We start from the raw sequence: 72,089 nt of genomic DNA on the forward strand, positions 1-72,089 counted from the left end.
TATACTTGCTTTAATCTAGCTAGTGTGAGTAACGCTAGTAGAGAAGGAGTGGCAGCATGGCCTTCAGCACAGGATAACAACCAAAGTATGTATCCAGGGATCCCTGTGGGCTTGTACTTAGATTGCTTCCCTGAAGCCCATGCCACCTACTGTTGTTACTTGTGCTAACTAGATTGAAGCTAGCATGGTGTGCCTAGATCAGACCATCACTTGCAGTGTAAAAATAGTGGAAGAGTTCTACTTTAAAGTGCTGTGGATTTCACAATTGGCTGTCAACTCCATGCTCACCTGAGCTCTCACTTTTGGAATGAGAGCAGCCACTACTACATTTTTCATTCTGAACTTCCCCTCTGTCCTGTGACTAAAGCTCGCCCATTTGGGAGGCTAAAAGGCTAGCCAGAAGATTCATAACCATTCCTGAAAAATTATTGGTATCCCCAAGAGTCATTTGATAATTAGCCATGGATCTCTCATGCATTGTTTATCAGTTGCCATTCTCCATTTCCGGCTGAAGCAGATTTGGTCAGTTACAACCAGCAACTCCTTATCTTCCAGAAGCAGCCCATTAAACCATTGTGCTACTACTGTGACATCACCTATTATGTGTTGTTGAACCAAGCACTAAAGAGTATGGGTGTCATCTGAAGAAGACCTGTTTCAAGTGACTCAATGGAAAGGCTACAAGTTGTGGGAGGGGAGAGAAATGGAGAACCCTTGCTTTATTTCATTCTACTGCACTTACATTGGGGGGTTGTACTCTTTGAAGAGAAATTTGTATTGATAAACCTTCATTCAAAATGTATAATAATTTACAGTTTGATTCTGCTGGGCTTTTAAAGTATGCAAGGACCAGATGGCTAACAGTATAGCTACCTACTGAATATTAAATAAATAAATGACTCTAATAGAATAATTAGTAATAATAATACAAAAACTTTCTGAAAAATCAGCTTCAGGACTTTGTGTAGGAATGAGAATTGTGCCACAAAGCACCATTGGCGTAGCACATGAATGTTTTAATCACAACTCTTATATTTTCCAGGTGCCAAATTAAATCAGGGCATTGTCTGCCAAAGGTCAGTCCTGACCAGATTACTATTAATTTCAATATCAATACATAACTGTGGGAGTGATTTTGTATTATTTTTTGATATGTAAATAATGAGTAGAATGGTAGAAAAACACAGCTATTATCCTATTATCATAGTTAATTATATCAGCACTGTGCTTTACCCTATCCTGAGCATGGCTTTTTAAGGAAGAAAAAAGGATTACAGAATCTTAACTGTGATGTCAGTAGAAAACCTGAGCATTCACATGGCTCACCGCTATCTACCTGTGAAAATTTTACTGCTTATTTGGTTCATTTGTGGTTAAGTGGATAGGGCATTGATGTGGCACTTTGAAAGCCTGGGCTTAATCCCAGCTCTGCCACTGATCTGCTGAAAAACCTCGGGCAAGCCTCTGTGCCTCAGTTTCCCCACTTTGTAAAATAGGAATAATGATACGGACCTGTTTTGTAAAATCTAGTGATGAAGAGGTAGGTATTATTCCCAACATTCACATTGTCCTCTCCCTTTTTGTCCATTGTTTGTGTAACCCTTCTGCCAGCAACCAGGGCCGGGGTCAATCTCTAAGGGTTCCTTTTCAACAATACAACATAGAACCAGCTCAACCCCCCACCCAGTAATCTGGGAAAATTACACACCACCCCTGGGTGCCTCTGGGATGCAATATTTCCCCACTCGCAAGCACAGAGTGAGTGTAGAAAAGAAACTTTTAATGAAAGGAGAGAAGTCACCCAACATTAATTAGGGAAAATGCCGCTCGCAGGATTCATAATCATAAAACTGTGAGCAGGACAAGCACCCCAGAGTGCGTGGGGCAGTGCCTTCTGCCTCATGTTCTTGAGTTCTATAACCAAAAGTTCCTTTTCTGTGCCCTTCTCTCACCATACCCCACTCACAGTGCGTATCCTTGGTCAGTGATGACCCAGAGTTCAGAGGTGCATCTATGTGAGTTCATCTCCTAACCCAGGGAAGAAGGCACCTTGCTTGCCCCGCCAGCCGCTGCTCCTCGCCACCTGGGGGACTGATGTGCCCCTCAATCAGGACAGGGTCAGTACAGTTCTGCTCCCCTTTACTCATGCAATAAAGATAACATGGATAACAACATTTCACTACCCCTGCATTTAGTACAGTGTTTTGTAACCCAGCACCAGCCAAAGTTGATCACTTTTGAGCAACAGAGCTCTTGTCTGCTGGATACCTATGCAGAGTAGGTATGTTCATGTTAATACAGTTTGCTCCTGAAGTCTCTCCCCCTCCCAGCTAACTGTCAGGAGAGAGTTCATTCAGACCCTGCTTACATCTGAAAGAACCTTCCATACTCCCAAACCACTCATTTAAACCTTCCTAATGTGTTTACTTCCTATATTACATTTTAGAGAAGCTTTGTCTCTCACTGTCCAAGCAATGTGATTATGTTTCTAAAATTGTGTTTAAAAAAATTACCTCTGTGTTTAAAGCAGCACAAAACAGTATGTAATGAGCTCAGTGTGCTGTTGACAGATGTTTAAAGTGATTTTATGCTATGTGGCTTCCTTGTGTCTGGTTCCGGGATACATTAGTTACAATTTAGGTGTTCCTAACATGAGTTGCATTGTTTGTCATCAGATAATCCACCTCTGTACCCTAATTTTTTTTTTAACATTTGTGTAGGTGAGGTTAGTGCTTTTGAAAGATGGCACACTGACAGCAGTGGAGAATGGAGTCCTCTGTTTATGTACAGAGAGAAGAATACTTTCTCATACTGCTTTGCCCCTGATATGGGTCCTGAGCCATGTGCTTAGTTTTAAGCACGAGAGTAGTTTGATTGCAGTCAGTCACATTGCTTGAAGACAATGGAACTAATCCCATGCTTAAAGTATATGTTGAAGTGCTCTGATGAACTGAGCTCTAGTGATCACCTCTGCTCAGAGGATAGTTCTCTAAATCAATTTTGTACGTGGCTAAAAATTAAAGTCATCTGTGCCATGGACAGCTGTCCACTAGCACATGGAGTATGCACACCAACCACCTCTATGTGATGGTAATGACTTTCATTCACTACCATTGTAGGCTGGATTTGAGCTAGTTGCCTGAAAGGCTCAGTATCTGTTGAATCACCCATTCCCCCTCCTTCACCTCATCTTTCCAATTCATGCCCTTTGCTGCAATAAAAATAAAATGAAAGGAATTAAATGAATGTGCATTAGTGCACTGAGTCTAGGAATTACTGTAGCAACCTTGCTCATATGCCATTTAATGTTGTGAAGAAAAACAATCATAATCAGAAAGATCCCCTAAAGAAGGAAGGAGTAAGAAATGCAGCTTGGGTGATTATACCAACAAACTTATTAAAATACAAATAATAACATGAAAAGGAACTGGAAATATGGTTAGCATCCTTAATTCAGCATTTTGATAACTCAAAGCCCCAAAGGAGTGTTTTCATTATTTGAAAGCGGATACTACAATGCACAAACTACAATCTACTATCCTTGTTTTCTTGGAGACATGTCTTACCAAAATGGATGGCATTTGTTTCCTGTGCCTAAAGCAGAGCTTAATGTTATGAACTCCCAACCCTGAAGACATATGTTGATAATGTCAAAAATAAGTTGCCAATAATTATTTTAGGAATATTCATCATGGGAAGATAAATTTACAAAATATTTATTTAACACCCCTCAGACCTCACAGTGACTATCTGAAAAGGAAGCTATACTTTAAAAAAAAAAAAAAAAATGGAGCTCAGTCAGGGAGCCTCCTCTAGGACCAGGTCTACTCTACAGACATTTCCTGGCCTAGTTTTGTCTGGCAGGTGTGTGATACAGTGTCATCCTTGACTGACAGAGCTGGGCCAGCAAAGCACCTAGTATAGTTACAGTTATACTGGAAAAACTGTGCTTTTGGTGACATAGCTTTTTGGTGGTTTGGGTTCCTTTTGTTTTATTTATTTTTATTTTATTGAATTTTTTTTTTTTGCTTTAACCAAAAAATGGGAGACTAGAAAGAACAAGAAAGGGAAGGAATGGAAAAGGAAAGAAAGGAAGGGGGATGGAGGGAGAACGGAGAGTGACATCTCATTTTCCATCCACTAGGAATTAATCAAATATTTCTAAAAAGTGAGACCAAATCTTTGTTTGAGGCTCCTCTTCTCCATTATTTACTCTTTAGTTGAGTGTGCTGGAATAAGCTACATTGGCAAAACTGGGCTGGTTTAAGTGTGACTACACTAGGAGTGCTTTGCTGGCATAGTATACTGGTATAGATATACCAGCAAAATGCTCCTGATTTAGACCTGGCCTATGACTGAGTATTGATGGTATCACTTGAAGGAAGAAGAAACATTTTGTCATGGATCCAGGGAGGGTGCAAGTGGATTAGAGGCCTTAATTCCAGCTTTCTTTATTCCATGCCCTTCCAATAATGCTGATCCCAAGAACTCCATTGAACTCCTCTTTTGGGGATGGTGTGGGCCCCTTATTTCTGATGTACTTCAGTCTTCTGGGTGGTACCCATTGGTTGTCCTAAGAGTTCCTCAGAGTTCTACTCTTCTAGTGCCTCTGGATTTAGCAGAATCAACTAAAGTGGTTGGGGACTGCGTGGGCCTCTAAATATAACCACTTCAAACATTCAGGCTGTGAGGAAGTACTCATGTGACCACTGGTTTTCTAGATGATTCTTGAAGCTCAATAGCACTACGATGGTGCAGCCCATGAGTGTGAATATGCACAGGCAATATTATTGAAGAGCTTCAGTTACTGGTAAGTAATCTTTCTCCTCACAATTATGCAGAAAATATTTAACTCAGCCTATTTAAATAATGTATTAAACCCAGACCACAGCGAAGTATATTTAAATTAAATCTGACATTAAAAAAAAAAGAGCTGCTCACAGCAGTGGAAATGAGGAATTTTGAAAACTAAATCTTCTGAAAGAAAAAATAATTAAAAGAGCTACTTCAATAAGATAATTTATGTAATCACCTTATCAGCAAATATGAAAATGTAGTTAAATTAAATGAGGCCTCCATAAGATACAGAGGACATTAATTGAAAACAAGATCTAAAACATATTACTTTGCAGGAATTCAGAGACAGCAAAACAGGCAGATTGTTCTCAGTGGAGTGGTCTCATTTCTTGCAGCTGAGACCCTCTGTCCTATTTTCTCAGGAACATGAGCATAAACTTAAGCACATCTGAGAAGAGAACTATATAGCAAGGATGCAAAGTTCATATTTTTGGAATGGTGATTGTGACAAATATGGGGGTGCTTAGTGGTGTAGGTTGATCTGTGCCCAAAACATGGTTTATGCATTGGATTTCTGAGATGTGTTGGGCTATCACGGGGAGCAGACAATTACAGAATACTCCCATGAGTACCAAGGCCAGCGATTGGAATGAGTCTAACTGCCACACAATGGAGCAATCATCACAGGGGCACGCTCCTAGATGCCCTGAACCCAGTCAGGCCTGTGTGGTAATAAGTGCTTGGTACCAACAGGGTGTTGTACCCAGATCTGAGTTTAAGAGTGAGAAAGATTTCACCCCAAGACTGGTAAGGGCAAAATGCCTAAGACCTGAAGGGGTACACTCAGAGATCAGAAAGGGGACACAGGCATGGCTAAACCATAATAACTGTAATAGTTATCAAAAGTTATACTAATGTTTATGGAAAAAGGAGTCTTGCTCTGTCTCTATACATCCAACCTCTCCACCTGTCCCTTGAGCCCATTCCACCCCAAATACTAAATTACTTTTCTCCTGCTCTCACTGACTCTCCATGTCCCCTTCTCCTCTCTCTCCTTTCCTGCAGTGTACTGTCCTGTAGACTGAATCCCCTGGAAAACAAGCCTTAACCCCACCACTATCTCCAACTAGTGTCCAAATCTCCCTCCTTCCTCCCTTCACCTCTAAGTTCCTTGAGCAGGCTATTTATGGAAGCTGCCCACACTTCTTCTCTGATAACTCCCTCCTGGATTCCCTCCATTTGAGATTTCAGATCTCCATTCCACTGAAACATCTCTCACCAAGGCATCCAATTACCTCTTCCTGGCTTCTACCCCAATCTCATCCCTTGTTCTTACATCAGCATTCAGCATTGCTGAACACTGCATCCTCTTTAAAACTCTGTCCTCTGTCTTTCTCCTATCTCTCAGACCTTTCTTTTAGCATGTCATTTGATGACTTCTTCTCACCCTCTGCCTACTGGATTTTCACTGGGATCTGTGCAAGTCCCTCCTCTTCGCCCTCAACACCTTGTCAATATGCATAGATTCAACTATTGTTTCTCCACAACCATTGAGTCCTGTGTATCTGACTGTCTTGGACTGATCATTCTGGCTAGCTTACTACCAATTCAGGTTCTATACACACAAGTCTAAACTTCTCATTGTCCTTCTCAATCCTCTCTACTTCTTTCTTTCTCTGTTGGTGTGGACTACACAATCAATCCTTCTCCCTGCTTACAATGTTGAGGAGGCGCCAAAGAGGATCCTATCTTCCTCTTCATGTCCAGGAAGTTATCAAATCTTGCCACTTCCTTCTCCACACCAGAACAAAAATTCAATATTTGTTTTATATCCTGATATCTAAAGCACTTGTCAGTGCCCTGATAATCTCCCCCCTTGATTATTGCAACAGCTTCCTCTCAAAATCTGGCTGTCAAAATTATCTTCCTTGATTATCAAACAGATCACATCAGTCCCCTCTTCAGATCCTTCCTGGTTTCCCCCTTGTTTGTCATGTCAAGTTTAAAGGTTCAAGGTTCTGCACAACTCAGCCTCAGGCTACATATCAGTTATTGTTTCTTAGGTCCTTCCTTTGGCCCCTTCACTTTGCCAATGACACCGGTCCTGTTTGAAATGGGACTATGTTAACATGAACCAGGGCCGGTTCCAGGGTTTTGGCCGCCCCAAGCAGCCAAACCAAAAAAAAAAAAAAAGAAAAAGAAAAAAAAGCCGCGATCGCGATCTGCGGCGGCAATTCGGCAGGAGGTCCTTTGCTCCGAGCGGGAGTGAGGGACCGTCCGCCGAATTGCCGCCGAATACCTGGACGTGCCGCCCCTCTCCGGAGCAGCCGCCCCAAGCACCTGCTTGGTAAGCTGGTGCCTGGAGCCGGCCCTGACATGAACTAAGTAACTTTTAGTTCACGCCAGCAGGGTTCATGCAGAGCAGATACAGTGCAACATTTTAACATGCACTGCAACTCTCACCCCCATAGCAGCACTGTGGGGCCATGTAGACAAGCTTTAAGAATAAGCAGCATTACAGGAATGATGTAATTATGAGAAAGCCAAGCATAATAAACCTGGAAATTCAGAGCTATGGATACACTGAAAAGAAATCCAGACATCCATTAAGGTATGGAAATGGATACTTAAGGCACCCAGACAACCTTAACTCTGCACAGTAGTGACCCCATGAGGGGAAAATATGAAAAACAAACATATCTTTAGAAGTCAGTTTAATCTGGAACCAAAACCAATAACAATTCCTTAATCATGGTCACAAGGTCATTGCATGGGGTCACTGCAGAGCAGAGTGAAGATTGTTCATGCCCATATGTGGATAGTTTAGAAATTAAATCCTATCATTTCACCAAGGGCACTAGATATCACTCTCTCATGCCCATCACCAATATTTGGGCTCTGCAATCATGTAAGTTCATCCCATCATCAGCTGGGGGAGACCTTTTTTCTACCAAGTTATGTACAAAGGGGGCAACCAAAATGCCTTTCTGATTTTGTAAAAAATCCAGCTAGCACAAAATGCTAGATTATAAGCATTATAAACCTGATTCTTCCATCACACAAATTTTATACTAGTGTAATCTCATGTATATCCATAGAGTTGTAAATTATACCAGTGTAAGTGGGGGGAAAAAAAGAATCACGTCCAACCTGTCTACCCATAGCAAGATCATCTGAAGCCAGTAGCATGAATTAACTCTTTGGTGAGAGAATTGGAACAGTAACATAATGTACCTGGCAAACTGTACAGCTGATGAAAAGTTTGAGTTTGTTTTTATAAAGAATTGTTATCAGTAAGATACTACCAGTACTAGTGGAATTCCCACACCAAATATAGGGAATACCTGCTCAAACCAGTCAGGATAGGGAGACTCAGAACACTAATTGGCTCCCTATACATGCTACTACATAAAGCTTTGAGAAAAGGAAAGAGAACATCTCAGTTCTGTACAACGTCATCTTATTAGCACAAAGGCCAGACCTCAGTGATGAGGTCAGCACTATATCGGAGTGGAAGAGGCCTAGCACCTTTCCAGAAGGGCCTGTTGAGTATTCACATCAGGAACAAAGCAGCTCGGTGTAGTCTCATGGCCACAGAGACATGTGGGGGAAAGTGAGGGAGAGAGAAAATGGAAACAAACAGAAAGAGGTTCTAGAGGTAGTAGGCTGAGAAAGAAAGAGGAACCTTGATAAGTCCCTCAGAACAGGCACAGTAAGTGCCCTTTCCTGTGCTGTGCAATGTACATGGGATTCTCAGTGAAGGACAAAAGTGTATGTAAGTACATGATCTGGGGAACTAGATTGGGGAAATTCCTAAATCAGCAAGACAATGAAGATTCGTATCACTGTTGAGTGCTGGGAATGTGGTGATGGGACTGATAGTGACAGGGGATGGACACGGAGTTGGCAGCTAGAATAGGATTGATTCTGAAGAACTCCCAGATCTTAACACTGTTGACCTCCACCATAACAGAGCAAACAAGCTCATTCAGAACTGAATAGTCAAAAAGTTAAACCCAGACCAAAATAAACTATCCGCTGGGGAAGAGATTAGAAATCAAAACAAGACAGATCACTTCTTAGCCAAAACTTCTTACTAGCTGATCCCTCACGACAGTGAGATATGAAAAACAAAGCAGAGCTCTACAAAATATAGAACTCATGATTACTGGAGTGTGAGCAGGAGGCAGTGTCTCCTGCCTAGATGTTAGGGCCCAAGGTGGCAGTTACACGCAGTGATTCACCTGTGGCAGTAACCTTGCCTAGTGAGTGCTGCTCTAGGGCAGCTCCATGTAATGGGTACAGTTCTTGATGGCAACCCTGCCTGGTTGGTTCAGTTCCCAGGCAGCAATTCTGCCTAATGGATACAGTTCTCTCTACCGGGTTCCGACCCAGGGCCCTAGGAGGCTAGTTCAGCTTTGCTCACCCCACGGTGCCTGGCATCAGCCTCAAGTCAGCTTCCCTGGTTCACTTCCTCCCTCCCTCTGCGTCCTAGCAGGCTGCCATCTGTCCCTGGGGAAATGCTGCCTTATGGGCTTCCTGCCCTGGTACCAGTCTCTAGTGTCATGGCTTCCCCATTCCATGGTTTGGTGCAGGATCCAGCCATGTCTCCCCTGGAGCTCCCAGAGCACATCCTTCTCCCTAGTCTTCCAGCCTCGACTGAGCTGTCTGGATACCTTTTAAATCCTGTCTCCAACCCAAGCATGCTCAGCATGGGCAGAGAGGTGGAGCCTCCTGAGCCCAGAATTGCTCTTTAACTCCCTCCTGTCCAGTGAGGGGTTAGTACACCATCACAGGGAGGACACAAAATACAGTGGAAAGCCAAAGATGAATGATTGTGAAACTGAAGTGTTAAAGGAGAGCATCTCAGTGCAGCACTGCAATGTCATTATGTCAGCAAAAATGCCAGCATTGTAAAGTTAGCACTGAGGGCAGCACAGTACCTGATAGGAAGATGAAGACTGGCCTGTCTTTCCAGAATGGAATCAACAGTTCAGCAGAGTGGGAGCAAAGTGTCTGGGTGAATCACCTCCTGGCCAAAGAGGGTTGTCTACACAGCATTTTGAAGTGAGCAAGAGTGAACTTCCTAGCCCCAGTTACTCTAGCAGTGTAGATAGTGCTTTGAAGTTGTGGATTAGACTGGAGCTCAGGCGCTGAAGCCTAGGGATGGGGGTTGGCTTCAGAGCCTGCGCTTCCACCCAAACCCAAAGGTCAAAGCATTTTCTGCTCAGCTATTATCAGGCAAGCCCTGCTAGCCCAAGTCTGTTGACCCAGGCTAGGAGGCTTGCTCCCACTTGGTCCAAAATGCAGTGTAGACATACCAAGACACACTCAGGGAAAAGACAGGGAGAGAGAGAGAAAAGAAGAAATTTAACAGGCATCCTAAGAAGAAAAGACAGAACCCAGAAAATACCCTGGAAACAGGATAAAGGACCAAGAAAAAATTAATCAAGACCAATCTAACAATGTCCACGAGGCAGGAAAGGTTAACTGATCGGGCAGTTATTTCTGCAGAGAACGCAGAAGCAGGGCTGATAGCTCATCCGAGTCTAGTTAATGAGAGAGCCTTTTCTGAAGCAAAGAAGATCCCTTTGAAAAACTAAGTGGTGATTAGAACAGGAGTACTTGTGGCACCTTAGAGACTAACAAATTTATTTCAGCATAAGCTTTTGTGGGCTGCAGCTCACTTCTTCAGATGCATAGAGTGGAACACACAGACAGAAGATATTTATACATACAGAGAACATGAAAAGGTGGAAGTACGCATACCAATTGTAAGAGGCCAATCAATTGAGATGAGCTATCAGTAGCAGCAGAAGAAAAAACTTTGAAGTGATAATTGAGATGACCCATAGAAGGTGTGAGAAGAACTTAACATGGGGGGGAAAAAATTCAATTAGTGTAATGACCCAACCATTCCCAGTCTCTGTTTAGGCCTAAGTTAATTGTGTCTAATTTGCATATTAATTAGAGTTCAGCAGTCTCTCTTTGGAGTCTGTTTTTGACGTTTTTTTGTTGCAAAACTGACACCTTCAAGTCTGTCACTGAGTGATTAGAGAGGTTGAAGTGTTCTCCTACTGGTTTTTGAATCTTAAGATTCCTGATGTCAGATTTGTGTCCATTTATTCTTTTGCATAGAGACTGTCCAGTTTGGCCAATGTACATGGCAGAGTGGCATTGTTGGCACATGATGGCATATATCACGTTGGTAGATGTGCAGGTGAACGAACCCCTGATGGTGTGGCTGACGTGGTTAGGTCCTATGATGGTGTCACTTGAATAGATATGTGGACAGAGCTGGCATCGGGCTTTGTTGCAAGGATAGGTTCCTGGGTTAGTGTTTTTGTTGTATGGTGTGCGGTTGCTGGTGAGTATTTGCTTAAGGTTGGGAGGCTGTCTGTAAGCGAGGACTGGTCTGTCTCCCAAGATCTGTGAGAGTGAGGGATCATCTTTCAGGATAGGTTGTAGATCTTTGATGATGCGCTGGAGAGGTTTCAGTTGGGGCTGAAGGTGGCGGCTAGTGGCTCTGTTATTTTCTTTGTTGGGCCTGTCTTGTAGGAGGTGACTTCTGGGTACTCTTCTGGCTCTGTCAATCTGTTTTTTCACTTCAGCAGGTGGGTATTGTAGTTTTAAGAATGCTTGATAGAGATCTTGTAGGTGTTTATCTCTGTCTGAGGGATTGGAGCAAATGCGGTTGTATCTTAGAGCTTGGCTGTAGACAATGGATCGTGTGGTGTGTCCTGGATGGAAGCTGGAGGCATGTAGGTAAGTATAACGGTCAGTAGGTTTCTAGTATAGGGTGGTGTTTATGTGACCATCGCTTATTAGCACAGTAGTGTCCAGGAAGTGGATCTCTTGTGTGGACTGGTCCAGGTTGAGGTTGATGGTGGGATGGAAATTGTTGAAATCATGATGGAATTCCTCCAGGGCTTCTTTTCCATGGGTCCAGATGATGAAATTGTCATCAGTGTAGTGCAAGTAGAGTGGGGCGTTAGGGAACGAGAGCTAAGGAAGTGTTGTTCTAAGTCAGCCATAAAGATGTTGGCATACTGTGGGGCCATGCGGGTACCCATAGCAGTGCCACTGACTTGAAGGTATATATTGTCCCCAAATGTGAAATAGTTGTGGGTGAGGACAAAGTCAAAGTTCAGTCACCAGGTTTGCCGTGATGGTATCGGTGATGCTATTCCTGATGGCTTGTAGTCCATCTTTGTGTGGAATGTTGGTGTAGAGGGATTCTACATCCATAGTGGCCAGGATGGTGTTTTCTGGAAGATCACCGATGGATTGTAGTTTCCTCAGGAAGTCAGTGGTGTCTCGAAGATAGCTGGGAGTGCTGGTAGCGTAGGGCCTGAGGAGAGAGTCCACATAGCCAGACAATCCTGCTGTTAAGGTGCCAATGCTTGAGATGATGGGGCGTCCAGGATTTCCAGGTTTATGGATCTTGGGTAGCAAATAGAATACACCTGGTCGGGGTTCTAGGCATGTGTCTGTACAGATCTGTTCCTGTGCTTTCTCCAGGAGTTTCTTGAGCAGATGGTGTAGTTTATTTTGGTAATCATCAGTGGGATCAGAGGATAATGGCTTGTAGAATGTGGAGTTAGAGAGCTGCCTAGCAGCCTCTTGTTCATATTGCAGGGTTGTTGTTGGGGGGGGGGGGGAGAAGGAGGGCCTTTTTGGCAATGAGGGAGGAGACAGCCTGGATTTGAGTCCCTGACCTGGGCCCAGAACTGATCATGACATCTAGTAGATCTGATTTCAGTGACACCACTATAAATCCAGCATAACTCCTCTGAAGGCAACGGAATTATTCCATGTCATTGGTCTAATTTTAAAAGGGACAGGAAGAATCCAACCCCCACTAAAGTGTCTGTCATCAGGGACAGCACTGTCTTTGCTCCCTCCCACCCCATAACTTTAATCCTTCTATAATGGGAGAGACATTAAATAGAGTGAGAAGCAGGGACAATTTGTCTGGTGCTGCTTTGCACAGCAGTGCTCTACATATTTCCTCTCCCTGTAAACTTCCAGGCCTGCCAATCAGCTACTGAGATCACAGAAGCAGCTTTAGTAATCATGGAGGCAGTCAGACAGAAAGCATTTTTTAAAATGTTGCTCATCTCCTGCCTCTAGGGGCCATTGTATCCACTGTCTGATGAGATGACCGACAGCTGGGACTTGTATAGGTAGCTGGCCCAACTTATTTTCTGACTTGAGCCCCTCTTCATCTTCCAATGCTCTCTGAATGACTGACTGTAGAATGGAAAGAGAGGAGCCTAATAAGGCAGAGAATGGAAAAGGAGATTCAACTCCTGGCTTCCTGTAGGAGGCAGAGTGGAAGGAGGTGAAGACAGGAAGATTATGGAGGACCTTGAATGAACAGTGAGAGGTTTGTGGGGAAGGGGAAAAGATTCAGGAAATTTGGAAGTAGGGGAGACTGGAAAGGATGAGAAGAAGAGAGTACGAGGGGCTGGATGGCATCTGACCCTACTATGTGACGGGTACCTTTTAACACCACTTACCCATCAAGTCCAATATCCTGTCTCTAGGAAGTTCTGAATACCTAATGCTTAAGGGGAAAGAGAATAAACAAATAGCCAATTGTGCAAATCTGTACGTAGAGGAAAAAATCCATCTTGACTTCTGTACATCGTCTGTTTATGCTTTGAAACATGTGTTTTGAAGACCTTTATTTTAGAATCTATAAATACGAAATATTTAATGGCTAACTCACCATTCTTGCAGATTGTGTGGAAATTCATCTTATTTGTTTTATTCAAAATTGATTTTTTGGCAAAGCAAAGCCCTAACCTCAACTTGATGGCTTTTGTCTGTGTGTAGCAACTTTTAAAACACTACATCTGACCAATTCCAAAGTGGCAGGAAATGCTGTAGACATCAATGAGAAGATCCCTATTGATTTTGGTGAAAACTGGAAAAATCAGAAGGGGAAAAGGAGGGACACAGGCAACCTCTGGCATTTGATGAGCAGCCTCAGCCACCTCTGTAATCAACTCTCTCTCTCTCTTGCTCTCTCTCTCAAAGAATGGGTTGATCACACAACTACACTTCTGTTTTCAGCAGTGTAGTATCCCACTGCCAGAGCCTTTCCCTGCTGCCAGAGTCTTTCATTATGGTGGGGCAGCAGGACACTACACTACTAAAAACAGCAACGTAGATGTGGGAGGCACTGCTTGGGCATGTAGGGTATACATCCTAGGGTTCTGGCATGTCTGTACTCTTCTCACCTAAGCAGTGCCTCACCATCTCACTGCTATTTATACCCCTGCTAGCTGGATGTGAACTGCCAACATGTCACTGAAAGTTTAGACCTACCTTAGCAGGCAAAAACCACATCTGTATCAGGTTAGGCTCCAGGGGTCAGACCTGGAAGTGCCATAACATGAAGGAAGAATGAAGATTTGGGTTGTGTAATCAAGGGCAATGGTGGGAGATTCCTTTTTTCATGTTATAGGGGCAAGAGAGGTAAGTTGCATTAAAATGTAATATTTTATATAGCATATGCATAGCACTCAGAGGCCAGATCCACATTTCCATTTCAAAGAGCCATGCTTTTCCATTGTATTTATAGTCCAGTGCACGGCATCACCTGTGGATACTTGTCACATTTTTAATAGAACACGTACCTCATTGTGGCCCAGTTGGACATGTTACTACAGCAATACCCCTGTACATAAAAAAAAGAAAAATGATGAAAGCTCTGCACTACATGAAAATTAGTGAGTCTGCTGTAGTTTTTATTTAGTCAGGCTCCTTTTAACATTTCATTCTGATCTGGACCTAAAGCAGGGAGAACTGAATACCTCTAGAAAACTCTTGACTCTTTGAAGTTCAGCACAGTGCATCAGATAGAGTAATCACAATCCCACTGTTTAAAAAGTCTGTTCTTCCAGGCATGAGAAGATATTTGCTGCTAACTACCAGTTATTGCAAGAAGAAACACAGACTATTTTTAACACCTGACAGACTCTTTTGACAGATGTTCTTCTTTTTCTCTTTATCAGGAACTGCCACCTGGTTGCCCAGTCTTCAAGTTGCTGAGATTTCCCCCAAGACAAAAATCTTCACAAAGTGTCTAAGCACTAAGTGTTCCAGCACCCAGTGAAACCAAGTGAAAGATTGCCATTGACATGGGTCTTGGTTAGGAACCCCCTTGCTTTAGTAAGCACACAGAGGTGCAATGTCATCTGTCACCAGTTCTGTACCAAGGCTTTTTATTCCCAACTTTGTATCTGAGACAGTCACTTTATTTAGAGCAAATGAAAAGTGTGAGAGACATGGACAACTGGAGGTTACCTCAAAGAAAATTCAGGATGCTGCTGCCTAGCAGGGAAGTGTGACACTAAGCCCCCGTCTTCATACCCTACTGACTGTTATAATCTGTATCTAAACAGTGTCATGTAATACATCATTGGAAAGCTTATAACTCACTGGTTATTAATATCATTATGTAATGTACATGCAAGGAATTGAGGCAAAGTTATGGATGTAAACTGAAATTATAATTCTTAAAATGTGTTTCCAGTCAAATAGGAGTTACCCCACCCTAAACGAAGGAATGTGGTTTCTCCACAGGCCAGTTACTTCCAAAGTACTTTGAAAGACAATGAGAATTCATTTTATATATGAGATATACAAAGCTATCAAGCTAACAAGTTGGGGGAAGAGACAATGTGACTACACCCCAGCAGGGAAGAGAAATTTCATCTGAGATATATAGAAGGGGAAGGGGAGGAGGGCCAAACCTCAAACAATTGAATCAGCAAGGACAGAAAGCTATTTTAAGCATCCATCACTCGACAGACAAGGGAACAAAGCTCTTGGGAGCTGAGAAAGATTGGTTCTTCAACCAAGGGGAAAGGTGTTGAAGTCTCTAGAACCAGGTGAGAAACCTGCTCAGGCAAAGATCGTTCACTTAAGATGACAAGTGAAGCTAGTACCTTGTACTGTTGTGGAAGGTCCTGGCTGAGGCAAAGTCAGCCATGGCTGGGAAGAAGAATGGCTGATGACAGAAACCATCTTGAAGGACACCTGTATCTTGCTAGATAAAGTTTTAGACTTTGAGATGCATGTTTTCATTTTCATTTGCTTGTAACCCTTTCTAACTTTATTCCTTTTACTTAGCATCACTTAAACAAATGTATTTAACAATAGGACTTAGGTTTATTTTTACTATAAAAGGTGTTTAAATGAAAGGGTGCAATTACCCCAGTTAAGTTAATAAGCTGTGATATGATTTTGCCTCTTTACAGGAGCAACTAACCGTATTTCTCTGAGCCATCCAGGACAGAGAAATAAGGTTAGTTGCTCCTGTAAAGAGGCATTTCAGAAGGCACATTTTTGGGAAAATTCAGGTCTAGGGAGACTGTGGAGTCATCTTATTATTAACTAAGGCTGGTGGAGAGGAGTCTGTGGTGTTGCAGGCAGGCTCCAGGATACAAAGCATTGGATCAGGGCTGCCCAGTACATAGACAGAATGCACGCTGGTTGCTGATTGTGGGCATCCCAGACAGAGAGCCACAGTAGCAAGGCATTGTGAGGCATTTGCGTCTACAGGGTAAGAGATGACAACTCTTCCACTGGTCTGGATTGCACCCCAGAATGTGACAGGAAGCTTTATAAACTGTCCATTTGACCTATTTTTCTAATGGAAACGAATTTAAAAATACTCCTAATTGCTCGCAAAGGAACTACAGACCAAGAATTATTTGCTGAAATATTTGATGGATAATTCTGAGAAACAAAATCAGTATGAGAAAAAAAAATCAGTCTGTGCACAGATAAATCATAAGTAGACAAAAATTGTTGAATACATTTGGAATTATTCAGCCAGCTGCACTAGAAAGTTAGTTTTGTTTTGATAGACTATTGGCATTGGAAGGACAGTGAAACATACCCCTTGCTTCTTTGTGATGGTTATTTTATGTTTTTGTCAGCAACTGAGTGGGCAGATGCTAAGAAAGACACCTGAACTCTTTCCTGTGTTTTAAAATATGAGATTTTAGACTTCAGACCATACCTAGATGCTTCTAATTTAGATGTTGCAGTGCAAAGCAGCTTTGGTCTTTCATGCAGCTCTCTATATAACAAAGTTCCCCCTTTCTATTTGCATTTATTCTCCATTTTGTCTTTATATACCCGACCTTCAGTTTTGTAATTAAAACCACCAATCAATGAAAATTAACACCCATTGTCAGGTCATTAAGGTCCATAAATGTCCAAGATATGGAACATTACAGGCTACATTTTGAAAGGGCTTTTAATATATATGCACAAATACAAGCTCACACATTGGCATTGCGTATAAATATTGCACATGCTCAAACTGGTGCAATTTTTTCTCTCTATGTTGCTAATGCTTACCTAATAAAATTTGTTGATTTGATGGCTTGAGGGAGGAAATAAGCATATCAGAGAAATGAGTTTGAGCAGCGGAGGTTTTAATTAGGCCCTCCCTGAGCTCATCAGCTTGCTTGCAAGACAGGTTTCTTTCATTTCCTACTGCTTTAATTACAAAGCATTCAGGATGCTGATTTTCCCCCCAAAAGCCTAATTTAGCCTATATTTAGAATAACTTATTTAAACATAAAATTTGCCCCATAACTCATCTATTAACGAAGCATAGATAAAAGCCTGCTACAGTGGAATTTGTATACATGCCTCTTACATACATGTGAAAAATGTTTATTCCTTAAAGCTTATTTTTAAAATGTCTGGAGGGGACAGTCACCCTGGAGGTAACTCTGTATTTTCTGATTTACTTGACATTATTTTACTAAATAATGATATAGCATATACATAGTCTTTTGCATTATCGATGTACTTTACAAACCTCTAAATTAATTCTAAGTCCTGGATAGGTAGAATCGTCTCCAATTTTGGCAAAAAAAAGATCTGTCTAAGCTGATCTGTCAAGCTTCCAAAATGCCCATTCTCATAGTATTTAATTGCTATGCTGAGGACTTCTACAATATAGCTCAAAAAGGAAAAATTCTCCCTAAATTTATATCAGAGTGAAAGTTTGGTGAACCAAGTGTATCGGAGTTGTATTATTATAATTCACATACAGTTCACTATACTCCACTTAATCAGATGCACTAACCAGGGAATCTGCTTAATTGGGCAGCATCCCAGAGAACCACATTAGCCTAAAGACAGTGAACAGCATTGACTGCTGCATAATCAAGATAGTACTGACAAACATTTCTGCTTAAAGGGTATCATTCAGCTGGCGACAATGGCTTAGGCCATGTTTAACCAGATGCTAAATAAGCATGAAATTCTACATTTCAGTTTTTTAATATACAAGTAGCCAAATAAAAAGTAAAATAAGAGGTGAAAGTGAAACAAGTAAATATAATTTTTATTCTTGCATGCTTATTGAACAGCTTTAGAATTTCAAAGACTAGGAGAGGCTATTCTTGGATGCCAGCTATATCTGTCAGCACTTCAACAATATACAGTTCACAATGTCATAAATAAGAGATGAATTAGTATAGAACTTGCAAACTATTTTGTTGATCTAATTATTTAGTATCCACTTCACTGCAGTCATGTGCATTTGTGCTGCTCTCTTACCGATGGTTTAAAAAACATTTGGAAAAAAGAAAACGAAAAATGTTTGGTTAAAAAGTGTGCATGTGCAGTTATATGGCGCCCAGAAAAAGTTTATTCACAAAACAATAAGTCTTCAAGGGTGGCATGCAAAGCACTGGGAGAGGGAATGTGGGTTACAGAATCAACGGCTTTGGAAATAGAGGATTTTGAAGTTCAGAGGACAATCCTGAAGAGCAAGTCATGTGTTTGTATTTTTGACTTAAACCTTGTTCTGCATTTGAATTATTTTTTTGCTGAAGTTAATGGGAGTTTTGCAAAGGGAGCAGAATTGGGCCCCATAGTAAAGCATTTTCAGATATTGGAAGAATTTGTAATAGTATAATATTTTAATGCATATTACAGATGACATACATATCACATACTAGAGGTGAGTCTCATGTGGCAAATTGCAAAGTCATAGGAAAAATGATTTCATCATGCACTTTTGCTTCCTCACCTGCCTTCTGTCCTCTCATCCCTCTTCCAAGGGATTTATTCCAATATTCCAAATGCCTGAGTAGCTTCGAACAGATACTTCTTTTTAAAACAAAACAAAACCCTCCTTCTCTCCTGTACTTCCCTCAATAAAAAAATTACACCCTCTGCCCCATGCACAGGAGAGGCAAAATTCAGACCTACATTCAGCTTTTCTATAAAAAAAGATGTCATTACTTTAAATTTGATTTCTTATAGGCCATTTATACATTGAAAAGGGAAATGAAACTGTTACTTACTGCAACTGTGGTTCCAGATGTGATGCAGATGTGGAATACACTTAGATGTGTGCACACTCAGTGTGTTGGAGATGGAGAATTTTGCTTAGAGGGGCAGTGCTTGTGCCTTGTGGCCTTAGCCCCTCCCCTGGCTATATGAGGCAGCGCTGCCCCAATCCCCCTCAGTTCCTTCACACTGGATGTCCAGAAACTTGACTCCACTGCAGAGGGGATGGAGGGTGGATCATGGACTATACATCTGCATCACATCTTGAAAAACCACAATTAAAGTAAGTAACTGCTTTTTCTTTAAGTAGATGCAGCCAAGTATTCCACTTAGGTGACTTATGAACTGTAGCCGCAGGAGATGGGGCTTGGAGTCTATTTAAAACAAGGACTACAGGATCACCTTCCCAAGTTTGCATCTGCTCTGGATGCTGCCGTAATGACAATGGTTCATAAATGTATGTATTGATGACCTCATAGCAGCTGTGCAAATATCCAATATTGAGACATCACTTAAGAACGCTATTGATGTAACTTGTGCTTTCGTAGAATGAGTTTGCACCAGGAGAGGGGGTGTAGATGAAGTGGTTTAATATGTAGTCTTGATGCAGGAAGTTATTCACTTAGAGATTGTTCATGAGGAGACTGTCTGTCCCTTCATACAGTCTACATATGACAACACAAGGCAGAGTCTGAAAGGGTTTAGTCCTGTCCAGATAAGAGGCCAGACATAATTTGACGTCCAATGTGTGTAGATGCTGCTCCTCCGGAGACTAATGCAGTTTAGGAAAAAGACCACAGGCAAATATACCACCAGGTTCAAATGAAACGGAGAGATCACTTTTAGACATACACTTCAGGTGGGGCCGCAACATCACTTTGTCTTTGGAGAATTGCATGCAAGGAGGCTCTGCCATCAAAGCCTGCAACTCACACACTCCTTGCACTTCAGAGCATGGTTTTGCATTCCTGCCCATAATGGCTAATAGCCATTGATGGATCTATTCTCCATGAACTTATCTAGTTCTTTTTTGAGCCCTGTTATAGTCTTGGCCTTCACAACATCTTCTGGCAAAGAGTCCAACAGGTTAACTGTGTGTAGTGTGAAGAAATACTTCCTTTTCTTTGTTTTAAACCTGCTGCCTATTAATTTCATAGTTAATATGTTAATATGTTATGAAGAGTAAGCACTTCCTTATCATATCCCCCCCCCCTTAGTTGTCTCTTTTCCAAGCTGAAAAGTTCCAGTCTTATTAATCTCTCCTCATATGGAAGCTGTTCCATACCCCTAATCATTTTTGTTTTCTGAACCTTTTCTAATTCCAATATGTCTTTCTTGAGACACAAGATTTCTTTTCAGAACCTCGCCACCATGGCGTTGGAAGAACACCGATCTTCCATGACTTGGGGGGATGAAAGGCTGAGATTGCTGCTAGATGCACCTTAAATAAGCTAAGCGCAAGGCCTGATGACTGAAGATGTGACAAATACTCCAAGATGTTTTGAAGTAGCCAGTGTCAGCTGAACTCTGCGATCCAATAACCACAATAAGCACTTCCACTTTGCCGAATAGGCCATCCTGGTAGAGGATTATCCTGGTAGAGGAGGTATCAGATACAATGGACACACCCTGGGGCCAAAACTGGAGTCAACGGTACAGGGTCTCTAACCTGTTTATGTGGTACAGGGAGTGGTTAGAGGCACCTGCACCATCCTGTGCTCTGGCACTAACCCAGTGCCAGTCCATGCTCTTCCTGGGGGAGACAGAAGAGTCCCCACAGGACACAGTGTCATCTCTATTGGCCTTATGTGACCTTTTCCTCAGTGCATTTGGAGAATGGCTCCTAGGTCTCTTTGACAAGGCACCAGTTCCAGAGTGCAAAGCAGCAGCACTGTAGGAACCAGAGGGCGATCTCTGATCTGACAAGGACCTTGGAGCTGAAGCTGGCTGCACAGACTGTTTGACTAGATGCTGCTTTAGGCAAAGGTCCCAAGCCACTTGAGTCTGCTTCATGAACAATCTGCAGATGAAACATCGCACCTTGATGTGGGCCACACCCAAGCACAGCAAGCACTGCGAGTGGAGATCATTGTTGGGTATCACTCCCCCCCACAAAAGACAATGTTTAAAGCCTAGTGCGGGCATCACTGGGGGATTCTGAACTAAATACATCCAACACTAAAGGTACTAACTATATACAACTAGAAAAAACACACTGAAATAGTGAGAGGTTGTAAGGTTAAGATCACACAGAGCTCCGACTCCAGCCACGGGCTGTAAGAAGGAACTGACGGGTGTTGGGGGCAGTGCCACCTCATATAGCCAGAGGACAGGCTAAGGCCACAAGGCACGAGTGCTGCCCTTCTTCGGGAACTAGGCAAAATTCTCTGGCACGCTGGGTACACACACACACACACACACACACACACACACACCCCTAAGTGGAATCCATGGCTGTATCTAGCTGAAGAATCCCAGCTTCCAAGTAGCCCTCACTTCTACTCCAGAAAGGGCAGAAGATAATGGATTTCAAATATATTACATTTTTATGTCGAGTAAAGCTAATTTTATAGGGTTTTTTTATGACTTCTAAGCCCTGTGCAGTTGGTATAACGGTAACAGAGGCACCTATCAGAAGGTACCATTTCCTTAGCAATAAAAAAGGAAAATGTAACAGGTATTTAAATAAATATACAGCAATCATTTGCAAAATGGCCACTTTAGGACTGCAGCTGCTTGCCTCTGCCCAATTTAAAAGGCCAGTCCTAGAAAAGCATGCTGGGAAAAGTTTGTCTTACCAGAACTTTTTATGTTACACAGAATTAGTAGGGACTAGCTAGTTACTGGGAACGGTGGTTCTATGGAAGGGGCTGGTTTAGTGCTGTTCTATCACTACCAGTAGACTCCAAAAATAGCCATTTTAAATATTAGACTGGGTGTTGGCACAAGTTTGTTCACAGTAGTTAAGAAGTGTTCCTTAGATTGTAGTACTGTATAAAATCAGTCTCTTATTTATATCATGATATATCCTTGCCTGTGTACCACAAAGTGAGCTAGGTTTAACAATATGTTTACAATATTTGAAGGTTTATTTCTGTTGTAATTACTGAAGGAAAAGGGACTATTCCTAAGAGCCTCTAGTGATATAGATGATAAATTACAGGATCAGGACCTAAAATTGAACACAAAAACAGCCATACTGGGTCAGACCAAAGGTCCATCTAGGCCAGTATCCTGTCTTCCAACAGTGGCCAAAGCCAGGTGCCCCAGAGGGAATGAACAGAACAGGTAATCAAAGTGATCCATCCCGTCACCCATGCCCAGCTTCTGGCAAACAGAGGCTAGGGACACCATCCCTGTCCATCCTGGTTAATAGCCATTGATGGACCTATCTTCCATGCAGGGCCGGCTCCAGGCACCAGCCTGGCAAGCAGGTGCTTGGGGCAGCCACTCCGGAGAGGGGCGGCATGTCCAGCTATTCGGCAGCAATTCCGCGGATGGTCCCTCACTCCCGCTCCGAGCGAAGGACCTCCCGCCGAATTGCCGTTGCAGATCGCGATCGCGGCCTTTTTTGGGGGGGGGGGGCTGCTTGGGGCGGCCAAAACCCTGGAGCCGGCCCTGCTTCCATGAACTTATCTAGTTCTTTTTTGAACTCTAGAATTAAACACTTTTACATGTGAGCAACTTTATGCACATGAATATTTCCACTGAAGTCAATAAGGCTCAGATCCACAAAGGGACTTGGGTGACACAACGCTGAGCCTTGTAATATCTAACTTTTAAGCACCTAGCCATGCAGTGGAATCCACAAAGCCTGACTTAGGTGCCTAGGCTCCCTATATGATGGGACGTGATAGGTGCCTGAGAATGGGATCCACAAAAGCCAGCATGCTAAACCAGCAGATGCTGAGGAGAGGAGTGTGTCCTAAGCCCCACTCCTCTCAGGGAGCTAGACACCTAACTGCTTGCAATCCACAGCCAGGAACCCTCTTCTGGAGATAGGCACCAAAGCTGTTTCTTGCAAGCACAGCAGTGGTGCATGTTTAACTCCACACAAGGCAATGAGGGGGGAGAGCAGAGGATTGTCTTATGACTGTTAGCCTAATGTTTAAGGTACTCTCCTGGGATGTGGGAGACCTCAGTTCAATTCCCCCTTCCTGCTGGGGAAAGAGGATTTAAACAGGGGTTTCCCACCTCCCTGGTTACTGCCCAAACCACTGGACTATGGGATATCCTGATGTGGGGACGTCTCAAACTCTCCAGTTGAAGCTGTTCCACTTTGTATTAAATAATGAATACATTAAATATGCATTGGACCAACAAAAGAGTGAGAATGGCTCTATAACCCAGTGGCTAGGTCACTCTTCACAGGTGGGAGACACATGTTCAGATCCCTGTTTCTCACCATGCCTCTTCAGAGAATTGAACTGGGGTGTCCCACATCTCAGGTGAGTGTCCTAGCCACTGGCTGAGAGTTATAAGAAACGCTGTTTCCTCTCCTCTCTCCTCACCCCACCTTGGGCTGGTTGGTGTGGAGTTAAGCATGCTCAGATAACGAGGCCTGCAAGCAAGATAAGCCTCACCAAACCAGGTGAAGATAGGTGGGGGAATGCCTAGGTATGAGATAGGCATCTGGGCACCTGCCTGAGGCAGCAATGCACATGCCCAGTTTTGTACCTGAAACCCTCTGAGGAAGACTTGGGAAGCATGATAACAAAGGTAAGGTTTATTCCCCTCACTAACTTTTCCCCTCCCTCCCCCTCACTAGCCCTGGAAATTGTTCCTGGACCCAAAGCTCTAGGAACAAATTTACAAATACAAAATGAAATAGCTATCTGCACCTAGCTAGATACACCACCCAGTCAGACACTTAGGCAACTAGAGAACTTTTACAGTGAAAGTTTAGGCATCTACAGGGTTAGGTGGCAGCTGAGTGCCGGGTTTGTGGATTGCAGTAGCATCTATGTGGATTGAGGTTTTACTGTTTTAATCTAAGTAAAACAATAAAGAATAACATTATATATATATATATATATATATATATATAAATAAACTTTAAAAAAATTTCCACATTTTTTAGATGTTTAACTGATTTTTTTACTTCCACTTTCATTTTTTGCTTGTTAAATATCCTTAACCTCTTAAATTCTGCTGCGAGAGAAGTGGGCACCCTTAAAATCTTGATAGTGACAACTCTAAGTATCTAAATATACTCTGGTGTTTGTGCTTTTCCACATTCTAAGTGTAGAATTCTGCTTCCCTTTGAATGGGACTAGTTGCATGAGTTCTGCTCAATGACAGTAAGGATTACAGATTCCATAGGGAACACTGCAACTACCAAGGGGAAAATAAATACTATGATGCAATAAACATGTGGACCAAGGTTTTTTTGTTTGTTTGTTTTTTTTTTGTTTTTTTTTTTTAAGAGTGACTAGTGCTTTTGAGTGTCCATGTTGAGATACCTTAAAGAGGCCTTATTTTCAGATGGTGGATGCTCAGCACTTTCTGAAAAACAGGCCCCTTTGAGTAAGTATGTCAACTTGAGAAAAATACAATAGTCGAGGCACCAATATCACTAGCTACTTTTGAAAGTCTTGACCCAAAATTTTAAATAGTGTCCATGGTACTAACTACAGCTGACCTAGGTGACAGGATTCCTAGGTGACTGGAACCTCAGTGCATAACGCAGCACCCTGAGACACATTTTGCCTCAAAAGAGTACCAGTAAGTCCCTGATCCTGCGTGTGTTTACACAGTGAGAGTAGTTCCGTTGACTAATAGGACTACTCATGCTCAAGTCTTGCAGGATTGAGACCCTAGTTTGGTTGCAGCAAAGAAGCTTCACCACAGTACAGCGGGGATGTTGTTAACTCATTAAACTGGTACTGGGGTGTAATAATTGAAAATATACGTGGAAGGCATTTCTGAAACTCATTCTGCAGTGATTTATATGGAATTATGAAAACAAACATTTAACCACACTAGCTGTTCCAAAAATTGAGTGCCATGAACGTGCTGTGTAAAAATAGATATACTTAAAAAATAGTAGAAACAATGTATGAATTAAAAGATACTTCCTGTTTACATCAGTTATAAGTCTGAAAAACATAAGGGCACACCAGATGCTGAAACACAACCCCTCTCCCCAAACCATTTAATTCTGGAATTCACATAAATTTTAATGAGGCTTTATAATGGAACAGCAATCCTGTCACATGAGTCAGTAACTGCTTCCCATCTCAAAATAGACTGCAAGTCTCTAATTTATACTCATTGCATTACTTTTTAGTAAAATATTCTCTTTTCCCATTTCCTTGTGCTCTCAATGTCTGGGAAAGCATGGTATAGATCCCCAGTTGTCTGTCTGCATGCTACATTGGTGTGACATGTTGAGAAAGAAAATCAAATACACAAGTATTTTTGAGTTTGCAGAATCTTCACTAACGTGTTTTTTTTACATCAGCTAAGCATTTTACTGAACACCTGTATGCCTGCAAACAGCTTTGTATTCTTTTTACTGCTTTTGACAGTGCATTTCAAAATTTGAGCTGGAATTAGACCCTCCACCCCCAATCCTGCGAGCAGCTCAATTTGGGCAGAACTCTTCCCATTCAGAGGACACATTTGCATCTAGTGACCATAACAGGCATTTCTGTTGAAGTCACATGATACAGTTTCTGCTTCCCTGACTGGCTGAGTCTACCATTACCTGTTAGGTTCACTCCCTCTGGGGCACCTGGCATTGGCCACTGTCGGTAGACAGGATACTGGGCTAGATGGACCTTTGGTCTGACCCAGTACGGCCGTTCTTATGTACCACTCCTGGTAAAGAATATCAGTCAGCAGAAGCTATTAGTCTCTATCTCAGTGGTATATGCTGCATTTTGTGTGTTCACTTTGAACCAGTTAAATTAATTAACTAGTGTTTTTCTATCATTGACGTAATATCTAGGAGCCCCAGTCATGGGTCAGAACCCCGTTGTGCTACTCACTGAACAAACAGAACAAAAAATAGCTTGTGCCCCAAAAAGCTTATTGTGTGCTATGGTAATTTTCATGGGATTTACAAACCCATGTTGAGCACAGGCAGAAGGGAGAGGAGAGTCTTCCCTTGTGATGCGGTATACCAACCCTGCACCGGAGAGGTGAGAGTTAACAAACTGCTCTGGGCCCAAGAGGCCAGGCCCCCTTGACTCTGCTGGGCATGCTCCCAGTGTAGGGGGCTGTTTCCTTTTGAATGCTCAACTCACTCTGGGCTGACTGAGGACGAGAGCAGTTGCAGCAACCTCCTGCCGGGAAGCCACCAGGACTTCAAGCCCACGGGGTCAAGCCTCCTAGCCATGCTATGGGATGCCAGTTGACCATGGAAACCAAAGGGGATGACCCACTGTTGCCAGCAGAGGAGACTCCGGAGATGAATCAGAGAGAACACAAGAGGGATCCTGTGTCCAACCCCGAGATGACTGGGGTAGAGACTGGAACGAGGGTAGGAAGCGACCAAGGGAATGAGGTTGCAGGTACCAGGGTACCTGCAACCTCTGTGTCAGGGTACACAGTTTCATAGGTTCCCTGGGTCAGAAGGGTGGGCCCGGGTTCCCCGACCCTCCCGTCACTCACCAGTGGGTGACAACTCTGTGATAATGCCGCTAGACAAAAAGCGGTCACTGTATCTAATCAGAATAAGTGATGTCCAAGCTGGGTTTGCTTGGCTGCTTTACCAGCAGTAGACAATAACCTCCTATACATTAAGTGTCAGCCAGTGGGAAAAGGTCTGCTGTAGTCTTCCCATGTTCACTCAAAAGATAATTATTTTCTCCCTAGGGCAATGAGTACTTTCAAAAACAAATCCAGAGATGATATGTTTCTGCCCTGAGGTTAAGCAAACATAGTTCGTTTTTTTAACAAGGGGGACTCTACTATATTTGGAAGGCAGAGCCAGAGCGGACACACGGAATTCAGTTTCTTTCTTAATGGCCGTGGGTTTTTTTTAAAGTAAATTAGTATATGATACAAATACATATCTATGCATATTATGTACCTAAAGTTGCATTCCTTGGGCACTCACAAGCGTGCACACACACACACAACTTTATGGGATGCAGTTAAAAATGTTACACATATAGATACCTGGCACAAAACAATAAAAGCAATGAAATGAAAAGCTAAGCCACCTAACAGTACATATCCTCTACTCCTCCACCTACAGGCAGACACATCTTGCCAGTACTACTACTGCCATACAACACACCATAGTTTTAACTCAGCTCCCTCAACCTTCTCTTCTTCATGCAATCGTTCCCTATGCTACCCTCTCCCAACACCAAGAGGGGAATGTTTGGTGATGTAGCAGTGGTTGTTTGATAAAGGGAGTGACAGAAGACTGACATTCCTAGGGAAACAGAGCTAAAATTGTGAGCTGATATTTTCAAAGTTGCCTAAGGGATTTATACGCTCCATTAAAAAAAAATCCAGCACAACAATATCATGTTGTGTAACAACTGCTGTTGTTTAAATATATTCACCAGCAAACCAAACACTAAAACACTCTACACAGAAATTAGGCAACAGTTTATTTTAAAAAAATCAGTCTTCATCCAGCCCCATTCAACACATGTAAATCACCCAGCGCACACTAAGCAAAAGCCCCTGCTCAGTATTTTCAAAACTGGGCCAGAAGCTATCCCCAGGACAATTGGGATCTGCTATTATAGGACCCCAGCCAGAGTTTCAGTCCTCTACAGCAGCGCCAAGAGCAATGAAGAAGCCGATGGTGAGAGAAATCCACATTGATTACAATTGATTAATGCATTTTATAGTGGGGAGGAAGAAATTTGGCAAACAATGCTTAGTGGAAGCTCTGGGTCAAAAACTTTGAAAACCAGTGAGCTCTCTAGGCAAGTCCTAGTTCTCATGAAACTGAGGGGAAGAAACCCTTGGGTTTAAATTCCTTTTATCAACATGATAAATGAATTTTTCCTCAGCCACATGCATATGCTTACAATATCGGTCTAGTTGCTGCTGGCTAGTTCTGTAACAGTATTGTTTATTTGTATAAAGCACACTTTTTAGCAGCACCATGTACTCAGTATATTTTTCACTTAGCAAATTAAGAATGTTTGGGGCATGTGGAGGCATGACATTTAAGATCAAGTTGCTTAAAACAATGCTGCAAGTGTGTTTTGGAAACAGAAAGCGCCTGCCCCAAGGGAGAATGGTATATTAAATAGGGAGACTCAGTGGACTGAATTAGCTTTTCGTTTTCACAATTTTTTTTTTAATTTTCTCTTTGACCAAAAATACACGATGCTTGAAATTATTGGAGGGCAATGCCAGCACCACCCTCTTATCTGGTGTATAGTAATCATGGACAAGTACATTGGCACTCAGCAAATCACATCCCATACTTCACTGCAGCTGTACAGGTGCTGTAGTGGATCACAAGCAAAATTTAGCTTGTTCTGGTTTTTCTAAGTAAAGAAAGATATAATTAGTGAAAATTATATGACAAAAATATACAGCAGAGATGAAAACATGGTGAATAAGTGGGAAAATACTCATCCCCATCTCAGTGAGGGGGACATTTAATCAGATAGGAGGGTGAATATATTGTCATTGGAAGAGAAATGTGGGGAGAGCCTAGGCCTGGGAAAATTCCTCCCCTCGGCCTTATTAGGTCAGGGGACTGTTCCTGATTGAACCAAGAAAAGGGATGCACTGCTCCCAGGTGTTACTTATCAGCTCTGTGTTCTTGGGGAACCAGGGCATAGTACCCGGCCAGTCTGGCTCACAAAAGACCTCCCCCCTTAACCCTTGCTTGAACCAAAACTGATCAGAAGAAAGACTTACAAAAAGCAATGAAAAGGCTGTGGGAGACACACCTAAACCCCTGGGATAAAGGTGACAGGATTAAGGAAACTCCCCTAGCCTCATTTGCATTGAAGATGGGACAGGGGGGCATCTCCATTAGCATACAGAATGGAGAACAAAGATTCCAAGGCAAGAACCGCACGGAACTCTGGGATCAGAAAAGCAGGGAAGCACTGCATGATGGGGGATCTCTGTCCAGATGTTAATGAACCCACGCCTGCACACACCCAGCTCAGTAGTTATCAGACCAATGCTAGTAAAAAATCCTTTATTGGTATCCAAAATAGTGAAGCTCCCTAATTGCATTGTGAGCTCCCTCCAAGGAACACTGCCCATAACCAGGAATGATCAGTTCCATGTTTGTGACACCCTAAAGAGAAATCTAATCTCGGGCTTGAATAAAAGGTGCTACTATCGTCAGGTGACATTTTACTGATAGAGTCACGATGCCCAGGTCCATTTCCCTAATGCAACAAATCTCCCACCGTAATTCATGTGTAAGGAAGAGTCCAGAATTGAATCAATGGCTTCTCAAACAACATTATGGAGAAGAAAGCAGATACTGTTGACATACAGAAAGCATAAGGGGAAAATCAGGTAGGTTTTAAAAAATGAACCTATGGACACAACTACACAGTAAATATTATGACACAAACTATGGGCGTATTCCAAAGCCGATGTAAATCAAACATTGAGAGAAACAGGTGGCTTCGGGCAGTGCAAAAACAGGATGTTAAAGACAGTGCAGATATCAAAGAAGTCTGCCACCCCACTAATTCCAGATCTTAGTATGTAAAATATGAATTTATTTCTAGAATGTCTAAGTGTTCATGGAACAATACAGAATTTCTTGATATCCTGTTTTCTAGCAGGGAAGCCTAAGGAAAGACTAGACATTTCCCCATCCAAATAATGAATATTTTGGTTTTGTGTTGCTAATGTATGCAAGCAAATAACTGATGGAGAGGGGAAATAGCAATGTGTATATAGAGACGTGAAAAGCTAAGGGTACATCTACACTACCCGCCGGATTGGCGGGTAGTGATCGATCTATCGGGGATCAGTTTTATCATGTGTAGTGTAGACGCGATAAATCGATCCCCGATCGCTTGCCCGTTGACTGCTGAACTCCAGCTCGGCGAGAGGCGGAAGCAAAGTCGACGGGGGAGCTGCGGCCATTGATCCCGCGCCGCGAGGACGTGAAGTAAGTAATTCTAAGTAGATCTAAGATACGTCAATTTCAGCTACACTATTCTCGTAGCTGAAGTTGTGTATCGATTCCCCCCCAGTGTAGACCAGGCCTAAGACTTTGAGAGAGACATTCATCCAATTCTTTGCTGATAAAAGCTGACCATGATGGTGATGGGTCTCCATCAGCCATGTTCTTCTGTTCAAAACGAACACCACACTTTGACTCAGACTGAAATCACTCTGAGGTTAATCAAAATACCAGCTGCCCCCTTTATTGAGCTGTGAAATATTTCTATTCCCTTTGCAGCTGTGTGTACCTGAACTAATCTACAGGGCAGATCTTCTATAGGAGAGCTCAAAATAGTTTTATTGCAGGCAGTTTTGCCAGAGTATTAAATACTCTTTGTTCATTTAAGGGGTCTGATCAATGATTTTCTCTAAAGGAATGGGAATGCGATGTATAGAATAGAAGGTAGTTTTCTGGTAGCTTTTCATGATCTCAGAGATGCGAGAGATCTATTAAAGGGTCCAAAGTTGCAAGCTGCGGAGCATCATCACCCCCTTTTGAAATCAATAGAGCATGAAGGTGCTCAGCACCTTGCATGAGGTACACAACACTTTACAGGATTGAGCCCCCAGTTCAACTCCCTGTCAAAGAAAGACGGCATTTGAAGTCCTTTATTTCTCAAACAAGCAGTATCCATCCAAAGGGAAAACAGACAGACAGATAACTAGTTTGTATTTTTGACAGATGGTAAACGATAAAGCAGCATTAAAACCAGCCAATCAGTATAAAGTATTCATTCTAGTGTCTGTGCATGTGTATGCAGCTTTGGGAATTATGCTCTAATTAACCTAGAGAATGTAGCATTTCTGTTACCCACAATGGGAAAAGTGAAATGAGTGTAGCAGATTTGGTGATGTTTAACCTAATGCCACTGGTAATAAAAACAAGAGAAAAGATATGGGAATACTCTAAAAATGGAAGATGTAGATTCTGCTGGTGACACTTTTAAAGCATATTTGGAGGCATATTTTGTATTTTTATTGGCAAGGACACTTGTTTCAGAAGGTGCATAGTTCAGCAACTCATTACACTATGTAAATAATTGGACATCTCTAAGTTACGTACCCTAAAGAGCATAATACAACTCCACAGAGGACAAAGTCAGTGGAAAAGGAGTGAACTGAGCTTTTACTTTTAAAATATGTATAATCTCCAACAGGATTTTTTTAAAGCCAACACCTTTTCAAAGTTTGATGCAACTCTTGTTATTTATCTGCTATTTATTTGGTGCGAATATTCATGTCTACCCGTATTAAATGACACTAGAGAAGTGAGGTGCAAATATTGTAATATTTTGTACTTATTTTTTTTAACTGTTTCTTTCCTGCTCAGCTATTTCTTTCTACAACAGTTTTTCCTGTGTGATTGGAAAATGGTTTCTGGGATTTTCATAAGGTCCAATTCTATACCATTGCAATGTGTAGTGAAGTATTCCATAGTAGTCCAACTGATTTCAATGGGACTACACCCAGGCTATGAGTAAAAGTGACAGCACCTGGGCATTAAAGTGTGCTGATAGTCAGAAAAGTGTTTTTGTTTGACATTTTTGGGGAAATCCTGCTTTCCTTTTACTCACATGAATAAAAGGAACAGAAACTGTCTGTTGGTGTTATGAGTTTCTTTTCCACTAATGACTTTCAAATACAGGGCATGATTCTTCCACCTTTACTCAGCTCGAGTACTAGGGGTACTCTAAGTAATCTGATTGATTTCAATGGCACAGTATAGGGAATTGCCCCCACATAAGTGAGTGGGGCAGAATTCCCATATATTGCTGAGTTTACAAGTCATATTAAAACTTGTCTAACTACATACTATTAACTCAACCTGAAATCTGCAAGTGGAGCTATGTTTTTGTTTCAGAATTTAGGGCTCTCCCTGCCAAAAAATATCCGTAGTCTGAGCTATGGAAAGCACAGAATGCTATAGATATTATCACATTAGGAGGAGGTCTATGGATCTTCTGTGTGGAGAAGATAATTTTTGTAATATTGGGTCTTTAGCTGGAAGTTTGTCACTGACTAATAATGTTATGGAAGGACTCAGAAGTTGGAGCTGTTACACAGTCTTACATGTTCTTTCTCAAAGTATGCCAGCAAGATTTTAGTCTTTGAAAAAAGTCGTGTTAATTTGGTGATTCAAGGGGTTGTATTTGAGAGAAGCTGCTGCAAGTATCAGGAGACTTTGCTCTATGCCTTTCTCTCTCTCTCTAACGAGAGTTAATTCTTGGGCCAGAATAGCTTCCTGGGAACCAGGCATTGACCTTGGTTCTGAATGAGATAATTGCCTGCTTACTATTTATGACTGCCTCCATTCCAATACTGGTTCACATATATTAAAATATCTTTCAATGCAATCTATCATCTGGGAGAGAATAGGAAGAGCCAGCACCATCTGACCAGCCAGTTCTCTGTGAACCACCAGCACAAGCTCCGTGGACCATGGAACACAGTGTGGGAACTGCAATGTGCAGGAGGTCAGACTAGATGATCATGGTGGTCCCTTTTAACTTTAAAGGATGTGAGTCTATGTAGGGAATGGATTACAGAGGCGGGCAGTTAGCGGCACATATCTATTTACAGTGAAAGAATAGAAAGGGATATACAAGGTGAATTCTTCGTATATTTTTTAGTCTTTGTGCATATTATATAATTGTGCTTGTACATCATTTCTCTTTCCCATCCCACCAGGATAAAACTATTACACTGTACTGTTTAACTTTATCTACCAGGAAGCAAAGATAATTTCAGTTATCCAAGAGGCCATATTGGCTGCTCAGGAGAGAATGGACAATGGGTGGGGATCTTTATGATGAGAGATTAATGGAAATTTCCTCCCTACTGAGCCACCTCCTACACATCTCATTGCTGGACAGGATGGTCTGGGCAAATAAAAACAGTACAATACTAATACAATACCATATTCATATTATATTATATTATGTTAAATAGGCTGCTTATCCCAGTTAAAAGAATAACGTAGCTAAATACCAACTAGCAAATGTAATAATAAAGTTACTCTTAGTAAATATACTCTTAAGGGTCAAGATCACTTTATCCATTATCTCCTGATAATCTATATAAACTGTTATTTTGTATGCACTTGGGGTTTTAGTACTTCTTGAAAGGTTTGGTGCTCCAGGAATCTTCAGCTGGGGAGATACAACCAGTTGGAACAACACAAAGGGGCTGTGAACTGGGGGCAGAGGCTGGGTTGATGTGTATTTAAAAAAAATTAAAAAGCATTCTGAATATTTTAGGCTTTTTTGTTGGGAACACTAAGCCTTGGAAAAGATTTGGCACTTTCCCATGCTGTCTTCCTGCCAGGATTTACCCAGCTAGATTTGTTAATGCTGAATGGTCATGGTAATATCACATAAAGCAGGAGGAGTGTGATTTAGTTCAAATAGGCACTATTATTGTAAAGTCTACATTCAGTTCCAAGCATGCCCTGCTTTATTATGTTAGTTGATTTTTTGGTAAGAGCTGTGATTTTGGTTGGATGAGGAGAGGAGATTATAAGAAATGTGCTGGTTTTGCAATCATAACAAATTTGGCAAACTTACTGTATAGTTTGGCTCCATACATGAGTAATATTAGTAGCTGATGTCTGATGACAAACTATCTCTAGGGACCTTATAAGGGAGGAGGACTCATATTTAGGCTTGGAAGGACTGGATTTTTATCCGTAGATGTTGGTAAACATTAATTTCACCATACTCACACAAACCAACAAAAAATTTCATTGACTATTTATAAATTTGGATAATTATCAAAGTAAAAACTGCTGCTTGACAACTTATTGGAGTTTCATAGAGGGATATTTACTTTGTCAATATCACATTTCAAAATATGCCATTTGTGTTTTAATGCTTATAAAGCTTTAAGTTTGAATCTCAAGGCCCACTGTCATTAAATAATTATTGTTTCACTCCTCCATAATTGTGCATAACTGACAATTTCAATGAATAAAGATTGAAAAAATGCTTAAAAATAAAACACATTATCGGTCAGTTATTAAAAGTTAAAAACCAAATTCTGCCAAGTCTACACATATTAAATGTTAACACAAAAGGGAAATGGTTAAATGCAATTATTTTCAAGATACCGACTATGGCACTGCACCTCTAAGAGACATGTTCATTTGGCTTCTGATGTGTTGCACATAATGAGCAGGCAGAACCCTCCCCCCACACACAATATATGTGTATGTATAAATTAATATGGGCATGGGTATTTCTTCACTGGCATAATTCTAGAATAGAACCTGAAAGCATTTAAGCCAATAAAGATCTGTAAATACAGCTGAGCTTGTGGTTGAGAATCATTTAGAAATTGGCTACAGTATGCTAGGTTATGGGAAGCATATATTTTCCCCATCACCTGCAGGTTGGAGTAAGCTGTAGGTTATTTCCCTCTGTGCAGATTAGGGCCTGATCCAAAGCCTTTTGAAATCAATGATAAGACTCCCATTGTTTTCAGTGGGCTTTGGATCAGGCTAATAAGAAATCAGAATAAATTTCCCAGATTCATTAAAATTGCATAAATAAAAAAAAGTTCTGCTGGTAGCTCTTCTCTGCACATTATAACGAGATGTTTTTCATTTAGGCATCAGTTCAGCAAAACACTTAAGCCTGTGCTTAACTTTTCATTTCTATCATGCCTTATGCCTATGCTTAAGTGTTTTGCTGAAACAGGGCATTAAACTTTTGATAACTTTACTGAATTGGATTTGTACATACTTTCATTGCTGCATTTTAACAGACAGAAAAGAAAATCTAAATGGGTGTTTTGTTGCTATGAGCAGTCTCATAAAATATCCTTAGAAATAAAAGCTGCATTTTAGCTATTGAATTTTTAATCTTTCACATTTTAGATTTTTCAGCTGATGGGCATAATGACAGGAAATGCAATTAATTCCAGTAATATGGAAATACATATTTCCATGCAACAACATTACATTAAAATGTTAAGGAGAGAAGGAAGAAATAAATGTAAGGGGAAAATAGAAGTTAGTTATCCCCTGGGTGCTAATTTTGTAGTTCACTTTCTAAATATATGCAGCAAAATGTGCGGTGAGAGCAAGAGAGAAGGGAAACAAACAGCAGCAGTTGCTGAAAGGAAAGTCTAAGTACAAGTGTGAAGGCATTGACTCACCACTGGCACCTCCTCATGGCCAAGCATGGCAGTTCTTTCTCCCTTGGGGTCTCCTGCCAGTGGCTGCTCTGCAGTGGTCTGCCTCTGTCAGGGTTCCCTCCCCAATCTGAACTCTGGGGTACAGATGTGGGGACCCGCATGAAAGACCCCCTAAGCTTATTTCTACCTGCTTAGGTTAAAAACTTCCCCAAGGCACAAATCCTTCCCTTGTCCTTGGACGGTATTGCTGCCACCACCAAGTGAGTTAGATAAAGATTCAGGAAAAGGACCACTTGGAGTTCCTATTTCCCCAAAATATCCCCCCAAGCCCCTTCACCCCCTTTCCTGGGGAGGCTTGAGAATAATATACCAGCCAATTGCTTTTAATAGAAGTACAGACCAGACCCTTTATGTTTAGGACACTAAAATCAATCAGGTTCTTAAAAGAAGAACTTCATTATAAAGAAAAAAGTAAAAGACATACCTCTGTAAAATCAGGATGGAAGATAATTTTACAGGGTGATAAAAGGATTTAAAACACAGAGGATTCCCCTCTAGGCTCAACTTCAATGTTACAAAAACAGGAATAAACCTCCCTCTTAGCATAGGGAAAATTCACAAGCTAAAACAAAAAATAAGCTAGCGCATTTCCTTGCTACTACTTACAATTTCTGTAATTTTAGATGTATCATTTCAGTAGGAGCTGGGTTACCTGCTTGGTCTCTCTCTTTGTCCCGAGAGGGAACACACAAAGAGAGCACAAACAAAAACTCCCCCCCCCCCAATTTGAAAATATCTTCTTTCCCCATTGGTCCTTCTGGTCAGGTGCCAACTAGGTAAATTGAACTGATTAACCCCTACAGGTAAGTGATTCTGTACCAGGAGGAATTTATGTTACTGCATACAGAAAGGTTGTTACCCTTCCCTTTAAATTTATGACAGCCTCTTTCTGTGACTTGGCCCTCTGCCAGGTCACTTCAAAATGTTTCCCCTTCCAGGGTAGTCCATGAACAAAAAGCAATGGGAATTAATACAAATGAAGTAAGTCAGAGATAGAGGGGAATGACTCCCTCTCAGGGTATATCAGGATCTGGCTCTCCATTCCCTCATGGAGGGGTCTTCACACAGTGGTGTGGTGTTTAGATGCTGCATGTGATTATTAGAACTGGGAGCACTGGCTGTTGGGAGTCTGAAAGGACAGGAAACAGGAAGGAGGGGGGAGGAGTTGAGGAGTCTGGGAGAGTTACAGGGTGTGCAGCTACAGCTTGGAAAAGAGACTTCCACTGTAAATGAAGTTCTGTTAAAGTTTGTTAATACCTTGTGTGGTGGATACAACAAGTGGTTGTCTGGAAAGCTTCAGTCATCCCTTTCCTCAGGAACTGAGGTTTGCAGGTGTGCTCTCTTCCATAATCTGGCCACAAGTGAGCTGCGCTGCTCCCTTTTAACTCCTCCTCCATCCTGTGCATCTCTTGCAGGTATGGCAGGGTGGAGCTGGCTGAGCCAAGAGCAGCTCATTAACCCCTTGTTGTTCAGTGTGGGGTTTGTATACCCCATCACATAGGGAATAAGAACAAAGTAGGTAACTTTTTGGCACTCCAGTAAATTGCCCGAGCCATTACAAAGAGCTGTATTTTGAATGCCAAACCTGAAATAATGGCCATTACAGCAGAGAAACCTATTTCCTAGCAAGGGAGAGAAGACTAGTAATAGATTGCTACAATTAACAAAAACTCTTTGTAAATGTTAGGAGTGCTAGTGCCAATGTAGGATCCAGGCCTGTAGTTTCGCCTGAGATAGTACTTTGAGTTTTGCTTGCCTGTTTTATATATATATATATATATATATATTACTAATATGTGTGAACAAAGGGATCCTTACTAAGGACAAAGACAGACACTGTATATGTTGCTTTTGACCAAGCCAGATGGGTTTGTTAGTATAATGGGAACAGATAAGAGCAGCTAAAGTGTTACTGGGCATGGTTGGAGTGTAATATATGAGCTGTTACCTGTCAGCTCTGTGTTGTTGGGGAACCAGGGCTCAGTACCCAGTCTGTCTGACTCATGAAAGACCTTCCTTCCTCCCCCCCAGCCTCTGCTTGAAACAAAACCGATCAGAAGAAAGACTTACAAAAAGCAACGATAAGGTGATGGAAGACACACCTAACTCCCTGGGAGAAGGGTGATAGGATTAAGGAAACTCCCCTAGCCTCATTTGTATCGGAGATGGGACAGGAAGGCATCTCCATTAGCATACAGAATGGAGAACAAAGATTCCAAGGCAAGAACCGCACGGAACTCTGGGATCAGAAAAGCAGGGAAGCACTGCATCATGGGGGATCTCTGCTCCAGATGGTAATGAACCCACGCCTGCACACACCCAGCTCAGTAGTTATCAGACCAATTCTAGTAATTCTAGTAATACCAATTCTTTATTGGTATCCACAATAGTGAAGCTCCCTAATTGCATTGTGAGCTCCCGCCAAGGAACACTGCCCATAGCCAGAAATGATCAGTTCCTGTTGTCTAGCCTGAACAAAACAACTTTGGTATACTCCCTTGAGCTGTCAGTTTACCCATAAACAAATCTAGCGTTGTCCCTTGAACCATTGCTGTTTCCCTACAAAGAAACCCTACCCATGCTCAAGTAAGTGTACTGATGCCTGGATCCAAAATCTGCATCAGTTCCATTGGGACTTCATCTTCTCCTGACTGATCGTGCTGGTTGCTCTGCCTGTCTCCAGCACTCTGGACCCTTAGCTACCACCACCACCTGGGATCCCCTGAATGATTCAAGCTTCACGGAGTGGTGAGAACCCATCTTTCTCTCTCTCTCTCTCTCTCTCTCTCTCTCTCTCTCTCTCGGTATAGCCTTCTGACCCTGACTTGTGTGATCAGTTATAGTTTTCTAAACCTGACTTTTATAATAAAATTTAAGTTAGATTTAATATTATAACTGTTTTGTTTGTTTGGCTCCCCTATGGTTAATGAATAACTTTCATGGTTAAGCGGGTTGCTTCTCTCTCTCTCCCTCCCCCCCTCGTGGGTTTTTTTTTTGGCTTCCTCATTTGCTCTGCAGCAATGCTCCTCGTACCTAAGCTAAAGATCCCTGCAGCACCCAAAAATCCTGTGGGGTTTACTCATCAAGTGGGTTACTACCAGAACAATTGTAACGTGAAAGTGGGGATAGGGATGTGCTGAACCTGGGACATATGAGGGTGACAGCTTGGAAATGCTGCTCGACGCAGCCTACTGAGTCCAGGGACATAAAGGGGTCAGTTTGGGAGTGCTGATTAATCCGGTCCTCTCAAATGTGCTCTGTTAATGTGTGTGTGTGTGTTAGTCTGATTCTGGGGCTGGAGGAACCCAGCCCTGGGGAACCTAGGTCCTGAAGGATAGCTCCATTGGGAGAGGACTTGCAGAATGGAGGAGTAGAGCTCCATATGAGAACACAAGTGACACAAGCAGTACATTGATAGAATTACAGAAAACCCCCCCCCCCAGAAGAGTAATCCTAATAAATGAGCATACCCCAAAGTAACAGGCAAATCTGGTAACAAATTGGTGGAGGAACACAGGCAGCACATGACCCTAATCACGTGGTACTTGTTGAGTAGTTGCTGCGGAGTGGGGAAACTGAGGCACAGACCTCACCAAACTGTCTCTTCCTTTTTCAGACTAAGCTCCTTTAGTGAGGTCCTTCACTCATAGGATATTTGATAATGTCCTGTAACTTTTAAATTAAGAATTGTGCTTAGAATAACTGTAGGACTGTGCAATAAGGAGTTAAAGAGTTGTACCTTAAAAGTAAAGATTTTAGAGCAATACTGTGACTGTATGAAAGGGCTTTTGGTAGGGATCATTAGGGAGATAAGGAAAGTAGAGATGGTTGAAAAAAGCCCTTGGCTGCTTGCTTGAGACAGGAGAAAACCAACAGGTTAGAGCAGGGGTGGGCAAACTATAGCCTGCGGGCCAGATCCGGCCCCTCAGGTCTTTGGATCCAGCCCGCGGGATTGCCCCCCATGGCACTGTGGGCCCCGTGCCGCTCTCAGAAGCGGCCAGCACCACGTCCCTGCTGCCCCCGGGCGGGGGGGCAGAGGGCTCCATGCGTTGCCCTTGCCTCCAGGCACCGCCCCCTGCAGCTCCCATTGGCCGGGAACAGGGAACTGCAGCCAATGGGAGCTTCGGGGGAGGTACCTGGAGGCGCGGCAAGGGCAGCGCACGTGGAGCCCTCCGCCCCCCTCCCCCAGGGGCCGCAGCGCTTCCTGGAGCAGCACGGGGCCGGGGACAGGGTAGGTATGCAGGGACCCTGCCCTGACCCCGGTCCACGCTGCTGCCACCTTGGAGCCACTTTAGGTAACCGGCGCCGGGCTGGAGCCCGAACCCCTCCTGCACCCCGCCCCCCAACTCCCTGCCCTAAGCCCCCTGCCTGCACCTCACACCCCTCCTGCACCCCAACTCCCTGCCCTGAGCCCCCTCATACACCCCGCACCCCTGTGCACCCCAGCCCCCTGCCCTGAGCCCCCGCCACACCCCGCACCCTTCCTGCACCCCAACCCCCTGCCCTGAGCCCCCTCCCACAATCTGCACCCCTTCTGCACCCCAACCCCCTGCCCTGAGCCCCCTCCCACAGTCCGCACCCCTCCTGCACCCCAGCTCCCTTCCCTCATACACCCCGCACCCCTCCTCTGCCCCAGTCCCTTGCCCTGAGCCCCCTCCCACACCCTGCACTCCCTCCCACACCCCAACCTCCTTCCCCGGCCCTGCATACAATTTCCCCACCCAGATGTTGCCCTCGGCCCAAAAAGTTTGCCCACCCCTGGGTGAGAGAGATGGGTAATGAAGAAGGGGAAATGCCCCTGGGAAAAAGGGTGCTTTAAGGGTGAGAATCCCCTGATTGAAGTGAGTCTGAGCTTTGAACAATATTACAAAACCTTTAAGCCACAAGGTAGCGCAAAGGATGTGACTACTGCATTGGCATTATTTTATGCATGTCTGGACATGGTTGAAATGGCAAAGGGAAGGCAGGAACTGGAGCTGGAGAAAAAGCAGAAAAGCTTAAAATGGTGACTGTACTTAGAAATATGCAAGAGGAGAGAGACAAGGCCAGCAGCAATGAAGAACAGTGTAGGAAAGAGTTAACATACACAAACATTTTGTTAGAAGAAGCGAGAGCAGCAACTCGCTTCTTTGTAGAGGAGAATAAGGCAGCCAAGGCAGCAGCAGGTCATCAGAAATGTGAGGCAGAGATTAGTAAATTGAGTGCCCAATTTAGCTCCCATAAGGGGGTGGTAGCAGCTGTAAGGTTGAGAGGATTGCAATTTGGAGCCCCCTGGGAAAATAGAGATATCCCCTGATGCTGACCCCAAAAACCCATTCAACTCTGATTGGCCACACATGCATAATGTTGCCCGTTTCCATAAGGGAGGTTAAACACATAGTTGCAGGAACCGATCTTCCCACAACGGAGCTGGTCACAGACATAATAAGATGGTCTCCTAGTCAGGCCAAGGCTATTGCCGAGACTGGGGCCCCTGAACTGTGACCCTGCTGTGGCATGACTGGCTCACATTTGGCACATGTACCCCTCTGCTCACGGCATGGATTTAACTCAGTTGGCTCAGTTATGCACCTCTCCTTGTGATGCAGATGCTCTGGACATAGGCATAGTTTCTTGGGAGCGGACTGCCACTGGACCCCGGGAATAGATGATAAGTGCTCTCAAAATATTACTGCCTGCTTCTTCCCTCAAGAAACTATATATAATGGAAGAGCAGAAACCAGGAGAGGCCCCTGAAGCTTACCTAATTCAAAAAAAGATGCTGGCAGCTCTCTCTGATTCGTTACCCTAGACAGAGGAGAATGGGATTATCACTTCCCATTATCAAAGACCCGAATTAGTACAGAGCACTTATGCAGGACTAAATTCTCAGACAAAAATGACCATGGGGGGGCTGTGGATAAAGAACACCTAACCTGGAATAACTAGTGGCAAAAATCAAACAGGCAGGGGATTTGCTGTGAGAGACTGGTGTCTTAAAAAGACAAATCAGCAAAAAGACTACCTCAGAGCCCATACAGGCTATCACATATGCGAATAATGGTCCTCACTCTGCCAATCGCCCTCCCAATTCTAATCCCCCTACTTTCCACAACCCTGGGCAGCGCCAACCCCAGGAGACCCTTAGGAACATGATTTGGATAGAGCTGGTGAAGTTAGGGGAGAGTATGGGAAAATATGATGGTCAGCCCCTTAGCATATTGATTAATGCTTTGTCTCAGGTCATGCAGAGAACAGAGTTAATGTAGGAAGCTCCCCCTCGGCTCACTGCCCTAGATGAAGTGGATGAAGACCCCAGATCTATGACCCCCCAAAACAGAACATGACCATAAGTTGTAAGGGGTGGGACTGTGGATGTGCATTTCAGGTATAATTATGCCTGCTGAGGAGAGGGGAATGGGAAACAAGGCTCTGCGGCGTCAGAGTTATGGGACACATGTTTGCTGGAAAATAATCCCAATAAACATTGCATTGCCTGCACTTCAGACTTCTGGTCTTCTGCTTTCTGTCTGCGTGACAAGAACCAGGGGAGAGGGTGAAAGGAAAGCCATCTAACTGTAAAGAACCATTTAAATTTTTTCCCCACAAAGTTTGCATGTATAGTACTAATTGCAACAAACACGTTAGTATTAGACTGAAGGCCCCACCACTTGGCCCTAACATAACTTCAGTTCAGGTCTGTCATCACTTCTGACTATACTTCTTGGGACATATTGTGCCTGTCTCAGTTCCAGGGTACCTGCATCCATATTTCCCCCTCCATGGTCCCTCGAGGGCACCCACTTAAGGATTTCTGGCTCCCAGCCATTACCGATCTTGGGTGGAGACCCACGACATCTCACTTCCTTCTGACCAGGGGTTTTAAGGCCGCACAGCTCCCTGATCTACACTGTGATATTCCCAGTTTCCTGTTCTTTGCTTTTTCTCCAACAGCTATGACCAGTTACAAGTTACCACAGAGCTCCTTCTAAGAAACCACATTTATTCTTAAGTTAAAAGCATTACAGAGAAAGCATATCAAAACAATAGAAGAACTTAAGCTCATGCTAAAAAGCTTACTAGAAATCACCACCAACTCCAACAAAGGGCTATAGTAGGTGTCAGTCCTTCAACCCCACAACTGGGTTTTCTTTATGATTATAAGTTCATATCAGGTTTTAGATCAGGAACCAGAATGAAGACCCTGACTCAGTTCAAGTTTGGGCTAGTTATCCGAAAGTCCTTTTTCTACTGGTCTCTGGAAAATCCAGTTTGAATCAGAATATGTGAGTCTACCCAGGAAATGGTAGCTCTCTGGAGGTGTTATAACCCAAGAGATTTGCCTTAATCATCCTCTACTGTTTTTACTTCCTGGTGAAGCTCTGGTTACCCTCCCCCCATAGAGTGCATACAATCTCTGGCTCACATTGATACATAACAAACAAACTAGGGAAATATAACCTAGATGGAGCTACTATATGGTGGGTGCATAACTGGTTGGAAAATCGTTCCCAGACTGTAGTTATCAGTGGTTCACAGTCATGTTGGAAGGACATAACGAGTGGGGTCCCATAGGGATTGGTTCTGGGTCCGGTTCTGTTCAACATCTTCATCAGTGATTTAGATAATGGTGTCAAGGCTGAATCCCTACTTTGAACTTTAGGGTACAAATGTAGGGGCCTGCATGAAAACTGCTAAGCTTATCTACCAGCTTAGCTCTGGTCCCGCTGCCACCATTCTCGATGGATTCCCTCCCTGGGAAGCCTTGAGAAACCTTTCACCAATTCCCTGGTGAATACAGATCCAAACTGCTTGGATCTTAAACAAGGAGAGATTGACCCTTCCCCCCTCCTTCCTTTCACCAACTCCTGGTGAATACAGATCCAAACCCCCTTTGGATCTTAAAACAAGGAGAAATCAATCAGGTTCTTAAAAAGAAGGCTTTTAATTAAAGCAAAAGGTAAAAATCATCTCTGCAAAATCAGTATGGAAAATAACTTTACAGGGTAATCAAACTTAAAGAGCTCAGAGGAATCCCCTCTGTCTTAGGTTCAAAGTATAGCAAACAAGATAAGCACTCTGGTAAAAGGTACATTTACAAGTTGAGAAAACAAAGTAAATCTAAGACGCCTTGCCTGGCTTTTACTTACAATTTTGAAATAAGAGAGACTTGTTTAGAAAGATGGGGAGAACCTGGATTGATGTCTGGTCCCTCTCAGTCCCAAGAGCGAACAACCCCTTAAACAAAGGACACACACAAAAGCCTTTCCCCCCCCAAGATTTGAAAGTATCTTGTCCCCTTATTGGTCCTCTGGGTCAGGTGTCAGCCAGGTTACCCGAGCTTCTTAACCCTTTACAGGTAAAAGGATTTTGGAGTCTCTGACCAGGAGGGATTTTAGTACTGTACACAGAGAGCTGTTACCCTTCCTTTTATAGTTATGACACGCCCCCCAAATCACAGATAGTGTTGGACGTTCGGTTCCACACTGGCTGTGATTTCTTCCTGGAGTTCTAGGAGAAAACAGAGTTAACAAGACACATGTACCTTTAGACATACTACTGATTATATAAAAACTAACAATATGTTTCATTACAAGAACAATTGTTAACCAGTTAACTCTGGGAAACTTTCCCGGGAGAGTGCATCAGCCACTTTGTTAGAAGCTCCCGAAATGTGTTGTATTTCAAAATCAAAGTCTTGGAGAGCTAAACTCCACCGAAGAAGTTTTTTGTTATTCCCCTTGGCGGTATGAAGCCACTGTAGCGCAGCATGGTCTGTTTGTAGTTGGAAGCGCCGTCCCCAAACATATGGGCGTAGCTTTTCCAGCGCGTACACAATGGCGTAGCATTCCTTTTCGCTGATTGACCAGTGGCTTTCCCTCTCACACAGTTTCTTGCTGAGAAACACGACAGGATGGAATTCTTGATCTGGTCCTTCCTGCATTAAAACTGCTCCCACGCCTCGCTCGGAAGCATCTGTGGTTACTAGGAACGGTTTGTCAAAGTCTGGGGCCCTTAGTACAGGGTCAGACATGAGTGTTGCCTTAAGCTGGTTAAAGGCCTTTTGACACTTATCAGTCCACTGAACTGCATTTGGCTGTTTTTTTCTGGTTAGGTCTGTCAGCGGGGCGGCGATTTGGCTGTAGTGTGGTACAAATCGCCTATAATATCCGGCCAAGCCTAAGAAGGATTGGACCTGTTTCTTTGACTTTGGAACCGGCCACTTTTGGATAGCATCCACTTTGGCCTGTAGGGGATTTATAGTTCCTTGACCCACCTGGTGCCCCAGGTACGTCACTCTGTTTTGGCCTATTTGACACTTTTTAGCCTTAACAGTTAGTCCTGCCTGCCGGATGCGCTCGAAGACTTTTTTCAGGTGCTCCAGGTGTTCTGTCCATGAATCAGAAAAAATGGCCACATCATCGAGGTAGGCAACTGCAGATTCTCCCAATCCTGCTAGGAGACCATCTACAAGTCTTTGGAAGGTGGCGGGTGCATTTCGCAACCCGAAAGGGAGTACATTGAATTCATACACCCCTGCCTGGGTGACGAAGGCTGACCTTTCCTTAGCGGGTTCATCTAGTGGTACTTGCCAGTACCCTTTGGTTAAGTCTAAAGTAGAGATGAATTGGGCATGTCCCAATTTTTCCAATAGCTCATCTGTGCGTGGCATTGGATAGTTGTCAGGACGAGTTACAGCATTTAGCTTATGGTAGTCCACGCAAAAGCGTATTTCCCCATCTGGTTTGGGAACTAGAACCACTGGAGATGCCCATGCACTGGTAGAGGGGCGGATTATACCCATCTGTAGCATGTCCTGGATCTCCCTTTGTATAGCCGCTTGGGCATGAGGTGACTCCCGGTAGGGTGGGGTTCTAATTGGGTGAGCATTACCTGTGTCAATGGAGTGGTATGCCCGTTCGGTCCGCCCTGGAGTGGCTGAGAAAATCGGTGCAAAGCTTGTGCACAGCTCCTTTATCTGCTGTCGCTGCAGACGTCCCAGGGTCGTGGAGAGGTTTACCTCTTCCACGCCACCATTCCTTTTTCCTTCATAGTAGACACCTGCATGCCACTCCGCGTCATCAGTTTCGTGGGCTGTAAACTGGCAAACGTTTAATTCTCTAGAATAAAAGGGCTTAAGAGAATTAACATGGTATACCTTAGGCTTTATGTTGGAGGTGGGGGAGGCTATGAGATAGTTAACAGCTCCTAGGCGCTCCTGGACCGTGAATGGTCCTTCCCACGACGCTTCCATTTTATGGGCCTGGAGCGCCTTTAAGACCATGACTTGGTCTCCTACTTTGAAGGACCGTTCTCTGGAATGTTTATCATACCAGGCCTTTTGCTCTTCCTGAGCATCCTTTAGGTTTTCTTTAGCAAGGGCTAAAGAGTGCCGGAGGGTGTTTTGTAGGTTGCTTACAAAGTCTAGAATGTTAGTTCCTGGAGAAGGCGTAAACCCCTCCCATTGCTGCTTCACCAACTGTAATGGCCCCTTAACCTCGCGGCCATACACAAGTTCAAATGGTGAAAACCCTAAACTGGGATGTGGTACAGCCCTGTAGGCAAAAAGCAACTGCTGCAACACTAGGTCCCAATCATTGGAGTGTTCATTTACGAATTTACGTATCATGGCCCCCAAAGTTCCATTAAACCTCTCCACCAGACCATTGGTTTGATGGTGATGAGGGGTGGCAACCAAGTGATTCACCCCATGAGCTTTCCACAGGTTTTTCATGTTCCCTGCCAGGAAATTAGTTCCCGAATCTGTAAGTATGTCGGAGGGCCACCCTACCCTGGCAAAAATGTCTGCTAATGCCTGGCACACACTTTTAGTCTTGGTGTTGCTTAAGGGTACAGCTTCCGGCCATCGGGTAGCAAAATCCATGAAAGTCAGTACGTACTGCTTTCCTCTGGGTGTCTTCTTTGGGAAAGGACCCAGAATATCCACAGCTACTCGCTGAAATGGGACCTCAATTATGGGTAGTGGCTGGAGAGGGGCTTTAACCTGGTCTTGGGGCTTTCCCACTCGTTGGCACACCTCACAAGACCGGACATAATTAGCAACGTCCTTGCCCATTCCCTCCCAGTGGAAGGACTTCCCCAACCGGTCTTTGGTTCTGTTCACCCCAGAATGGCCACTGGGATGATCATGGGCTAAGCTCAAGAGTTTTACCCGGTACTTAGTGGGAACTACCAGCTGTCTTTGAGGATGCCAGTCTTCTTGGTGCCCACCAGAAAGAGTCTCCTTGTATAAAAGTCCTTTTTCTACAACAAACCGGGATCGGTTAGAAGAGCTGAGAGGCGGTGGGGTGCTCCGTGCCGCTGCCCAAGCTTTTTGAAGGCTGTCATCTGCTTCCTGCTCGGCCTGGAACTGTTCCCTTGATGCTGGAGACATCAGTTCCTCCTTGGACTGTGGACTGGGGCTTGGTCCCTCTGGAAGCGATGCAGGTGCTGGGGCTTTTTCCATTGACTGTGAACCGCTGTCCGCTGGTGCACTATGTGGTATTTCAGGCTCTGGCTGAGCCTCTTGGGTAGGGTTATCTGCTGCTTCCGCCAGTTTAGGCTCGCTGGTGTCCTCTGGCATTGGAGTTGTAGACGGGGTTGCAAGCGCTGGACTCAGTGCTGGCAATGGTTCTGGTGCTGGTTGCGTTGCCAGTTCCGGTTCTGGGACTGGCTTTGGCTGGGTCTCTGGGATTGGATCCACTACGGCTGTTGCAGTCGTTGGCAGGGGATCCGGTTCCACCACCTGGTTTTGGGTCTCCGGTAACACAGACGGGGCCCTGGTGAACGGCTCAGGAACAGGGATGGGGGTGAAAGCTTGCTTAGCCTGGCTGCGGGTGACTATTCCCACCCTCTTGGCTAGCTTCACATGGTTGGCCAAGTCTTCCCCCAGCAGCATGGGAATGGGATAATTGTCATAGACTGCAAAAGTCCACATTCCTGACCAGCCCTTGTACTGGACATGCAACTGGGCTGTAGGCAAGGTTACAGACTGTGACACGAAGGGTTGAATTGTCACTGTAGCCTCAGGGTTGATGAGTTTGGGGTCCACTAGGGATTGGTGGATAGTTGACACTTGTGCCCCAGTGTCCCTCCAAGCGATAACCTTCTTTCCGCCCACTCTCAAGGTTTCCCTTCGCTCCGAGGGTATGAGAGAGGCATCTGGGTCTGGGGTTCTTTGGTGTGATTGGGGTGTAATGAACTGTAATCGGTTGGGGTTCTTGGGGCAGTGAGCCTTTATGTGCCCCAGTTCATTACATTTAAAACATCGCCCTGCTAAGGTATCACCGGGGCGATGTTGGTTGCTGGAGACTGGTGTGGTGGGGTGAGAAGGCGTCTGGGGTTTCCCTTGGGATGTGGGTGGGGTCTTGGGTTGTCCCCGGTGATAAGGTTTTGTTTCGGCTTGCCCCTTCTGATATTCGCTCCAACTGCTACTAGCTTTTTTCTTTTCTGTCACCTCCACCCATTTGGCTCCAATCTCCCCCGCCTCGGTTACAGTTTTGGGCTTCCCATCTAGGATGTACCTTTCTATTTCCTCAGGAACACCCTCTAAAAACTGCTCCATTTTTACTAGGGAAAGCAGATCTTCCAAAGATTTAACATTTGCTCCTGATACCCAGGCATCCCAATTTTTGTCAATGTGATAGGCATGCCGGGTAAATGACACATCTGGTTTCCACCTTAGGGCTCTGAACCGCCGACGGGCATGCTCGGGTGTTAGCCCCATTCTGAGTCTGGCCTTGTTTTTAAAAAGTTCATAACTGTTCATGTGTTCCTTAGGCATTTCAGCCGCCACTTCTGCTAAGGGTCCACTGAGCTGCGGCCTCAGCTCTACCATGTACTGGGTTGGAGGGATGTCGTATCCAAGGCAGGCCCTTTCAAAATTTTCTAAGAAGGCCTCAGTATCATCGCCTGCCTTGTAGGTGGGGAATTTCCTGGGATGGGAAGTGGTACCTGGAGAGGAGTTGTTAGGATGGTCTGATGCACCCTGCCTAGTCCTTGCTGTTTCCAGTTCCATCTCTTTTTCTTTCAGCTCCATCTCTCTTTTATGGGCCTCCTGTTTGGCTTTTTCTTCTCTTTCATGGGCCTCCTGTTTGGCTTTTTCCAGCTCCATCTCTCTCTTGTGTGCCTCCTGTTTGGCTTTTTCTTCTCTGTCTCTCAGCTCCATCTCTCTCTTGTGGGCCCCCTCTTTGGCTTTCTCCAGCTCCATAGCTCTCTTGTGGGCCTCCTCTTTAGCTTTTTCTTCTTTGGTAGTCATTTTCCTGGTTTTCTTGTGCTGGGTCTCACCCTCTGCAGTTGACTGAAACTGGGATGTATTTAGCTCAGGCTCCTGCTGAGTGCTGCTGAGTTAACAGAGAGTTTCTAACTAGCTACTTCCGAGGATGTAAAAAAGAAAAAAAACACAATTCACCTTGTAAATTATCTTTACCAGTTGTTTGCTCATTAATTGAACCCTTCTCTTAACAAAGGACCTTGTTAAAAAAAACCTTAACACCTCTGCCTTCAGGCAAGGAGAGATAAGATATGCATCTACCTTCAGCTCTGCTTTCCAAGCAGCTAGAAGGAAAAAAAAATCTTACTGGCTTTTGGGTTTAAAACGATCCCACCTCTGCCACCATGTCAAGGCTGTATCCCTACTTTGAACTTTAGGGTACAAATGTAGGGGCCTGCATGAAAACTGCTAAGCTTATCTACCAGCTTAGCTCTGGTCCCGCTGCCACCATTCTCGATGGATTCCCTCCCTGGGAAGCCTTGAGAAACCTTTCACCAATTCCCTGGTGAATACAGATCCAAACTGCTTGGATCTTAAACAAGGAGAGATTGACCCTTCCCCCCTCCTTCCTTTCACCAACTCCTGGTGAATACAGATCCAAACCCCCTTTGGATCTTAAAACAAGGAGAAATCAATCAGGTTCTTAAAAAGAAGGCTTTTAATTAAAGCAAAAGGTAAAAATCATCTCTGCAAAATCAGTATGGAAAATAACTTTACAGGGTAATCAAACTTAAAGAGCTCAGAGGAATCCCCTCTGTCTTAGGTTCAAAGTATAGCAAACAAGATAAGCACTCTGGTAAAAGGTACATTTACAAGTTGAGAAAACAAAGTAAATCTAAGACGCCTTGCCTGGCTTTTACTTACAATTTTGAAATAAGAGAGACTTGTTTAGAAAGATGGGGAGAACCTGGATTGATGTCTGGTCCCTCTCAGTCCCAAGAGCGAACAACCCCTTAAACAAAGGACACACACAAAAGCCTTTCCCCCCCCAAGATTTGAAAGTATCTTGTCCCCTTATTGGTCCTCTGGGTCAGGTGTCAGCCAGGTTACCCGAGCTTCTTAACCCTTTACAGGTAAAAGGATTTTGGAGTCTCTGACCAGGAGGGATTTTAGTACTGTACACAGAGAGCTGTTACCCTTCCTTTTATAGTTATGACACGCCCCCCAAATCACAGATAGTGTTGGACGTTCGGTTCCACACTGGCTGTGATTTCTTCCTGGAGTTCTAGGAGAAAACAGAGTTAACAAGACACATGTACCTTTAGACATACTACTGATTATATAAAAACTAACAATATGTTTCATTACAAGAACAATTGTTAACCAGTTAACTCTGGGAAACTTTCCCGGGAGAGTGCATCAGCCACTTTGTTAGAAGCTCCCGAAATGTGTTGTATTTCAAAATCAAAGTCTTGGAGAGCTAAACTCCACCGAAGAAGTTTTTTGTTATTCCCCTTGGCGGTATGAAGCCACTGTAGCGCAGCATGGTCTGTTTGTAGTTGGAAGCGCCGTCCCCAAACATATGGGCGTAGCTTTTCCAGCGCGTACACAATGGCGTAGCATTCCTTTTCGCTGATTGACCAGTGGCTTTCCCTCTCACACAGTTTCTTGCTGAGAAACACGACAGGATGGAATTCTTGATCTGGTCCTTCCTGCATTAAAACTGCTCCCACGCCTCGCTCGGAAGCATCTGTGGTTACTAGGAACGGTTTGTCAAAGTCTGGGGCCCTTAGTACAGGGTCAGACATGAGTGTTGCCTTAAGCTGGTTAAAGGCCTTTTGACACTTATCAGTCCACTGAACTGCATTTGGCTGTTTTTTTCTGGTTAGGTCTGTCAGCGGGGCGGCGATTTGGCTGTAGTGTGGTACAAATCGCCTATAATATCCGGCCAAGCCTAAGAAGGATTGGACCTGTTTCTTTGACTTTGGAACCGGCCACTTTTGGATAGCATCCACTTTGGCCTGTAGGGGATTTATAGTTCCTTGACCCACCTGGTGCCCCAGGTACGTCACTCTGTTTTGGCCTATTTGACACTTTTTAGCCTTAACAGTTAGTCCTGCCTGCCGGATGCGCTCGAAGACTTTTTTCAGGTGCTCCAGGTGTTCTGTCCATGAATCAGAAAAAATGGCCACATCATCGAGGTAGGCAACTGCAGATTCTCCCAATCCTGCTAGGAGACCATCTACAAGTCTTTGGAAGGTGGCGGGTGCATTTCGCAACCCGAAAGGGAGTACATTGAATTCATACACCCCTGCCTGGGTGACGAAGGCTGACCTTTCCTTAGCGGGTTCATCTAGTGGTACTTGCCAGTACCCTTTGGTTAAGTCTAAAGTAGAGATGAATTGGGCATGTCCCAATTTTTCCAATAGCTCATCTGTGCGTGGCATTGGATAGTTGTCAGGACGAGTTACAGCATTTAGCTTATGGTAGTCCACGCAAAAGCGTATTTCCCCATCTGGTTTGGGAACTAGAACCACTGGAGATGCCCATGCACTGGTAGAGGGGCGGATTATACCCATCTGTAGCATGTCCTGGATCTCCCTTTGTATAGCCGCTTGGGCATGAGGTGACTCCCGGTAGGGTGGGGTTCTAATTGGGTGAGCATTACCTGTGTCAATGGAGTGGTATGCCCGTTCGGTCCGCCCTGGAGTGGCTGAGAAAATCGGTGCAAAGCTTGTGCACAGCTCCTTTATCTGCTGTCGCTGCAGACGTCCCAGGGTCGTGGAGAGGTTTACCTCTTCCACGCCACCATTCCTTTTTCCTTCATAGTAGACACCTGCATGCCACTCCGCGTCATCAGTTTCGTGGGCTGTAAACTGGCAAACGTTTAATTCTCTAGAATAAAAGGGCTTAAGAGAATTAACATGGTATACCTTAGGCTTTATGTTGGAGGTGGGGGAGGCTATGAGATAGTTAACAGCTCCTAGGCGCTCCTGGACCGTGAATGGTCCTTCCCACGACGCTTCCATTTTATGGGCCTGGAGCGCCTTTAAGACCATGACTTGGTCTCCTACTTTGAAGGACCGTTCTCTGGAATGTTTATCATACCAGGCCTTTTGCTCTTCCTGAGCATCCTTTAGGTTTTCTTTAGCAAGGGCTAAAGAGTGCCGGAGGGTGTTTTGTAGGTTGCTTACAAAGTCTAGAATGTTAGTTCCTGGAGAAGGCGTAAACCCCTCCCATTGCTGCTTCACCAACTGTAATGGCCCCTTAACCTCGCGGCCATACACAAGTTCAAATGGTGAAAACCCTAAACTGGGATGTGGTACAGCCCTGTAGGCAAAAAGCAACTGCTGCAACACTAGGTCCCAATCATTGGAGTGTTCATTTACGAATTTACGTATCATGGCCCCCAAAGTTCCATTAAACCTCTCCACCAGACCATTGGTTTGATGGTGATGAGGGGTGGCAACCAAGTGATTCACCCCATGAGCTTTCCACAGGTTTTTCATGTTCCCTGCCAGGAAATTAGTTCCCGAATCTGTAAGTATGTCGGAGGGCCACCCTACCCTGGCAAAAATGTCTGCTAATGCCTGGCACACACTTTTAGTCTTGGTGTTGCTTAAGGGTACAGCTTCCGGCCATCGGGTAGCAAAATCCATGAAAGTCAGTACGTACTGCTTTCCTCTGGGTGTCTTCTTTGGGAAAGGACCCAGAATATCCACAGCTACTCGCTGAAATGGGACCTCAATTATGGGTAGTGGCTGGAGAGGGGCTTTAACCTGGTCTTGGGGCTTTCCCACTCGTTGGCACACCTCACAAGACCGGACATAATTAGCAACGTCCTTGCCCATTCCCTCCCAGTGGAAGGACTTCCCCAACCGGTCTTTGGTTCTGTTCACCCCAGAATGGCCACTGGGATGATCATGGGCTAAGCTCAAGAGTTTTACCCGGTACTTAGTGGGAACTACCAGCTGTCTTTGAGGATGCCAGTCTTCTTGGTGCCCACCAGAAAGAGTCTCCTTGTATAAAAGTCCTTTTTCTACAACAAACCGGGATCGGTTAGAAGAGCTGAGAGGCGGTGGGGTGCTCCGTGCCGCTGCCCAAGCTTTTTGAAGGCTGTCATCTGCTTCCTGCTCGGCCTGGAACTGTTCCCTTGATGCTGGAGACATCAGTTCCTCCTTGGACTGTGGACTGGGGCTTGGTCCCTCTGGAAGCGATGCAGGTGCTGGGGCTTTTTCCATTGACTGTGAACCGCTGTCCGCTGGTGCACTATGTGGTATTTCAGGCTCTGGCTGAGCCTCTTGGGTAGGGTTATCTGCTGCTTCCGCCAGTTTAGGCTCGCTGGTGTCCTCTGGCATTGGAGTTGTAGACGGGGTTGCAAGCGCTGGACTCAGTGCTGGCAATGGTTCTGGTGCTGGTTGCGTTGCCAGTTCCGGTTCTGGGACTGGCTTTGGCTGGGTCTCTGGGATTGGATCCACTACGGCTGTTGCAGTCGTTGGCAGGGGATCCGGTTCCACCACCTGGTTTTGGGTCTCCGGTAACACAGACGGGGCCCTGGTGAACGGCTCAGGAACAGGGATGGGGGTGAAAGCTTGCTTAGCCTGGCTGCGGGTGACTATTCCCACCCTCTTGGCTAGCTTCACATGGTTGGCCAAGTCTTCCCCCAGCAGCATGGGAATGGGATAATTGTCATAGACTGCAAAAGTCCACATTCCTGACCAGCCCTTGTACTGGACATGCAACTGGGCTGTAGGCAAGGTTACAGACTGTGACACGAAGGGTTGAATTGTCACTGTAGCCTCAGGGTTGATGAGTTTGGGGTCCACTAGGGATTGGTGGATAGTTGACACTTGTGCCCCAGTGTCCCTCCAAGCGATAACCTTCTTTCCGCCCACTCTCAAGGTTTCCCTTCGCTCCGAGGGTATGAGAGAGGCATCTGGGTCTGGGGTTCTTTGGTGTGATTGGGGTGTAATGAACTGTAATCGGTTGGGGTTCTTGGGGCAGTGAGCCTTTATGTGCCCCAGTTCATTACATTTAAAACATCGCCCTGCTAAGGTATCACCGGGGCGATGTTGGTTGCTGGAGACTGGTGTGGTGGGGTGAGAAGGCGTCTGGGGTTTCCCTTGGGATGTGGGTGGGGTCTTGGGTTGTCCCCGGTGATAAGGTTTTGTTTCGGCTTGCCCCTTCTGATATTCGCTCCAACTGCTACTAGCTTTTTTCTTTTCTGTCACCTCCACCCATTTGGCTCCAATCTCCCCCGCCTCGGTTACAGTTTTGGGCTTCCCATCTAGGATGTACCTTTCTATTTCCTCAGGAACACCCTCTAAAAACTGCTCCATTTTTACTAGGGAAAGCAGATCTTCCAAAGATTTAACATTTGCTCCTGATACCCAGGCATCCCAATTTTTGTCAATGTGATAGGCATGCCGGGTAAATGACACATCTGGTTTCCACCTTAGGGCTCTGAACCGCCGACGGGCATGCTCGGGTGTTAGCCCCATTCTGAGTCTGGCCTTGTTTTTAAAAAGTTCATAACTGTTCATGTGTTCCTTAGGCATTTCAGCCGCCACTTCTGCTAAGGGTCCACTGAGCTGCGGCCTCAGCTCTACCATGTACTGGGTTGGAGGGATGTCGTATCCAAGGCAGGCCCTTTCAAAATTTTCTAAGAAGGCCTCAGTATCATCGCCTGCCTTGTAGGTGGGGAATTTCCTGGGATGGGAAGTGGTACCTGGAGAGGAGTTGTTAGGATGGTCTGATGCACCCTGCCTAGTCCTTGCTGTTTCCAGTTCCATCTCTTTTTCTTTCAGCTCCATCTCTCTTTTATGGGCCTCCTGTTTGGCTTTTTCTTCTCTTTCATGGGCCTCCTGTTTGGCTTTTTCCAGCTCCATCTCTCTCTTGTGTGCCTCCTGTTTGGCTTTTTCTTCTCTGTCTCTCAGCTCCATCTCTCTCTTGTGGGCCCCCTCTTTGGCTTTCTCCAGCTCCATAGCTCTCTTGTGGGCCTCCTCTTTAGCTTTTTCTTCTTTGGTAGTCATTTTCCTGGTTTTCTTGTGCTGGGTCTCACCCTCTGCAGTTGACTGAAACTGGGATGTATTTAGCTCAGGCTCCTGCTGAGTGCTGCTGAGTTAACAGAGAGTTTCTAACTAGCTACTTCCGAGGATGTAAAAAAGAAAAAAAACACAATTCACCTTGTAAATTATCTTTACCAGTTGTTTGCTCATTAATTGAACCCTTCTCTTAACAAAGGACCTTGTTAAAAAAAACCTTAACACCTCTGCCTTCAGGCAAGGAGAGATAAGATATGCATCTACCTTCAGCTCTGCTTTCCAAGCAGCTAGAAGGAAAAAAAAATCTTACTGGCTTTTGGGTTTAAAACGATCCCACCTCTGCCACCATGTCAAGGCTGTATCCCTACTTTGAACTTTAGGGTACAAATGTAGGGGCCTGCATGAAAACTGCTAAGCTTATCTACCAGCTTAGCTCTGGTCCCGCTGCCACCATTCTCGATGGATTCCCTCCCTGGGAAGCCTTGAGAAACCTTTCACCAATTCCCTGGTGAATACAGATCCAAACTGCTTGGATCTTAAACAAGGAGAGATTGACCCTTCCCCCCTCCTTCCTTTCACCAACTCCTGGTGAATACAGATCCAAACCCCCTTTGGATCTTAAAACAAGGAGAAATCAATCAGGTTCTTAAAAAGAAGGCTTTTAATTAAAGCAAAAGGTAAAAATCATCTCTGCAAAATCAGTATGGAAAATAACTTTACAGGGTAATCAAACTTAAAGAGCTCAGAGGAATCCCCTCTGTCTTAGGTTCAAAGTATAGCAAACAAGATAAGCACTCTGGTAAAAGGTACATTTACAAGTTGAGAAAACAAAGTAAATCTAAGACGCCTTGCCTGGCTTTTACTTACAATTTTGAAATAAGAGAGACTTGTTTAGAAAGATGGGGAGAACCTGGATTGATGTCTGGTCCCTCTCAGTCCCAAGAGCGAACAACCCCTTAAACAAAGGACACACACAAAAGCCTTTCCCCCCCCAAGATTTGAAAGTATCTTGTCCCCTTATTGGTCCTCTGGGTCAGGTGTCAGCCAGGTTACCCGAGCTTCTTAACCCTTTACAGGTAAAAGGATTTTGGAGTCTCTGACCAGGAGGGATTTTAGTACTGTACACAGAGAGCTGTTACCCTTCCTTTTATAGTTATGACAAATGGTATAGAGAATACACTTATAAAGTTTGCAGACTTATAAGTGACTCCCAAGCTGGGAGGGATTGCAAGTACTTTGGAGGATAGGATTAAAATTCAAAATGATCTGGAGAAACTAGAGAAATGGTCTGAAGTAAATAGGATGAAATTCAATAAGGACAAATGCAAAGTACTCCACTTAGGAAGGAACAATCAGTTGCACACATACAAAATGGGAAATGACTGCCTAGAAAGGGATCTGGGGGTCTTAGTGGATCACAAGCTAAATTTGAATCAACAGTGTAACACTGTTGCAAAAAAAGCAAACATCATTCTGGGATGTATTAGCAGGAGTATTGTAAGCAAGACATGAGAAGTAATTCTTCCGCTCTACTCCGTGCTGATTAGGCCTCAACTGGAGTATTGTGACCAGTTTTGGGCACCACATTTCAGGAAAGATGTGGACAAATTGGAGAAAGTCCAGAGAAGAGCAACAAAAATGATTAAAGGTGTAGAAAACATGACCTATGAGGGAAGATTGAAAAAAAAAAAAGGGTTTGTTTAGTCTGGAGAAGAGAAGACTGAGAGGGGACATGATAACAGTTTTCAAGTACATTAGGAAAAACTTCCTAACTATCAGGGTAGTTAAGCACTGGAATAAATTGCCTAGGATGGTTGCGGAATCTCAATCATTCAATATTTTTAAGAGAATGTTAGACAAACACCTGTTCGGGATGGTCTAGATAATACTTAGTCCTGCCATGAGTGCAGGGAACTGGACGAGATGACCTCTTGAGGTCCCTTCCAGTCCCATGATTCTATGATAGACATGTGCTTAAGTACACTGCTGGACTGAGGCCTGAATCAGTTACATATTACCATAAAACACAATGGCAAGACAGTGAAAATGCAGAAGTATAGATTTTTTTTTACAGTTCTAAAGCTTTTTTATTTTCCACAAACCATAATAGGCACTATGCTGTCTTGTTACTGTTTTTGTCATGCAGTGAAATCTTAATAATGTATATGTTAAACACCTATTCTTTGCTTGTGTGCTATGTAATGAAGGCGAAATTTGCTGCCTATGCAGAGACATACCACAAGGCATTTTCATCATGTAAATTCTCTGGTGGAGACTTATATAGTGCACAGGCCTTGTGCTGAGCCTCTGCACAGGGTGAATTTCACCCTGTGACTGCAGCTCATCAAATGCAGGGAAGCTATAGTAAGGGGGGGATGCAGAAGAAAAGTCTGTAGTGGCTGCATCCCAATAAAGGAAGTGTTACTCTGGGCCATCAGCTTGCTAACCTACTCAAGTTGACCTTGCAATTAATATGAAAATAGTAGAAAATGACACAGCATTTATCTATTCATATGACAAAGACTATAGTGAAAACAGGAATCGTACAGCTTTTATCCAATAAGGCTTTATCTAGAAGTGGTTACAGCAAAGAATTGGGAGCCAAGAAGATCTGGGGTTCTAGCCACAGATGAAGCAGGCACACGCTCACAGTGGCTTCTGGAAAGTCAGGTAAACATTGGAACTTTGCTGAAAACCAGATGCTGCATCTGAGTTGAGGGAAATGAAAAAAACATTCTTCTTATCTTTGGAACATTAGGATCTTCTGATCCTGTTCAGAAACCATACTAGAGAAGCTCTGTTTGATATGGCTGTGGACTGAACAAAGGAAGTCAAAGATGCTCTAACTTTTGGTGTAGGTGTGTCATTTGTATTAATAACCAAGTTTCCAGCTTGCTTCAGGACCAGTCTCCACAATTATCCTTGTAAATTCTGGATTCTCAAGGAATTTTGTGTTCACAAATCCATTTTTGAATACACAAATGCAGTATCTTGGCATCCATCACTGTGGTATCTGAAAGCCACCCAAAGTTGTGAAGGGTACACAAAGATATTTTTTGCATTTTTCCTTGAAAGTTCATCCAGAGAACTTCTAGGGTTTCCAGATTTGTGGAATAGACTCCTAGAAATCTGTGTCTCCTGCATGTATGAATTTCGTTATTGAGGGTTGACAGTTCTGTTGTTCCAATGGTACTGTGCTGTTATGGAAGGTCCTGATCAAACAGGGTGTAGTGGTCTTTCAGAAGTTGTAACATGTTGGCTTTGTGTGGACGTGGGAGTGAGTGTGACTTTGGCATTTGGTGGCCAGCTCACAGAGAATACATTAGACCTACTATTAATATAAGCTAAAAGAGTTCTTCATTGGCTTGTTGTAGAATCCTGTTTATTTAGAGCTGAAGACAAAGTTCTTAGCCCAACTGTCTCTTGTATGGCATAGCTATAATATATGGATTTGTTATGGCAGCCTTGGAAAATGTGGCCCTAAAAATGCCTTAGAAGATTTTAAGAGGCTTGCAATCAATTGAAATGAGAACACACAATAAAATGACTCTGACTTTTATAATGCTATTGCTCCATGCTCCAGCTAATTTGACAAAATACAAAGAAAAACAGATGCAGCAGCAAGGGGTAATCCAATTTAAAAGTCTCAACAGAAATCTTACCAAATCAAAGTTAATAAAAATTGAAGACAACACAAAAGTAAAAATTTTGAAGTAAATGAAATCCATTATCTTAAAGGAATTAGAGATGAACTGAACAGGGGGTCTAGCAGATAGAAATCCAAATGAATTCTCATAGCTTCAAGAGAAGGATTTGCTCCTGCGTATTCAGTACCAATAAGAAATATAATGTACGCTTGGCCTGTATTTCAGTATTACTCCTCTTGCAAGGAAACTCAAGAAGTACATTTTCCTGGCTGTAAATACAGTGGACCATACACAACTATCCATTTAGACATAGTAATTTCAAATTTTTTGCTCATCCCTACTAGATATTTATGCTTTGTCATGGTGACAGTTAGTGCTATCTAGGGAGAATATGTTAGTAATTTACTAGTTTTCCATTCATAGCAGCAGTAAACCTGAAGGACCATTGGGAAATACATACTATATCTCTTTGACAAATATTTATAATTTACTGCTAGAAATGTAATTTTCTTAGGCTCATTTGAAGTTTGTCAGGATAATGATAGGAACAGTAACACTGAGGGCAGTTAAAAAGGTTACTTATGCCCACAGCTGAGTTACAGTGAGCAGTAAAACCTGAGAAGCAATAGCAAAACAATGAATTTCCAGAGCGTAATTATGTGGTTTCAAGATTAGGGTACAAAAAGCAAACTGAATAACAATATCTTGCAAATGTTTCTTCAGGAAGCAAATGGAAGACAACCCATTGGGTAGGATAAAGGCAACAGAATGCTTTGAGAGAATTATCTGTGCAGGTTTCTCAGAGTTGGCTGGCAGGGTAGTCATTAAACAGAGCTACAGTTGTAGCAAACACTATCCAGTAGGAAAGACCAACACACTCTAATCATCTGATTATAAGTTTTCTTGCTGCAAGACAAGTGATTATGTGGTAATTGGAAGGAAAGTAAATTGGAAGGAGGCAGAGAGAAAGCAGCCCAGCAGGGAAAATGCAGTGAAATTGGTGATGGGCAAAACACCTTGAGTCTGATGTCATCCCACACAGAAAAACCCACATAAGGGAAAAACTCTACTCAAAAGTCAATAAAGCTCTCTTTATGGACTGAATTTCCCCCGAACATGAGATCAGGAAATGGTTTGGATCCTGCAACAAAACACAACTGTATGGGGATGGCCTGCCTCTTAACAGGTTACAAAGTAGCAGCCGTGTTAGTCTGTATCCGCAAAAAGAACAGGAGTACTTGTGGCACCTTAGAGACTAACAAATTTATTTCAGCATAAGCTTTCATGGGCTACAGCTCACTTCTTTGGATGAATAGAATGGAACACACAGACAGAAGATATTTATACATACAGAGAACATGAAAAGGTGGAAGTACGCATACCAATTGTAAGAGGCCAATCAATTGAGATGAGCTATCAGTAGCAGCAGAAGAAAAAATCACTCAGTGACAGACTTGAAGTTGTCAGTTTTGCAACAAAAAAACTTCAAAAACAGACTCCAAAGAGAGACTGCTGAACTCGAATTAATATGCAAATTAGACACAATTAACTTAGGCCTAAACAGAGACTGGGAATGGTTGGGTCATTACACTAATTGAATTTTTTTTCCCCCATGTTAAGTTCTCCTCACACCTTCTATGGGTCATCTCGATTATCACTTCAAAGTTTTTTCTTCTGCTGCTACTGATAGCTCATCTCAATTGATTGGCCTCTTACAATTGGTATGCGTACTTCCACCTTTTCATGTTCTCTGTATGTATAAATATCTTCTGTCTGTGTGTTCCACTCTATGCATCTGAAGAAGTGAGCTGTAGCCCACGAAAGCTTATGCTGAAATAAATTTGTTAGTCGCTAAGGTGCCACAAGTACTCCTGTTCTTTTTGCCTCTTAACAGTCACTGGAGAGACCTCCTCCCTCGTCAGCTAAACCCCCACTACAGTATTTCGCCAGTCCCCTCCTCTCCTTTCCTAGGATGTAGAGACCACAGAGGCAGTAAATGTTTCTTAACAATATTAACACCATGGGGGATTTCCCAGCAGAAATCTGCTAAGTTACCACATGTTGCCCTCCATTTCTTCTCCTGCCCCAGAATGCCCCTTTCCTCCTTTTACAAAGCCCCAGCAATGCAGAGTTTGCAGAGGCATTTCAGACGGTCTGGAGGATGGTTGAACATGTTGTGAAGCTTCTGATCCCTATCTGCTGCTGCTGTTTGATCCCCCACACCTCAGATGAACTTGATTCTCAAGTGCAAAGGGAGGGGGGCCTCAGGCCCCTAGAGAGCAATCCTACAGAACGGCATTGCTAGGAATTTGACAGATTTATATCACTTTCACTCTGTAGCTTCCAAGACATAACTGAATTGAAACATCAACAGTTCCACATATAGTACATTCATTTGTGCCTGACAAAGCAATAACTTTTTAAAAAATAAAACCCATCAGATCTGTTTATTTGGGTCTATATAAATATACATAAACATATTGGCACCCAAAGATGTTGTTTAACATATATGGTGTTTGTTGAAATGATAAAAGGCAGTTTGGGTTTCAGACTTGCCACAACTCGGTCTATATGAGAAACATTCCTCTTGGTGTCATCATGTTTGTTTGTACTGCTAAAGACACTTAATCCAGCTTACTAGCACAATAGATGGTGACAACACCACAATATGTTCTTGTGTATTCAGGGAGCTTTAATCTCTAGAACTGCTGTGTATTTAAAAAAAGCAATATGCTGTGTAATCCATGTAGAGTGCTTTCCTGTACTGTATGTCTGAGTGCTAAAATCCTTATTTTTAAAAAACGGTTTACTGATCTGTTACTGCTTTCAAAACTCAGTGTTCAATTAATTTAACACTCAAAGGCAGCATATATGATCTGAAATGTTACTTCAGTTTAAATACATATTTTGTGTCCTTCTATATATAAACATAAATTAGCTTTTTAAACTGAAGTGATCTTTGGGCATTGGAAGTACAAAGAGCACCTGAACCACAAACCCTATATTTTGCCATATATAATTTAAAAATGAGCACTATGTTTAATTTTGTAGCAAATTAAAAGTCTCTGAATAAAATGTGCCATGATTTTTTTAAGTAGAACTCCCTACTGCTTATTAAAAGGCTGATGGCCCTGTGATAGATATGGCAACTTCCTGCAATATCTTTGGAAGTCCATATTGTATTAAGTGTATGAATAGTTTATAGAATTATAGAATCATAGAACTGGAAGGGACCTCTAGAGGTCATCTAGTCCAGTCCCCTGCACTCATGGCAGGGCTAAGTATTATCTAGACCGGGGTCGGCAACGTTTGGCACGCGGCTCGCCAGGGTAAGCACCCTGGCGGGCCGGGCCAGTTTTATTTACCTGCTGACGCGGCAGGTTTAGCCGATCACGGCCCCCACTGGCCGCGGTTCACTGTCCTGGGCCAATGGGGGCGGCGGGAAGCGGCACGGGCAAGCGATGTGCTGGCCGCGTCTTCTCGCCGCCCCCATTGGCCCGGGACGGCGAACCGCGGCCACTGGGGGCCGCGATCGGCCGAACCTGCCGCGTCAGCAGGTAAATAAAACTGTCCCGGCCCACCAGGGTGCTTACCCTGGCGAGCCGCGTGCCAAACATTGCCGACCCCTGATCTAGACCATCCCTAACAGGTGTTTGTCCAACCTGCTCTTAAAAATCCCCAATGATGGAGATTCCACAGCCTCCCTAGGCAATTTATTCCAGTGCTTAACAACTCTGACAGAAAGTTTTTCCTAATGTCCAACCTAAACCGCCCTTGCTGCAATTTAAGGCTATTGTTTCTTGTCCTATCCTCAGAGGTTAAGAAGAACAATTTTTCTCCCTCTTTCTTGTAACAACCTTTTGTGTACTTGAAAACTGTTATGTCCCCGTTCAGTCTTCTCATCTCCAGACTAAACAAACCCTCATAGGTCAGGTTTTCTAGATCTTCAAATCATTTTTGTTGCTTTTCTCTGGACTTTCTCCATTTTCCCATATCTTTCCTGAAATGTGGCATTCAGAACTGAACATAATACTCCAGCTGAGGCCTAATAAGCAGAACAGAAAAATTACTTCTTGTGTCTTGCTTACAACACTCCTGCTAATACATCCCAGAATGATGTTTTCTTTTTGTGCAGTGTTACATGTTGACTCATATTTAGCTTCTGATGCACTATGACCCCCAGATGCCTTTCTGCAGTACTTCTTCTTAGACAGTCATTTCCCATTTTGTATGTGTGTAACTGAATGTTCCTTCCTAAGTGATGTACTTTGCATTTGTCCTTATTGAATTTAATCTTATTTACTTCAGACCATTTCTCCAGATCATTTTGAATTTTAATCCTATCCTCCAAAGGACTTGCAATCCCTCCCAGCTTGGTATCGTCTGCAAACTTTATAAGTGTACTCTCTATACCATTATCTAAATCATTGATGAAGATATTGAACAGAACCAAACCCAGAACTGATCCCTGCAGGATCCCACTTGATATGCCCTTCCAGCTTGACTGTGAACCACTAAAAATACTTTCTGGGAACAGTTTTCCAAAAAGTTATACACCCACCTTATAGTAACTCCATCTAGGTTGTATTTCCCTAGTTTGTTCATGAGAAAATCATGCAAGACATCATCAAAAACCTTACTAAAATCAAAATATACCACATCTACTGATTCCTCCCATCCACAAGGCTTATTACCCTGTCAAAGAAAGCTATTAAGTTGATTTGACACAATTTGTTCTTGACAAACCCATGCTGGCTGTTACTTATCACTTTATTATCCTCTAGGTGTTTGCAAATTGATTGCTTAATTATTTAGTCCATTATCTTTCCAGGTACTGAAATTAAGTTGACTGGTCTGTAATTCCCCAGGTTGTCCTTATTTGCTTTTTTATAGATGGGCACTATAGTTGCCTTTTTCCAATACTCTGGAATCTCTCCCATCTTCCATGACTTTTTGAAGATAATCGCTAGTGGCTCAGATACCTTCTCAGTCAGCTCCTTGAAATATTTTAGGATGTATTTCATCAGGCCTGGGCGATTTGAAGACATCTAACTTCTTTTAAGTAATTTTTAACTTGTTCTTTGTTAAGCATATGAGTAGTCCCACTGAAAATAATGTGATTACTCATGTGCTTATAGTAAGGGCTAGTCTACACTTACGCGGTAGTTCGACGGCTGCGGATCGAAGTTCCGAGTTCGATTTATCGCGTCTGGTGTGGACGCGATAAATCGAACCAGGAAGTGATCCCCGTCGACTGCGGTACTCCAGCTCGGCGAGAGGAGTACCGCGAAGTCGACGGGGGAGCCTGCCTGCCGCGTGTGGACCGCGGTAAATTCGAAGTAAGGTATGTCGAATTCAGCTACGTTATTCACGTAGCTGAATTTGCGTACCTTACTTCGACTTGGGGGGTAAGTGTAGACCAGGCCTTAGACACGTGCTTTAGTGCTGTGCTGAATGAGGGACATAGAGGGCACAGTATTGAATCAAATTACAAACTTCTAAACTTCTACTATTACTGTAACATCACTCAATGAGAGTTTTGTCTGAGTAAGACTTCAAACTGTTATCTATTATGGGGCAAATCCTGATTAGAAATTGCTTAACTGACAGAGGGCCCACCATACTGTAACTCACAAGTGCTGACACACTCATTACCCCCAAAACACTGTTTTCACCATATATATCTAAAAAGTCGTGTAAGATATTATATGTAAACTGGTGACACTGATCCAGAAAAGCATTGCATGATGTATGTATGGGTTGTGTACAAAGAGCTATAGATGTGTGCTAGAATTATGTTCTTAAAATGTATTTGGGAGTCAGTGTATAAACCAAGCCTGCCTGTGATAGGGTCTACTTGCTTCCTGTGAGTGCCCCTGCTGGCCGGATGCGTGCCTGCACTCTCTGCTTTGTGCTGCTTAGGGTGACCCCTGTTGGCATTTAACTTTTCTCAAGCGGGTTTTCAGTGACTCAGCTCTCTGGCTGAATCTCACACAATCTGTATGTGCAAAACAAAACAGACCCCTTCTGGGTACAAGTCCAACAGGGCCTATCTCAGTGCCCTCAGTACAGTCTCTTTATCTGTAGCCCCATCCCTGGGCTCAATCCTCAATCTGTCCAACAGGGCATATCACAGTACCCTTGTTGGCAGTGTTTTCACCTGCAACCCTCCATGGGCTCAGGTCCTCAATCAGTCCCATAGGATTTATCACAGTACCCTGGTTCAAACTGACTCTCAGAACCTTCTGGTCTCTCTCTGTGTCAAGTGGTCCCTACTCTGGAATGGAACAGTGCCCCCAGGGCTTCCTCCTTTTCCTTTTCTTGGGAGAAAACCCCACTGGCCACAGCTCTCCAACTGGGCCACGAGTTCAGTTCAGTCCCCTTCCAGGAGTATTACAAAGTCTAAAAATGCTGACCTCATTGAGGTCCACAGCCCACTCCCTGATTAATCTCCCCTTCTTCAGGGCTTTTGGCCCCTGCGCCTGGTGAGGGGGGAACCAGGCCCACCCACTACTCCACATCCCAGCCCAGGGACTCTATAAATAACAGACACATGCTGCATCCCTTTCAACTTTCTGCTACTGTTCCCTGGGCCACTTCCGTGCAGCCCCTTCACCTTTATCTCAGGGCTGAAGTCTTTCTTGCATTCCCTCAGCCAGACAGAAGCACCTTCCTTGTTCCCCCAGTCCCTGCCAGCAATTATTCTGTCTAGGTACTGCAACCAGCCAGGAGCACTATCCTCACTCCCCTGGCTCCATCCAACAACTGATTCCGCTCTGTTCAGCAGCACCTTTATGAGGGCCTGCTGGATTCTGATTGATTGCTCTCTGCAGCCTCTCTCTAATTGGCTGCTTCCCCCAGCCTGGAGGACTCACTTCCATTGCTCCTTTTCAGGTGTAGGGTGGGGTAGGATCATGAGGCCTCCAGCAGGAGGCCTTTGAACCTACTACACCCCATCACACTGTCCTAGACAAAAGAATGTGGATTTACCAGTTTAATCAGCTTGATTACAGACAAAAGACAATGAAAGTAGTTTATATATAAGGTAAATAAAGCAATCAAGTAAACAAGCATCAGAGGAAACAACTTAGTGAGCTTGAGAGTCCGAGTCTTCAGCCAGGAAGTCTTCTTATGATGAACACAATGGACTTTGGAAATGTAAGGGAGAGCAAAAAGACATTCTAGTTATCCATCAAGTAGGGGACATAGGAACAACATACTCTGAGCTTTTGACAGTTGAATCCTCTTGTCCTGAACTGCAGGAGCAGCTGATAACTTGCTGTAATTGAGAAACTGTTTTAGGCAAAGAAATAACTTGCTAGAATTAAGTTTTAGTCAGTAGAAAGCATGTTTTCTTTTCTTTTGGTTGTAACCATACCTGTCTCTTTTTCTCTTGCTTAGTATTACTTAAATCTCTGTTCTTTATTAATAAACTTGTTCTTAGTTTTCCTATAAACCATCTCAGTGTTATTGTATTGAAGTAAAGTGTGAGGCTTCAGCTAACTTAACAGTCTGGTATGTATACTGTCTCTTTGGCGGTAGTGTACTTTAATAATTTTTGTGAGTGTCCAGTGAGAGGGACTGGACACTACAGAGAGAAATCTCTGGGGAACATCAAGAACTGAGGTTCACTGATTGTTAGCTGCAAGGCAAAGTAAAGACTGCTGCAGTCTCAAGGGATTTGATGGTGAGATGGACAGAGTGGTGTGACAGGGAACTGACACAGTCTAATCACCAGGAAAGGTCACTCTTGCTAAGGCAGAGGGATAACAGAGAGGGTTACAATTCTAGGTGTCCCTAGCAGAATGTCACACCAACTCTCTCTGAATCTTGGTCTGAAAAATGAATTAAACCTTTTCTGGGATTCAGTATAGTTTGCTTAACATTTCCCCTCATTCTTTTTCATTTCTCTGAATTCTGGATAGGTATTCAAGTGCCAAAATACATTGTTCTTACAGCATTTCTGGCTCATTGTTGCAGATCTAAGAAGTCTGGATAGGAATTATATAAGTAACCAAATGTTAAGAAGTTTATCCAAATAAAAACACATCTTGGAACCTCCTGGGGTTCATCCATCTCCCGTTTGGATATTATGTTCCTTTGTGACAAAAGCCCTAACAAGAAACTAGACTAAAGGAATCAGTTCTGGAAAGAATGATTTTATAATGAGAGCAGAAAATGGCGAGTAAAGTAGTTAGCCCACTCTTAATATAGAGACAAATTATGATTGTCTCCACAAAAGTGTTATGGGTGAGAGGGGAGGGCACAGACAACTCCTCCATTGCACTCTGGTGTAGGAGGCAACCATAATTTCTCAGCCATTGCTCCAAGCACAGTAGAAGCCTCCCTACATTCAGTTCCTTGAGTTCTTCATTCCAGTCCACTTCACTAATTCCCTTAATTTCTTAACGTTTGCCTTTTTTAAAATTAAGGCCCCTAGTTGCAGGCTTATTTTCATTTATCCTTCCATTTAGTTTAAACTTATTACACTCATGATCAAACAAACCAAGTCTGTCCTCTACAACCAGTTGTTCTATGAAGTTCTTGTTTTCACCAATACTAAATCTAAAATGGCATAATCTTTTGTTGGTTCAGTGACTATTTAGTGAAGAAATTGGTTGGCTATCACATCTAGGAATATGTGGGCCTTACCATTATTAGTAGCACTTGTCCTTCAATCTATATTTGGAAAATTAAAGTCTCCCATAATCACATATTAAATATTAAAGAGGTCTCTATCCATATCCAGATTGGATCCTGGGAGTCTGTAGCAGTCCCAGGTTCTCAACCAGGGATCCAAGGCCCCTGGGGGGCCGTGAGCAGGTTTCAGGGGGGCCGCCAAGCAGGCCAGCATTAGACTCACTGAGTCGCGGGGAGAAAGCTGAAGCACTGCCGCATGGGGTTGAAGCCCGGGCCCTGAGCCCTACCACCCAAGGCTGAAGCCGGAGCCTGAGCAATGTAGCTTTGCGGGATAGGGTTACCAGATAGCAACTGTGAAAAAACGGGACAGGGGGTGGGGGTACTAGGCACCTATATAAGAAAAAGTCCCAAAAAACAGGACTGTCCCTTTAAAAATGGGACATCTGGTCACGCTATTGCGGGGGCTCCTGTGGCATGAGGCCCCAGGCAATTGCCCTGCTTGCTACCCCCTAATGCCGGCCCTGGCTTTTTATATGCAGAAAACCCGTTATTGTGACACAGTTGGGCTGTGGAGTTTTTATAGCATGTTGTGGGGGGAGGGACCTCACAAAGAAAAAGGTTGAGAACCCCTGTCCTAGTGAATCCTCTGTTACTTTTCTTCCCCAAAGTGATTTTGACCCAAACAGATTGTAAAGAAATTAGAAGTGATGGAATGGATAAAACAGTCTACCTCAGCATTTATATACAATGCTACTTCACGACCTTTGCCTTTATTTCACCATGTTTCTGGCATACCTATAATATCTGGTTTAATTTCCCGCACCAGTATTTCTAGTTCCTCAATTTTGTTACCCAGGCACCTTGGATTTTTGTTCAGACACCTTAGCTGTTTCTGCTTGACTTCGCCCAGATTCCTCACCTGATTAGGTACAATCATTGTATTGCCTGTATCACCTACCTGATTATTACTGTCAGTGGTATTAGCACTATCTTTCTTCTTGTTGCCCATTCTCCTACTCTCTGTTGTTCCTTTCTCCAATTCTGTATCCTCTTTTACTTGATTTTCCTCCTGCTCAGTATTAGAATCAGGCATAGCGATTACATAAGCATCTCCTAACTGTCTCCTCCAAATTCCTAGTTTAAAGCTCTTGTAAACAGTTGTGCCCACCTCTATCTCAGAAGTTTATTTTCCTCCCTACTTAGAAGGAATCCATCCCATGAGAACAGTCCTCTGTTAATGAATGCCTCCCAGTGGTCAAACATCCCCAAACCCTCCTTATAGCACCAGTGTCTGAGCCATTTGTTGATCATCATAATCTGTCTCACCTTTGCTCTCCTCTTCTTCGAACAGGTAGAATCCCACTGAAGATCACCGGAGCCTCCATTTCTTTAAGCATCTTCCCGAGCCTGACGTAGTCTTCCTTGACGCATCCCAGCAAGAAGCTAGCAGTATCATTTGTTCCCATATGAAGGACAATCAGTGGATTCTTTCTCACTTCCATTAGGATCCTCTTCAGCCTCAGGTCCACATTCTGAATCTTAGCTCCCAGCAAATAGAACATCCTTCTGGTCTCTGGATCAGTTCTGGTGACAGGCCTGTCTATTCTTCTTAGCAGGGAGTCCCCAATCACATAGACTTGCCTCTTGCTGGTGTTGGTGCAATTCTCCAGCTTCCCCACTTCTGTTCTTTCTGGCTGCAAATCTTTTTGTCTTCTGTTCTCATTTGCAATCTTCTGTGAGTCATCCTCTGTCCTCTTTTGGCTCTGAACTCTGGCAATCTGCATTGTCTCTTCCCCTCTTCTTGTAGGACTAGCCACTCTTCCCTTCTTTCTTGGTCTCCCATTGTCTATTACTGCCTGCCTCTTCCCTTCATTTTCCAACTCAGTGAACCTGTTCTTCAACTCTATTTCTTCTTCACTAACCAGTCTTTTCCTCTGCCTTGTTCTTGTAGTCACATGCTTCCACTAGACACTTGCCTCATCCAGAAGTTTGCCCTCACAGTTCTCTGGTCCAGCATGCATCTGCAAGTCTTGAGATTTTCCTTTAGTCTCCTTTTTACTTCTCTCTATATCCACTCAAATCCCCTTCAAAACTCAACCATAGTTTCTAGCTGCATCTCCAAACCTTGGACCATCTCTTCCATCAGATTGTTCAGGCAGCACTTCATACAAATGAAATACCTTTCAGGTATCCTCTCCAGAATATTGTACATCCCACAGCTTCCACATCCAGTCATCTGCATTGTCTTTTCCATTCCTTGGGTTACTACCACTGCTACCTCTGTAGATGTCATAGCCTCCCCCCCCATCAAGAAGGAAAAAAAACACACACACCCCACACCAAAATAAACAAACACCCCCCCCCCCCACAAAAACACCACACACCCTCCCCCAAACTATCCTTATAAATTCCAACTCAAACGCCCCTGTTTTCAGCTCTGTTTGCTGGCTCCTATGCTGCTGCTCCTGTGTAGTTGTAATCCTATGGTCCTCTTCATTTTCTTTGCTTTGAAGGATAAAACTGATTTAAAAAATCAATTTGTACTAGTCCAGGGCCATCATGCAATATAAGCATTAAAATGATTAACTTCAAGGGAAACAAAAAGTCAGACTGTAGGCCCTGCTTTTCAAAAATGATGAGTACCTACAGCTCACATTGATGCCAAATGAAGTTATAAGCAATCAGCATTTATAAAAACTCAGGCTCACTGTGTTCTGAATGTGTTCCAGTGGTAGCTCGAAATTACAGCATTTCTTAGTACAGCAAATGGCTGTATGATTGTGCTAGTCAGACTTAAAATGGGCAATTCCACAATGAAAAATGACTAAAATAGTATAATGGTGTTCCATGTTTATTAGAGAGACAAGGTGGGTGAGATCATATTTTTTATTGGACCAACTTCTGTTGTTGAGAGAGACAAACTTTTGAACTTACACAGAGCTCTTCTTGGGGTCTGGGAAATGTACTCAGAGTGTCACAGCTAAATACAAGATGAAACAGATTGTTTAGCATAAGTAGTTAACACATATTTCAAGGGATCATTCAAAGTGAAATGGCCTGTTAACACCTCTCCAGTAACTGGGGGTAAAGGCAGCTGTGGGGGGTTGTTAGCGAGTTATAGGTTGTTGTAATAAGCCAGAAATCCAGTATCTCTATTCAGTCCATGATTTTTAGTGTCTAGCAAAGTTACGAATTTAAGATCATCTTTTGAAAGTGTTGTGTAGGTTTCTTTTGAGGATGAGGATTGATAAGTCAGATATAGAGTGATTGCTTTGTGAAACCTATTCACACACTGATGATCTAGTGTTTTTGTCTTTTATCATTTTCCTGTGTGAGTTCATTTGAGAGCACAATGACTGTCTGGTTTCACCCACATAGTTGCTAGTTGCTATTGGGGCATTTAGTGCACTGGATGAAGTACACACATGTCATGACAGGTATATGTAGGACCCCATGGATTTTAAAAGGCATGTTGTGAGGGATGTTGATCGTTGTAGCAGTGGAGATATGTCTGTAGGTTTTGCATCTGTTGTTCTGGCAGGGTCTGGTGCTGCTTAGAGTTGGTGTGTCCTGGAGCTTGCTTCTGATGATGAGCTTGGAGAGGTTGGGGGGTTATTTGAAGGCCAGAAGAGGGGGTTCAGGAAATATTTCTTTCAAGATGGGGTCCTCATTGAATATGGGTTGTAGTTGTTTGATGATACCCCATGTGGGTTCCATGTTTATTATTTATCAGTGACTCCATATCAAATACGCTTTCTTTATAAACAAAGTAATGCTTTTTCTTACTGCCAGGTGTGCAAACTCAATTTATGAAGACACTCTTCAGAGTAGAACTGTAGCTTGGGATACCATTGGTTACAGTGGGCTTTTCATAAGAAGTTGGATGTGTGTTTCAAGAGGGACATTATGCATGCTAAATACTGCTAGCAGCACACAGTGAGCCCTCTGGCTTGAATATATTTTTTAAAAATAGTTTATGTGCAGCATACTGTGCATGACAGATAGATGTAGATGAAGGATGGTCCAATGGTTAGACTACAGTCCTGGAACTCAGGAGACCCATATTCAAAGCCCTGCTCCACCTTGGGCTAGTCACTTTGTTACCCAGGGTTTTCAGAACCACAGCAGCGATAACTTAACTATTTCACTCCAGGCAGTGTCAGGAATAAATCAACGGAAACACAGCACTTCCGTCTGATAAAAGATTAATGCACGAAGGGTGCTCTATCTAAAACTGCAGTTTAACGTAAGAACATAAGAACGGCCATACTGGGTGAGACCAAAGGTCCATCAAGCCCAGTATCCTGTCCTCTGATAGTGGCCAATGACAGGTGCCCCAAAGGGAACGAACAGACAGGTTTTCATCAAGTGATCCATGCCCTGTCACCCAATACCAGCTTCTGGTAAACAGAGGCTATGGACACCATTCCTGCCCATCCTGGCTAATAGCCATTGATGGACCTATCTTCCATGAATCTATCTAGCTCCCTTTTGAACCCCATTATAGTATTGGCCTTCACAACACCCTTTGGCAAGGAGTTCCAGAGTTTGACAGTGCGTTGCGTGAAAAAATACTTTCTTGTGTTTGTTTTAAACCTGCTACCTATTAATTTCATTTGGTGGCCCCTTATTCTTGTATTATGAGAAGGAGTAAATAACACTTCCTTATTTACTTTCTCTATACCACTTGTGATTTTATAGACCTCTATCATATCCCCCCTTAGTCGCCTCTTTTCCAAGCTGAAAAGTCCCAGTCTTATTAATCTCTCCTCTTACGGAAGCCATTCTATACCCTTAATTATTTTTGTTGCCCTTTTCTGAACCTTTTCCAATTCCAATATATCATTTTTGAGATGGGGAGACCACATCGACACGCAGTATTCAAGGTGTGGGCGTACCATGGATTTATATAGAGGCAATCTGATATTTTCTGTCTTATTATCTATCCCTTTCTTGATGATTCCCAACATTCTATTCACTTTTTTGACTGCCGCTGCACATTAAGTGGATGGTTTCAGAGAACTATCCACAATGACTCCAAGATCTCTTTCTTGAGTGGTAACAGCTAATTTAGACCCCATCATTTTATATGTATAGTTAGGATTATGTTTT

This window comes from Emys orbicularis, chromosome 1 (genome assembly GCF_028017835.1).
Source record: "Emys orbicularis isolate rEmyOrb1 chromosome 1, rEmyOrb1.hap1, whole genome shotgun sequence".
Classification (NCBI taxonomy): domain Eukaryota; kingdom Metazoa; phylum Chordata; order Testudines; family Emydidae; genus Emys; species Emys orbicularis.